The following is a 72089-nucleotide window of genomic DNA, read 5'->3' on the forward strand; positions in this document are numbered from 1 at the left end:
GAACTAAAAGATAAGATGAGATTTCTCCAATATGGGGGGTTAGGTTTCACTCTTTTTATCTTTTGGTAATAGGGTTAGGCTTCACCATGTGACATAATTTGGCCACTTTCTTTATGTTCCATTGGGGTATTCCATTTTGTCCAAAAACGCAGTGCGTATTGGCCTTTCTTCTTGAACCTTGACAGAGAGTGGAGCATGCACGGCAAGAATGTGCCTCTGGTTGTTTGAAACCTAAGTTGTATTTGGTATGCAATATTGGAATAGATTTTGAGTGTGGAAAGTATTTTGAAACGAGAAAATAAAGAAGAATCAGGTTTCAGAATGCATTCTAGACCCATAATCTATTTCAAGTATACATTCTAAACACAACCTTAGTAACTGAAGCATTTTCATGGGGGTGGTGTGTCTCCTCTCAAACTTTGAAATTTATGTGTTCAATTGCTGAATCCTATGTTTGAGAGAACACTCTATAGAAAACCACTCTATGAGTTAAGAATATTCTTGAAGTAAATTGAATGGTTTTTTTTTTAATCCCGAATATTATCTAGGATCCGGGCCAGTTTCTAAAATTTTATTAATAAGAATATAGAAATGAATAACATGGGAGGAACATAACCCGCTTTACTCCAAACCCTGGAAAAACAAAAGCTCTTTGTATCTCAAAACCCCAAAATTGCCCATACAATTAAGCCGAAAAGAATTTACAATCTAAAAACTAATAAGCCAGCTTTGTCTTCCCGAACAATACACCGAAGATCTGCCCAAAGGTCTTGATCTGAGTAAAATATAGAATTGTTAGCTTCTTCACAGGCTAACCAGTCCGCAGCTCGATTACTTTCCCTATACGAAAAAGAGATAAGAGTTCTTAGAGATATGCAAAGAGATAGGACTTCTTGAAACCAATACTAGCACTTCCACAGATTGCAGGTCTTTTGAGACACGAAGTTCACAATCATAGATGAATCGGAGGTAATGTAAAAATCCAAGAAGCCCAGATGAAGGTCATCCCTATGCACTTTTAACTCAACCACAACATTAGTGCATACACCATAGAAGTTTGAAAAAGCAGCAAAAACCTTGCCATCACTATCTCAAATTATTCCACCACCTCCACCAATCCCTGGATTTCCCTTACAAGCACCATCAACATTGAGTTTCACAGAATTAAAAAGGGGCACCAGTAAATTGAATGACTTAGTTGAACAATTTTAAACTTAAAAATCTTATTCGAACAAACATTCGAGAGTGCTTTCGTTATTCACCAAGCCTTTATTCTTTAATCCAATGAAACCCAGAGTCCATGTGTGCACATCACGGTTTTAGTAACCGATACCGATCCGGATCAGCTATCAGAAAGATTTGCCCTTGAGTTAATTTCAATATTCTTGTTTTTTTTTTATAAACTCAGGTTGACACTGAGAGGGGGGGTGAATTAGGGTCACCAAAAACTTTCTTTCAATCTCTAATAGTTATCGCACTAGAGATGTTTTCTCAATCACAATTCAAAATTGGCCGGGGCAGTCCCGTAATTACCAATCACACACAGACACGTCCACCACACACCACAACGTGGTTGGGTCTACCAGACAGTGTCCCTCCACTTTGCACAACACACACTTCAAATATATGTTGAAAAATAAATGCAAGACAGAACACCAGATATACATGGTTCGGCTAGAATGCCTACGTCCACGGAGGAATATTCGTATAAGGTTTCGTATTCCCTCAATACACTACTCAAATTTTGATGGCTACAACCACCCAGGAACTCCCAATCCTTGCTTCAGTTTGTGCAACCACACAAACGAGGGCAACTACCCCAATCTCTGTGCAAGCCCCCACTTGACAGAGTTACAATAATTAATTGCAAATAACATAACTAAATCCCCCAATACAATGGCCAATATTGGCTTACAATCAAACTAGGTTTTTTTTTAACTATACATGTAACCTAGAAACTCATAATGGGGATTTACAATCGAAGATTACCTCTTGTAGAGTAATCCAACAATCATGAAGCCTCTGAGGCATAGAAATCAAGTCTGTGTACGCTCCACTGCTCAAATCATCTTCAATACGGAGCCATCGAGCATAAACCAGTGATTTCGTTGATTTTCTGTGCTCAAACGGTTTTGCAACTCATTCCAATGGATTCCTCTCGAAAAATCATACAATTTCAAAAAATATTTCGTCCCGTTTGGACTTCGGATGATCAAGATATGGCTTTCCAAAGTTGGATGCTTCAAAACGGGTAACCAGTGGCAGAATCGTAAATAATTAGATTCTTCGTGACAAAACCATGCGTAACGAGGACACATGTCAAAGAAATTCACAAAGCTATCAACGTTAAAAATAGGAAGTGATGTCATGCTGATGTCATACTCCACTACCAAATCCCTAATTTCCTTTCTCTCTCCCTTCTTTTTTAAAAAGAATCTTGCATCAATCCACGACGTCCAAGAGGAATCTTGCACTAGATGTCGATCCGACGCCCGTGGTGATTCTGGAACTGTAACAAAACAATGGGAAACTTGTGTCTCCAGTAGCACTTAAAAAAGAACACGACCAAAAAATTTGGTAAGTATAAAACTTTTTGCCTATTCCAGATTTGCTCCGTTTTTGTGCATCAACATGGAAACAACTGTAACTTTCTCATTTGACACTGAAATGATGCGAGACCAATTGCGTTGGAACCATGACTCAATGAAATTCATTTCTCATGAAAACTTCTTCGCCCAGTTCAGCCAGTAAGGCTTCCAAAAAATAGCTTCAAAGTGGACCCCACTGTGCGATCCTATGAAATTGTAGCTTTTGATGTACAAAACCTTCACTTGCGGCTTCAAGCCTTTGCCAAACACTTTTAGGGACCCAAAATACTGTCAATATACATCCTCCATGCTTGGATGACACTATAACCTTGCCAAATGACCAAATTGCCCTTGACACTGTGTAGAAGCCTGTTTGACCAGTTCAACTCTTCCAACTCACCAAAAACCATTGCCGCATCATCAAAATGTCTAGAAACGTTGCCAACAATGACAACACAACTTCAAAATGCTCCAATTGCCCAACAATCTCCCCCTTTGGAATTGTTGGCAACCCACATCCATATAACACCAAATAGCGAGGCACTGACATACTCTGAGTTGTAGAGTTGTACACATGGATTCTTATTCTTCTCCTCCTTTGACAACAAATACAAAGGGTGACTCCTCCTACATGGCATCTCCCCCTATGTCCGTACATACACTCCCCCTGCACCTATACCACTTACTGTGCCTGTGGATTGCAAATTCCAAGTTTTTCTCGCAACCTGTCAAATGTCTCCTTAGGGAGCGGTTTGGTGAATATGTCGGCTACCTGATCCTCAGTAGGAACAAACTCAAGTCTCACCTCATTGGTGCCAACCTTCTCCTTCAAAAAATGATACCTGATGTCAATGTGTTTGGTCCTGGAATGCTGCACAGGGTTCTTTGAAATGTTGATGGCGCTCATGTTGTCGCACATAATAGCAACTGGTGCATCACTTTCAGTGCCAAAATCAGCTATTTGCCTCTTCATCCATATAACCTGAGTGCAATTGGTTGCTGCTGCTATATATTCGGCCTCTACTATCGACAATGAAACAGACTCTTATTTCTTACTATGCCATACCACCAAGCTTTTCCCCAAATAGAAAGCACTACCACTAGTGCTTTTTCTGTCATCAATACTGTCGGCCCAATCTGCATCTGAAAATGCAGTAAATGTGAAGTGGTCTGTCCTTGGGTACCATAACCCATAATCCATTGTACCTTTCAAGTACCTAAAAATCCGTTTCAGTGGCAACAAGTGTGTCTCCTTGGGATTTGCCTGAAACCTGGCCACTAAACAAACTGATTGCAAGATATCTGGTCTCGATGCCATCAAATACAGTAGACTGCCTATCATTGACCTGTATAAAGTCTGATCCACCAGAGGTGATTCATCCATCGAACTCAGCTTGCATCCTACAACCATTGGGGTACCCACCGGTTTACTGTCCTCCACGTAATTTTTTCAACATCTCCTTTACATATTTCACCTGTGAAATGAAGATGCCATTTTTCTTCTGGTTCACCTGCAAACCCAAAAAGTTGGATAGCTCTCCTAACATGGACATCTCAAATTCAGTCTTCATCCTCTCTGCAAATTGCTTACACACCTCATCACTATGTCCACAAAAAATTATGTCATCGACATAAACCACAACCACCAGTTGACGACTATGCTCTGTCATAACATATAGGTTGCTATCAACCATGCCTTTCCGTAGTCCCAACTGATGTAAGTAGGTGTCAAGTCTGGAGTACCAGGCTCTTGGAGCTTGTTTGAAGCCATAGAGAGCCTTTTTCAATCTACAAACCATATTTGGATCCTCACCAATCTGAAAGCCATTTGGTTTCTCGATGTACACCTCTTCTTCAAGATTGCCATTTAAGAATGCTGACTTTACGTCCATCTGATAAACCTTGAACCCCTTGTGCACTGCCAACGCCAAGAACATCCGTATGGATTCCAATCTTGCTACCGGTGCAAATGTCTCATCGAAGTCTATCCCCTCTACCTGAGCATAACCCTTGCACATAAGTCTGGCTTTGTTTCTAACCACCTGGCTATCTTCATTCAACTTGTTTCTGAAGACCCACTTGGTACCGATGATGTTTTTATTTGCCGGTCTGGGGACTAGCTCCCATGTATTGTTCTTCTCTATTTGGTCCAGTTCTTCATTCATTGCCTTGACCCAATTCTCATCTCTACTTGCCTCATCAACTGTCTTGGGCTCAACTTGTGACAACAAAGAAAACATCTGCTTGGGCTTCTTTATTTTCCTTGTTTGAATTCCAGCACTTGGGTCACCAATGATTTGTTGGGGAGGATGGTTCTTCTGTATTAGGGTGTCCTTAGGTCTGCCATCTCTCTCTGTTACTATTTCAGTATAATGAATATATGTATCTGCATCATCATCATTCTTCTGAACTTCCACAACTTCATCATCCACAACTGTATCATCATCAAACTCTTCAAAAGCTAGCTCTTCTGACTCTACTGATTTAGAGTGGGGAAATTGTTCGTCAACTCTTACATCTGAACTCTCTATAACCTTTCCCAATCTTTTATTGAAGCATCTGTAGGCCTTGCTTTTTGAAGAATACCCCAAGAACATTCCTTCGTCCGCTCTATCGTCAAACTTTCCAAGATTATCTTCATTTCTCTTGATGAAGCATCTAGACCCAAATACCCTAAGGTATTTCACTGTGGCTCTCCTTCCATACCATAGCTCGTATGGCATCTTGGATTCATTTGGTCTAAGCAGGCACCTGTTCTGGATGTGTACTGCAAAAAAAACTGCTTCTTTCCAAAATCTCCTAGCAACATTGTTTTCAGTCAACATTGCCCTTACCATTTCTTGAACGGTCTTGTTCTTCCTTTCCACTACCCCATTTTGTTGAGGGGTACGAGCTGCAGAATGCTGAATCCTGATCCCATGTTCATGACAGAAATTGAAAAATAAATTCCAAGTAAACTCCTTGCCTTGGTCAGATCTGAGGCACTTAATTGTCCTTCCTGTTTCATTTTTCACTCTATTCTTGAAAATCTTGAAACACTCTAAGGCCTCTGTTTTGTCCTTCAAAAACATGACACAACTCATCCTTGTACATTCATCTATGAATAGAATGAAGTACCTTTCACCTCCAATTGCTTCAGTTCTCATGGGTCCACATAGATCTGTATGGATCAAGTCAAAAGGCTTACTTGTATGATGCTCCTTTGACTTGTATGTGGCCCTAGTCTGCTTTCCTTTCTGACATGGTGCACAAACATGGTTTATTGGAGACTTGATTTTGGGTAGATCTCTGACTGCCTTTTTCTTACTCAATTTAGCTAAATTCTTGAAGCTGATGTGTCCCAATCTCCTATGCCATAACAAGTTTTCATCTTCATGTCCCAACATACATCTATCTTCATGTGCTTCTGAAAGTGTATATAGATTGCCTGCAGTTCTTGTTCCTCATGCCACAGTCTTTCCATTTTTTATCTTCTTGATCATACAACCCTCCTTGGTGAACAAGACTTGATTTCCACTATCACAAATTTGGCTCACACTGAGCAGGTTGTGCTTCAGACTGCTAACATATAGGACATTATTTGTCTTGACATTTCCTGTGTCCAGCTTCACTGTGCCTTTGCCTTCTATCTTTGCCCCATCATTGTTTTCAAACCTGACAGAACCACCATCAATTGAATCAAGACTCAGAAATATTCCCTTGTCACCTGTCATGTGAGTCGAGCAATCACTGTCAAGAATCCATGGTGATGGTCTGCTATGTGCCTTGAAAGCTGTCTGAACAATCAATGATTCACAAGTCCCTTTCAGTGTCTTCTCAACCCATACTGCCTTGTCTGCTATGGTAATAAGTTCTCTACCTTTTGTTTCTGACCTTGCTTGGGTGGATGATTATCATTATGTATTCTTCTTGGTTGCCTTTGGGATGAAAGTATAGTCATGCAGTTTCTGGCAATGTGTCCCATCCTGTGACATTTGTAACACTCCACCCTCTGTTCTGCCAAAGGAGCAAACTTATTCCTACTTGTGAACTCTGTAGGCTTGGACTGTCTTTTACAATCTGTTACTCTGTGCCCATAACTATTGCATCCATAGCAGTACCCTCTGAAGCTATATCGTTACCAAGAACCTCTTGCCTTCTGATAACTGACTGAAGTAAACCCATCTTTGTCAACTGTCCTCTTAGCAACCTTTTTAACCTGTGATCCCCTCTGTTTCTCCTTAACAAATCTCACCGGGTTTCCTGCAATTCCTGTGCCTTTGGTCTTCACTGCTCCAGAAGATCCTTCTTTCACATATCCTAAGCCAGTCTTCAAATTTAAAGGTCTCTGAAGGCTAAGGATCTCATCTAACACATTTTCATTTGACTTTCTAGATGATGAAATATCCACTCCAGTTGGTTGAGACACAACTTCCTTGCCTTTGGATTTCAAAATGTTAACTGGAGGAGATGATGTAATTTCTTCTTGTAAGTTCATAGTCTGTATCTCTTCTAATTCAATCTTCAATATCTTCAATTTCTCTTCAAGGACAGTGCACTCCTCTACTTTGGATGATAGATTGATACTCAGCTCATTAGTGATCATGGTTATCTCTTCAACAGTAATGTTTAATTGGCTGACCTGCTCCTCCTTCTCCACAAGCTGATTCTGTAAGGTTTTTATCTTCTTTTTGGCACCCTTGAGATTAGTTAAAGCAGAATACAACTTTGCTTGTAGTTCATACTCAGCTTCATGTTCTTCCTCTTCTTCAGACTCATAAGTAGTCTTGTGTTGCACCTTGTCTTCAAGTGTCATAAATAAAGTCTCAAATGACTCATCATCTGACTCATCATCATCTTCTGATGACTCATTTGAAGAAGACTTGCACTTCTTTAAGATGAGACTTTTCTTCTTGAAATTTCCTTTTCTAGGAATGAACTTCTTTTTCCCTTTCTTGAACCTACTCTCTTGAGTATCTTCATCATCAGAATCTATAACCTTGCCTTTCTTGGGACACTTTGAAGCAAAGTGCCCAATTCCACCACAGTTAAAACATTTCAAGGGAAGTTTTCCCTTGTATTTGCCTCTGCCTCTCTTGAGTTTTCTAGCCAAGTAGGCTATTAACTCATCATTAGAATCCTCATCTTCACTATCTACCTTGATTTTTAGTTTCTTCATGGCTTTAAATGCGGCTTCCTTCTCTATTGGTTTGGACTTTACCATTCTCATCTCATAAGCCGTTAAAGTTCCATGCAACTCATCTATGCTCAAGGTGTTCAAATTTTTTGACTCTTCTATTGCAGACACCTTCGGGTTGTATAATTTAGGTAAAGATCTCAATATTTTCTTCACTACTACTGCATCCTTCAATTCTTCACCTAACCCTCTAATGGAGTTGATGATTTCGTTTACCCTGCTCATGAACTGTTCAACTGTCTTTGCCTCAGACATCTTCAACCCTTCAAACAAGTTCCTGTGGTGTTGCAGCTTTGTCTCTCTAATTTTATCATCTCCCTCATGGACATTTTTAAGTTTATCCCAAATCTCCTTTGATGTTGTGCAACCGATCACTCTAGCAAATTCGTTGTTCACCAGGGAGCCTAGAAGTATATTTACTGCCTTAGCATCGTCTTCGCACTTCTTCATCTCTGCTGTCTCTGTGATGTCTGTAGTAGGGGGTGTAACCCTTCTTCACTGCTAGCCAGACTCTATAACCTAAAGACTTCAGATAAGCCTCCATTCTGATCTTTCAAAAATTATAATTTGACCCATCAAAAATTGGAATTTTTCCATACATGCTTCTTCCTTCACTGGATGTCATTGTCAACCAAGCTTAGATCGAACCCGAAACTGTTAAGCTTCCTCTCTAAGGTAACCAAGCTCTGATACTAATTGATAAATTCAGGTTAACACTGAGAGGGGTGTGAATTAGGGTCACCAAAATTTTCTTCCAATCTCTAACAGTTATCGCACTGGAGATATTTTCTCAATCACAATTCAAAATTGGCTGGGGCAGTCCCGTAATTACCAATCACACAGACACGTCCACCACACACCACAACGTGGTTGGGTCTACCAGACAGTGTCCCTCTACTCTGCACAACACACACTTCAAATATACGTTGAAAAATAAATCCAAGACAGAACACCAGATATACGTGGTTCGGCCAGAATGTCTACGTCCACGGAGGAATATCCGTATAGGGTTTCGTATTCCCTCAATACACTACTCAAATTTTGATCGCTACAACCACCCAGAAACTCCCAATCCCTGCTTCAGGTTGTGCAACCACACAAACGAGGGCAATTACCCCAATCTCTGTGCAAGCCCTCACTTGATAGAGTTATAATAATTAATTACAAATAACAAAACTAAATCCCCCAATACAATTGCCAATATTGGTTTACAATCAAACTAGGTTTTTTTTAACTAAACATGCAACCTAGAAACTCACAATGAGGATTTACAATTGAAGATTACCTCTTGCAGAGTAATCCAACAATCATGAAACCTCTGAAGCATGGAAATCAAGTCTGTGTACGCTCCACTGCTCAAATCATCTTCAATACAAAGCCATCGAGCATAAACCAGTGATGTCGTCAATTTTCTGTGCTCAAACGGTTCTGAAACTCATTCCAATGGATTCCTCTCGAAAAACCACACAATTTCAAAAAAAATTTCGTCCCATTTGGACTTCGGATGACCAAGATATGGCTTTCCAAAGTTGGATGCTCCAAAACGGGTAACCAGTGGCAGAATCGTAAATAACTAGATTCTTCGTGACAAAACCATGCGTAACGAGGACACATGTCAAAGAAATTCACAAAGCTATCAACATTAAAAATAGGAGGTGATGTCATGCTGATGTCACACTCCATTACCAAATCCCTTATTTCCTTTCTCTCTCCCTTCTTTATTAAAAAGAATCTTGCATCAATCTGCGGCGTCCAAGAGGAATCTTGCACTAGATGCCGATCCGATGCCCGTGGTGATTCTGGAACTTTAACAAAACAATGGGAAACCTCTGTCTCCAGTATCACTTAAAAAAAAAAGGACCAAAAAATTTGGCTAAGTATAAAACTTTTTGCCTATTCCAGATTTGCTCTGTTTTTGCGCATCAACACGGAAAAAATTGTAACTTTCTCGTCCAACACTGAAATGATGCAAGACCAGTTGCTTTGGAACCATGAATTGATGAAATTCATTTATCATGAAAACTTCTTCGCCCAGTTCAGCCATTAAGACTTCCAAAAATATCTTCAAAGTGGACCCTACTGCGCGATCCTATGAAATCGCAGCTTTTGATGTACAAAACCTTCACCTGCTGCTTCAAGCCTTTGCCAAACACTTTTAGGGACCCAAAATACTGTCAATATACATCCTCCATGCTTGGATGCCACTATAACCCTGCCAAATGACCAAATTACCCTTGACACTGTGTAGAAGCCTGTTTGACTAGTTCAACTCTTCCAACTCACCAAAAACCATTGCCGCATCATCAAAATGTCTAGAAACGTTACCAACAATGACAACACAACTTCAAAATGCTCCAATTGCCCAACATTTTTTTTAATCTTTTTACCCTCAGTCCATACCGATTGATCATACATTATCATCCCAAAATCGATACCGCCTTCCATCGATTCCGATAAGAATCGCCCGATTCGGACTATCCAATAACGATTCCTCGAACCATGGTGCATGGTTCACACATATCCATTATACATACAGACAGTCTCGAAAGCTGCTCATAAGTTCAAATTTGATTTGATTTTGATGGTTTTATGCTTTTGCTTTTGCATCTTTCTTTTGAAGTTGCTTTGTCTTTTGGGCACTTAACTCCAAACCCATCAGTTCAAAAAAGCCAAGGTTGGTGTGATAAAAAGGAAGAAGATCGATGGATAAATGATTGATACTTATCGCTTGTTTTTACTGATCACTTGTTCTTGATTCTTTCTTTTTAGGTCCACTTCCTCAAAAAACAGAACTGGACACCTGTAGAGGACAAGCTTTGTGTCTAGTCCGTGGGCAATTCATGCTAAAAACTTTTGATAAAAGATGAAAAAGGGATATGTAATTGGCTAGTTTTTGAGAACTCAAACCTTCAGCCACAGAATATGTATAGGCACTCATCACCTTTGGTTTCCCACTCAAGGATTTTAAACTCTGATTAAGGGATTTGAATCGGATTAAAGTTGGCTGGAATCGTCAAGAACCGATCTCAGAAACCCTAAAAGTGGCATTTCTTTTCATATACAAAAATCCAGTGATTCGGTTGAAAAAATCTATAATTGGCAGCTCTAGAACATGCAGAATCATGACCAATCATGGCCGATTCAACTGATCCAATTCTGATGTTTGAAACAGTGGTCTCTCCCAATTCTAATTCATTTGGGAATCAATCGAAATAATCTTGAATCTCAGATACATAAAAAACTTCAGAGTTGATAGAACGCGTTAAATCAAGTCCTGTTTTTTGCTAAAGATTAGCAAGATGTATATTGAAAAGAAAAAGTATGTTACAAGGAAAGGCAAAGAAGAACCTTAAAGAGAGCCAGTTTCATGGACTGGCAGTCATACAAGTTATTTAAATCTATAGTGGGGGCGCTCAAACGCTTCCCAACTCATAGTATGCAAAAGGAAGCCAGGGGGGAATTCCAAACAGAAGTTGTTTTCCTCTTGGCTGCAAGATTAGCGAGAGAGTCTGCAATAGAGTTGGATTCCCTAAAACAGTGGGTAATACGCCACTGAATGGAGTCCAGTAAAGCTCTCACAGACCACCAATCTTGCATGTGAAGCCAAGGCAGCTTTCCAGTTAGAATGGAATTGACTGTAGCTTCCGAGTCACTTTCAATCCACAATTTCTCCACATTGAGTTCACAAGCCCGTCTAACACCTGAAAAGAAAGCTCTAATTTCAGCCTTGTAATTGGTTCCAACTCCTTGAAAATCAGCAAAGCAAAGTAGCACCGCTCCATTATGATCTCGAATGATGCCACCTGATCCCAAAGAACCTGGGTTTCCCAGAGAAGACCCATCAATATTCAATTTCCACCAACCAGGAGGGGGGCGATGCCACCTTACTTCAATTATATTTCTAGCAATGGGTCTCGCTATAGGAATTTGAAGTACTCTGGCCATGGTCAGCACCTGAATAGAGTGAACTGGTTCTCCTTTACCTCTGAAGCAATCTGCCATGTCTTGAAAGCAAGCTTTTGAAATGCGTTTCGGGCTTCAACACCTTCCTTCATGTCTTCTTCTGTTACGTTCCCACCAAATTTGTTGGCAGCATATGATGAGAAGGGTTTTCCAAGCCTTCTTCAAAGGGACAGCCTTGGCTTTCCTACGCCACCACGAGAACAGCATTTCAAGAGATGGAAAATCGCTCTAAGCTTGATTGAAGACCCAAAGAACCTCCATCCACACCTGAACCGAGAAAGGACAGTCCAAGAATCAAAACACATTCATTAGAGTGGGCCGCATTAGACACATAACAAACCACCATATTTATGTAGTAGTCGTCCTCCGCGGCTCTCACTTTAAGCAATTCTCACTCTGACGGTGGGTAACCCTTTCCAAGCGGCTCTACTTTGCTCTAGGGTTTTTACTTGATGGCATGTAGTCCTTTCTTGATGGCTTTCATTCTACTCCAGGTAGCCCTTTCCGTGATTTGAACTTGTGACATAGTGACTGACTTTGATACCAAATATAAGGTACTTGACTGATACGCCAAATGTTCCAGAGCTGATGGAATGCGTTAAATCAAACCTTTTAACCTATCCCATATTAGGATGACCCAATCTAGTGACCATACACTAGAGTGGGCCCCATTAAGCATATATCACAATATGGATCAACTGGAATTGGAATCAGATCCAGCCAATTCTTATTAGAGTAGATGGAAATTGGTGATCCGATTCCAATTCCTTGAACCATGCGTGGAAGGATGATCTTGAATTTTTTTCTATAAAATTAGGTAAATTTGTCATATGCCAAATTTTAGATTATCCCATGTATATCCATGCTGCACCTCAGTGTAATCCCTAATTTTTTCAGTATCTAGTTTTATTACTTGAAAAACTCTAATTAGACCGAAATTTGATGGTGAGGGCATGTTGACATGCTGCCGCTGAAATAATGCCTACACCAAAATGCTAAGAACATGCACGCTCGCACACACGCATGAACTGAATGGGTGTAATTATTGATCAATTAAACTTCTAATAAACTTCAAGATGACGAAGGTATGTATCACTTGCCAAACATGATCAATTAGTGAAAAAACAAGGAAACATCATGAAGAGGAAGACCGTTCAAGGCACAAAAACTCAATCTTTAATCTTGCCAGTACAAATGTTGCTGCAAAAAGAGTTGTAACCTTAATCTTTTTCCCTTTTAGTATAACACATTTTCTTTCAACTAGAGTAAAATCTTGTCTTTTTACGAGTCTGGATCAGGTCCTAACACAAGGACTGAAACTAACATCCTTGTGCTTTTATGGTGCGACACACATTCGAGGAGAAGGGGACAACTCATCAACATCCTCTTGAACTGAACTCTCTCTTTCTTCGTTTTTTCAATTTTTTTTAATCCAACCAAAGAACAAACTATGGAAATTGATCTGATGTTGATCTGTTACGATACCAATATCGGTCCGTAATGGTTTTGGATCGATAGTTAATTGGTATTGGATCTATTTGACAATATGGTGCCATGGCAGCGATATGGCGCCATGGTGACGAATTAGTGCCATTACTATATGACGATTTTTAGCACCATGTGGCGATTTGGCAATATGGTATCAAGGCAATGATTTGAGGATATGGCATTTTGGCAATATGGTGCCATACCTACAATGATTATTTTGGTATGCCAATACATATCGATATTAGTCATGATATCGATTCTAATATCGAAACTAACAATACCGATACATTGATCGATATCAGATTAGGTGGTTCGTATTTTTTAATCTTTATCGATTTTAGATTGATATTGGCCGAGACTTACACCGATCCCTAAAACTATTATGTCGGATTAAAATAAAAATTAAAAAAATTAAAAATTAATAAATAGAGAGAGAGGTACTTGGTTAATGTAATGGGAGAGAGAATGAATGAAGTTTCACATGTGTGGAGCTCCCGTAGTACAAGGCTGTTTAGTTACAGTCCTTTTATTAGGACCTTATCCGGACTCTTATTTTACATATGTATTCAAAAAGTATTCAAGGCACCAACCACCATTGAAAGTGACATAATTGTAAGACACTTTCAACTTATTTTAAAAATATTTTAGGGCTCATGTTCTCTGTGCCGCAGTGCAGGCTGCGCCCAGACACATGGGCCTGTTACTCAGGGGGCAGGGTGGTCATTGCGTCCACTCCCATGTGTCTAGCCGCAGCCTACGCCCCGGTACAGAGAACATTCTCCCAACATTTTAATACCTTTGACTTAAGAACATTAAGGAGCTATCAAAAGAATGTTACAACTTCCTAACAATTACAATTAAAATTGTTTCCCCGCCGAAGAGATACCGATATGCTTGGCTAGTAAAATCTTTGAATTTGTATTTTGACCTCTTAATATTTAATAACAACATGCATAAACGTGCACAACGGTCTGGCCAAATTCCGATCCATGGATCCAAGAGTTATGTTTAGCTCAATCCATGTGTAATTCACGTTAATCTTAATAAAGGTCACATGTTTCTTTCTACCAAAAAAAATATATATATTTAACAATATTAACCATCTTAACTATCCTGATTAAATAATTAAAAGGAAAATATCTGAGCGAGTTAGCACACACACTCTCCCTCTCCTTCTCACATGAAATGACCTTGTTGCCCTTCATTGGTGCGCTCCTCTATATCGTTGTTTAGAAAAATCTCTCAATAATTAAAAAAAGAAAAGCCAAAAAACAAAACATTGCATGTTGCTTGCCATTAAGGAAAAAAATTATCTGGTGTTGAGTATGATAGTTGAACCATTTAAAATTGGTGGATGCGTGTTTAATGATTTAAAGTTGACTATTAGTAGTTAGTACAATAATCAAAAACTTTTTCCATGGATCATTTTCTATTAACTATCACTTTCTCACACTTGTTTGTAATGATGATAACATATCTATGCAAGATTTTCTTTCTCCCTAAACAAACACCATTAGATTTTTTTTCTTTACAAAGCCATTGGATGTTTAAATTTGATTTTGTGTATCATAGATTCATTTCATCTTGAAACTACAATTTATTTTTTATTTTAAAGTTTAAGCAAGAACATAAAATTGATTATTGGGACCAATGTTGAATTTGCATATTGTTATTTTTACCCAATTTAAATTAGATTTATCCCAACAAAATGGGGTTGGTTAGTTATATGGATCAAATTTTCTCCATTTAGCTTTATTCAAAGTCATAATTGGTAGTAGTCCTAAGCTATGTATATATTTTATCATCATTTCTCCTAGAATCATTTTAAGTTTACTTATGGTTCTTTTACCTCCTACAATTTTGAATGAATCACTGCTCCATACTGGATAATTAAAGGCATCCTTTGCACTTCTCCTACGAGTAAATTGTTTATTAAAAAAATAAAAAGGCTACGATTAAATTAGTTCTAATTTGTTCATTCTTTATTTTATTTTTTCTAGTTTAATCGCTCATTCTTTTTTTAGTACCTTATTTCAATTACATCAAGTTTAGTTATATATTATTTTTTCAGTAATCAACACTCAACTCTATACATGTTACTGCAAAAAAACTATCGAAGGTTAAGGATTGACTCCAATCCACCTATCATCAAATCCTATGAAAAGTATGATTTGCATTGAGTTTTGATATTTCACAATTGGGTTATACCAAGGTTCAGCCTTAAGCCTTGTCTGTTTGCGTTTATCACAAGTGATTTAACTAGAGACATACAAGATGAAGTTCCTTGGTGTATGTTTTTTCCTAATGATAATATTTTGTGGATGAGAAAAAGACAGGGATTAACGTCAAGTTGGACTTATGGAGATCTACCTTGGAATCAAAAGGCCTTAAGATATGTAGAACATAGCAAAGTATATGGTGTGTAACTTTAGCCACACTAAGACAGTTAATGAGGTAGTGATATTGCTGAAAAGAATTTCACCAAAAAGATATTGCTGAAAAGGAGATTCCATAGAGTGACTATTTTAGATATTTGGGTTCAATCGTAAATAAAGAAGGTGATATAGATGATGATGTTGCCCAAAAGATTAAAATAGGTTGGATAAAGTGAAGAGATGCGTCTGAAGTACTATGTGATCGGCGTATTCCTATAAATCTTACAGGAAAATTTTATAGGACTGTCATACAACCAGTTATGATCTATAGTGCGGAATGTCGGGCAGTTAAGAAGAGCCATATAGATAAACTAACTGTAATAGAGATGACGATGTTGAGATGGATGATATGTGGCAAAACTAAGAAGGATAGAGTGAAGAATGATTGTATTAGAACTGAGTTGGGAGTGGCACTGATTCATGATAAGCTTCAAGAGAGTCATTTCAGGTGGCATGACCATGTTCAATGGAGGCCTTGGAATACACTAGTACGGAAGAGTGATTTGATTCATATTGCAGGGACTAAAAGAGCCCCAAGCAGGCCTAAAATGATTATAGAAAAAGTGGTAAGGAAAGACATGCATATTTTAGGCCTTGTCTCAGATGTGACCTCAAATAGAGCTAATTGGAGGACAATGATCCATGTAATCGACCCCATATAGGTGGGTTATTGCTAATTTGTTGATGGTGCAGTGTTCCTTTCTTTTACTTTTATTATCTATACCTTATCTTTCCATGAATCCATATAACTGATTCCATTTAGTTGAGATAAGGCTTAGTTGTTGTTGTTGTTTGTTGTTTCACTATATTTGTTAGATGAAAGTTCATAATATTTATGACTCATTCAAAAAAATGACTCATCCAAACTTCCATTTTTTTGTTCACTGGGTGGGTTTCTCCATCATTGTCTCTTTGGCTTTTATTCCAAGGAGTACTAAAAGTTTATTCTTCCTCATTGCTTAGTTCATCACATTCTCCAAGAAAAGAATAAGGTTGCAAATATTCACATCAAAAGATACAATAGACTTAAACCCGCATCAATGTTTTTGTTGTTTTGCTAATTTGTCTCAAGGGTGTAATTCTTGTCACTAAAGTGGTGAACTAAGAAATTATAATTTTTCTTTAATTGCCCTTATCTTATTCTCAAAGTTAGTTATTTGATGTAATATTTCTATGTAGGAATAAAAGAAGGTCTTCAAAAAGTTGGATTTTTTTTTTTTTTGATAGAAGTTGGAAGTTATTTAATACAATATTTATGAGAAATGATCGAATTAGGCTGTTAGGTCGTTCAAGTGCTAGCTATAACTTTCTGGATTCTTTTGCCCCAACCCCCCCCCCCCCAAAAAAAAAGAAACCTCTGGATTCTGACCCTAATGCCTGATCCATGATAGTGGTGGATATTTTTTGGCCGGCACCAATACCTACCTTGGCTCTTCTAAGTTGTAACAGTTTGCAGTCAATTGTTTGGTTATGTAGTATAGTCAATAAGAAATGAATTGGTTCTTGGCTTGCAGAAATGAATGCAAACTATTTAGCTTTAGCAGGGGTTTTAGATCTCAAAAATCCCTTGCTTACTCTATCAAATACCAGTTGAACTTCAATCTAAAAAACTAAAAGAAGCATACCCAATGCTCTATGTTCCCACTACTGTAGGAGTTTTATTAATTCGAAGCTCCTTCTCTTGATCCATAAGAATGAGAAATAATTTCAAATTGGAAAGTCATATTGGTTTTAAGTTTTCATGAAGGCATGAGAGATTAAAATTTAGTTGCAAAAAAATCAGTTTGCTCCTTGATTTTTACTAGGATAAACCCGTATCTTTGTTCCCGGACTTTTACAGAGCAACCATATTAAAACACGTACCATATCATTGCCATACACATTTTATTACACCAGATTTTTATAAACGTATTTGTGCCGTATGGACCGATTAATTATTGTACGTATCCGTTTGCGTATTATTGTAGTACTTGAACTTACTAACTTTGGTCGACACCATTATGTCCTATTCAATCCCAATACCTACCCATGCTTCACTCTAATAGCTTTCCAACAAATATCTCCCTCTTTTACCAATCCCCCCCCCCCCAAAAAAAAAGATTCCCTCTTATATGGACGTCAGAAACTTTTGGTTTTTCCCCTAAAATATAGAAAAACATAGGGAAATACCATGCTGCTCACCCTATAAAAGCGTAGAAAAAGGGAAAAATTAAATGAAAGTTCATAATATTTCTAACTCATCCAAACTCCTTTTTTTTGTTCACTAGGTGGGTTTCTCCATCATGGTTTCTTTGGCTTTTATCCCAAGGAGTTTCCTTATTGCCTAGTTCATCACATTCTCTAATAAAAGAATAAGGTTGCAAATGTTCACATAAAAAAATATAATAGACTTAAACTCGTATCAATATTTTTGTAGTTTTACTAATTTGTCTCAAGGGTGCAACTTCTTGTCACTAAAGTGGTGAACTAAGAAATTATTGTTTTTCTTTAATTGCCCTTGTCTTATTCTCAAGTTAGTTATTTGATGCAGTATTTAAATGTACAGATAAAAAAAAGGTCTTCAAAAAGTTAGAATTGTTTTTTTTTAGAAATTGAAAGTTATTTACTACAATACTAAGTTGTCTCAAGGGTGCAACTTCTTGTCACTAAAGTGGTGAACTAAGAAATTATAGTTTTTCTTTAATTGCCCTTGTCTTATTCTCAAGTTAGTTATTTGATGCAGTATTTAAATGTACAGATAAAAAAAAGGTCTTCAAAAAGTTAGAATTGTTTTTTTTTAGAAATTGAAAGTTATTTACTACAATATTATGAGAAATGATCGAATTTACCCTCATTGAAAAAAAAAAAATTAGCTTAAAAGAAAAAAAAAATATATGATACAATTTTTTAATTCACCATATTGATCACAATAAGATTTTTCTTATCTCAATTATGAAATTAACCATCTTTGCAATTACTTGGGGTTCTCTATATTTTTTTTTTTATGAAAAGAGAAAGGAAATATATTAAAAATTAAAAAACTGTTACATTGTTTTTTTTTTTTTTTATGAAAGATAAAATTATATAAAACTACTAGCAAAGATGAGGAACAACTGTTTCAACCCTGTTAGGGGGCACCACTGGTTCAAACTCTGACGAATACGAACTGGTTAACCTAAATAACCCACAAAAAATGGAACTATCCCTGGGCATATGCACAAAAATACAATTTTGTGCAGTTTCCAAAGTGTTAAAGATTAGAGGGACTAATAACAACGGCCAAGGCTGAGACGCTAGCTGAGGTACAAAAGAGAGAATCTCCTCACACGAGCACCAAATTTTCTTCAGTTGGAGATGTAAAGCAGCAGCTTTCTGAATACCCTTCCAAATTGCCGTGAGTTTCAGTTCCATCCCGTGATGCGCTTCCATTCTCCCCGCTTCTATCAAAATGATTTTTCCTTGCAGAATGACACAAAAAGCCATGCAGACTAGTTTACTCCTGGGGCGAAGGATCCTGCACAACATATAATATAGGCGTATTTGAGTAAACAATGGTGCAAGACTCGGTGCACTATGGGGTGGGGGAAGGTTGAACAAAATCATGAGTATTGGGAGGGGGTGATATCCAGATCCTTAAGCCATCTATAAATACAAGTCATTATATGGTTCAGTTCTAGTTTCCTTCCTTGGAAAACTAGCCTATTTCTAGCTTCCTAGATAAAATAGCAAGTAATAATGAAAACAGAGAAAAACCAAGTTAAGGATTGCTTATTAAAAATTTTGCTGGAGAAAAAGGAAACACAAAGAGATTGAAAAGAGAGGGGGTTTAAGAATTCAGTTTTGAGGCCAAGTGGTCCGGAAGCCCAGATATGCTTTGCCACAAGACAGGAGAGAAGTATGTGCCAAATAGATTCATTAGAGGCTTCGCACAAGACATACGTGGAATTGATGTCCATCCATGTTGCTAAAATTCCTCTAGTTGGTATACCTGCATTTATAACATGCCAGAAAAAAATTTTAAACTTTGGATGAATAGATATTTTCAAAAAAAAAATCCACCACTTGGAGAGATAATTATGCTTGTAATCATTATGGAAGGATAAAAAGTTAGCCATATGTTTGGTGGAAAATTTTCCATTGTTGGACGTAATGCACCACCACTGATCCTCGACCGAAGACAGAGGGATATTAGTAATTTTGTGAATAAAAGAAAGCGGAATAGACTCAGCAAGTAGAGAGGTATTCCAGGTTCCATTAATACAGAAATGACTTACCATATCATGCTTGAGGTGTAAGTTAAGGGAAGATGGAATGGAATCATCCTTAATGGTAGGGATCTAGGGGTCATTCCAAAAATCAGTCGAGCATCCATTACCTATCCGTTTGAAAATCATGCACCTTAACTTAGGAGACAGCCCGCAATACTATTCCAGGTCCGAGAATCCTGCTTAGCCATCGTTTGGGGATCAAAAATAGACCGATGGGGGAAATACTTGGCCTTGAGGGTACGGGCCCAAAGGGAAGAGGGTTGGGTTAGGAGTCTCCATCCTAATTTCAGGATCAAAGCCGAGTTTTGGGTAGATGCCTTTTGAATTCCCAAGCCCCCCCTAGGAAGTGGGTCTGCAAATCTTTTCCCAGGAAATGGAGTCAATTTCCTGGTTTTGGGGCTATTGTTCCAGAATTTGATACAAATAGAGTCCAGGGATCGACAAATTTTGAGTGGGAGGGAGAAACAGGACATGATATAGGAAGGTATAGAGGACATAACAGACTGAATCAGCACACGATGACCTGCAAAATTGATGGGCATATTGGGGTCCACAGCAATCAGCACAGAGGGAAGATATAGAGGACTAACAGGACATGATATACGAAGGTATGAGAGTCAATTTCCTGGAAATTTTTTTTTCGTATGAAGATTGAAAAAAAAAACCTAGCAATTGCAATTGTTTGGGGTTCATATATTAACCATCTTTGCAATTGCTTGGGGTTCTCTATATTTTGGTTTTCATTAGTTCACCTTTTCTTTTCCCTTACTACCACACGTGGTATGTTATTTGGATTTCAAAATTGATGGGCATATTGGGGCCCACACCAATCTTAACTCATGTGGCAAGTTTTAGCCCCAATGCATACAATCAAAGGGGCTGAGACTTGGGTGATTAAAAAAAAAGAAAAGATCCAATACATGGTGTCCACAAGAAACTTTACAAATTAGGGCTGCAATAGGGTCGGGTTGGGCCGGGCTTTTTAAAACCCTAGCCCATCCCTGAGTCACCTAAGCTGGGCCCAGGCCCGCCCTGACCCTAACGGGCCAAGCCCAGCCCAAGTCCGCCCTGATTGGCCCTAATTGGGTCGGGCTTGGCCTATTGGCCCTGACCCTGACCCTGGCTCTTTGCAAGTCCAGATGGAAAACAACTATATTCCACGGTATGATTAGGCAACATTATATATTACTACAATAACTACAAAAATGGTTTAACTTACCAACATGTGAAATGTTACATGTAATAAACCTGTATTGACCTCCTCCATTAGTCAAACCCACAATTCATGCCCCTCACTCGGCTCTTGCTGCAATAAGTTAATTAAAATAGCTGAATGTTTATATAGCAACACAATAAAGGGACGGATTCACATTAATCTGGTTATTTTATGAAGTTTCTTTTTCCTTGGTACAATGGTTAGGCCTTATTTTAAATAAGGGTTTTTTCCAAATGTCCCCCTGAAAATGGCCAAACTTACAGTTGCCCCCCTGAACTTTCACTAATTCCACATGCACCCCTACTTTCCAAACTAAGTACCACTATAGTCCCTCCCGTTAGTCAGAGACGTTATGTTATAACGGATCCTAGTTTTTGAACATTTATGGACCATAATGCCCCTTGATAGGGTAGAATGACCCATTTGACCTTACTTAAGCATATAACCTTTAGAGCAAGGCATATTCCTCTCCTACACTTCATCTTCGTGGCCAACCCTGCAACTCATCTTCCTCTCTTACACTTCATCTTCGCGGCCAGTGAGGGTACTAATCTCCTCTCGCTCATGCACTACATCTTCGCGGCCAGGTGAGGGAATTGGTGTCCTCTTGCATTTGCGCTTCATCTTCGCGGCTGTTCTTGGAGAAGAAAGGACCGACGATTGAAGTAAACCTGTAAGTCTTCATCTCATTACTACAACTTTCACTATCAGAGGACCTCATATACATTGTAAGTGAAAACCTCTAACAAACTAAGGTCTATCTCGTTGTGATTATTGTGTATACTAAAATGATGTTAAACTAGGGTTTTTTTTTTGTGAAATAGTTAAGTTTAATTTCAGTGAAATAGGTTTAGGGTTTATGTAATTTGTTATTCAATTGGTTCAAATTGTTATGATTTTGGTTTAACTTGGATATTTGGATCATATTTCTTTATGTAATTATTGCTTAATTTGGAGGTTTAGGGATCATATTTGGAGTTTGGGATCATACTCTGTTTCAATTATTTGCTGAGCTTGAATGCAACATCCCTTTAATTTCAATTGCATTTTTTGCTTATCATATCACCACTCCTTGCTCTTTGTGGTTCGAGCAATGCATGTTATGCATCTGTGGTGCATGCTAAATATGTTACAGAAAAGTTCTCTGAACTTTAAGCACGTGATATGTTCTAAATATTGTATATGCATCTATTGGATGACTTGATACCCTGTCAAATTTCACTATGTTTTATTGAATGAAGCTTCATCAGCACCTGAATGTTTAGGATCTAAACCAAACTTGTAGTCCTAGCAAGCTCTGAATTCCTTAACTTAGCTGATTCCATCTGGGATTGAACAAGCTTGGAACTTGCTTGAGCTTATGGTTGGGATATGTTTGATACTGAGCAGGTTTGGCTGGCTTGGTAGGTTGCCCAAACCCAACCCAATGACTTGAATTTGTCTGTTCCAACCCCCATCCTTCATGTCTGTGCTCATACTTGAAGCCACTAAATTTTTAAACTGTTTGTGTTCATGCTAGAAGACATTGATTTGTTAAATTGTTAAATCTGTTATAAACTGTATGCTTGAATCTAATATTTTGTTAAGCACTTAAGTTTTGTTTATGATTACAGGCATAAATTTGTTGAATGGCTAATACCATTTGCATGGTGGTGTACCATTATATGAAGGCTGAATCTAAATTGGTAGATGTGGATAGGTTTAGTTATCTTGAGATGATTGGGGATATATACAACTCTGTTTTCAGTCATATACCCAAGGGAATGTCTGTCAACTTTACAGTGAAATATGTAACATCCATGAAAGATGTAGATGTGCAGAGTGACAGAGATATAGTAAAGATGTTTGATGAGTTCAATGAAATGGATGATATACATCTTTATGTTTACAATGTACAAGTAACCGAGCAAACTGAATGTACTACCATCAATGGACACAAATTGGGAGTGATTGGTGGTGATACTATAATAGATCGGCCAGAAATGGGAGCAGAAGTGCTTACTCCTGTTGAGTTGATTGAGAGTCAAAATCAGAGACAAGCAAGTTTTAGTAGGCCACCAAAAGCTGCTATACGTAGGGGTGGTTCAATTGCAAGATCAGCCACACCCACAGTAGGTATGGGGGGTACACCCACAGTTGGGAGTATGAGTACACCCATTGTGGGGAATGCTACTGTGAGGACAGATTCTAGCCACATTGCTGTTCTTGGAGGAGGAATAAAAGTAGTTCGGTTGGTGTCTCATTTTTCAATCAAAGTAATGCAACATTGAGTGATACTGGTATGGCTTTTGAAGAGGTTGGCATGTCAAGTAGATGTGTAGGCAGAGTTGGTGTCTTTGTTAGGACTTCTAGCACAACTTCTACTACCATTGAGCAAGATGTTCCTGCAGCTAGTAATATACATGATAGTGAAAAAGGAGGAGATGAAGTGGAAGATACTGACACATCAGATGATAATTACTTGGCAGGAGAATCAGATAAAATGTCTGATAGTACAAGTGAAGATGATTCAAGATTTTAAGAAGAAGAAAATGAGGACATAAGAGAGTAGAAAAGTAATGAAACAACAAGTATAGAATGTGAGTCTGAAAAGGGAGAGGAAATGTTTGACATAGATGATGTTGTAGACCAACACATTGTACTGAGTGTTGGTCAAGAGTTTATAAATGTTAATCAGTTTGGAGAGGTGTTAATGGAATATGAAATTCAAGAAGGAATTCAAGTTTTGAAGAAGAAAAATGATAAGAACAGAGTCACTGGAATTTACAGTGGGAGAGGTTGTCCATGGAGGATTCATGCATCACCTAACAGTGATGGGACCACCTTTGTAATCAAGACACTTAACCCCAATCACACATGTCAGAGGTTTAGTATTAAAAAGGACGGTGTAACTGCAGCATGGATAGCAAAGAAATTGGCTTCCAATGTTAGGGCAGATCCACATATGAACATCAATGTAATGGAAGACTATTTAGCAGAAAAGTATGGTGTGAAAGCTAATAAGACTAAATTGTACAAGGCTAAATGTATTGTCAATGAAGAAACTGATGGCAGTCATACAAGGGCATACAAGAAGTTAGAAAATTATGGGCTTACGGTTAAGGAAAAAAACCCTGGGACAGAATTTGTGATTCAATACCAGAATGCAAATAGATATGGACAAGAGAAGCATGGAGTGATACTAGTAAATCCACAATTCATGCGACTGTTTATATGCTTTGATGCATATAAGCAAGGCTTCTTGAAGGGATGTAAGTCATGAACCCCAATATACACAGACCAATCAGAAGACGCCATGTGTCCCAGCCCAAGGAGATGGGTCACGCTAGAACTAGAGGAGAGCCAAGCACAGACACGGACCACCCCAGGCGCGAACCGGATCGAACGAGAGGCCACGGGCACCAATCAAGGAACGTTGCCAAGCGCGGATCGAATCAACGGCGCCAGGCGCGGATCACCACGGGCGCCAATTGAACGAGCGTCAATCAGGCGTGAATCCCCCAGGCATGGACCGAACGGGGGTCGATGGACGCGGATCACCCTCGAACAAGCAAGCACAGGTAAACAAGGACTCTAGGTTCTAGACCACCGCCTGTACAGTCCCAAATATACGCAAACACCAGACATCCTATCTACAACACCTCAACATCTATCTATCCAAGACCCCAACTCTATCAGGATATCACCTCCCATAGAGGGATAGCCACTCATGAAAGAACCCTGATACCCAGGGACTGTATCAGCTGCAAGGACTACTCACCATCACCTGGACTCTCCACACCGCCATACTCTACTATAAAAAGGAAGGTATTCTACTCCATCGATCATCTTGAATTTTATCATTCATCTATTTACTCAAAGAGGTCTAACTTAGGCATCGGAGAGTCTTAGGCCGGAACCACACCGGTTCTCCTTTGTCACCCTGGTCCTTTTACAGGTTACGGCACTCGAAGGGACCCTTGAACGATTTCCTGACTCAACAATAGGCCATTCATTGGCCTTGATGGCTGTCATCTAAAAGGAGTATATGGTGGAGTATTGGTTTCAGCAATTACAATTGATGGGAACAATGAAATATTTCCCCTTGCATATGATGTATCTGAAACAGAGTGTAAAGATAGTTGGTTATTCTTTCTTCATCAATTACTTGGATGCACTGGGACAGTCATACCTACTAGGGAACCATTTACATTCATGACAGACAAACAAAAAGTAAGTTGTCAGTTTGGATGTCATCTATATAATAATAGTTTATAATCTATTGTATTTTAAGTTTCATTTTTATTCCAAAAATTAGTTTATAATTTGTTATTTTTTTATTTTGATTTGTAGGGTCCGATTGAAGCAATTGGAATCAAGTTCCCAGTAGCACATCATAGGCACTGTAGTAGACATCTATATAATAATTTCAAGACAGAGTTTGGAGGTGGACCTGCATTGAGGGGATATTTTTGGAGACCAAGTAAATCATATAATGCTACTGGTTTTCAAAGAGCAATAAATGCCATGAAAGAGGAGAAGCTAGAAGCATATGAGTGGTTGATGAAGACTCTTATCTGTATGTGGGCAAGACATGCTTTTGATCACAGAGTCAAAAGTGATCACATTGCCAATAATATGATAGAGTCATTCAATCAGTGGGTTGGACCCTTCAGACCCAAGCCAATACTTACATTAGTTGATCAAATTAGATTGAAATTGATGGGTAGGTTTTAGAAAAGGTATGCAAAAGGTTGCAACTATGAACATGTGTTGACTCCCAGAATGAAAAAGAAGCTTGATGTGTTGCAGAAAGATATCAGGTATTGTCATCCAGTATATGCTGGAGCAGATGAATTTGAGGTGCAAGATGGTCTGAATAGTTATGTGGTTAACCTAAGAAACAAGAGCTGTGAATGTGGAGTCTGGGTAGCAACTAGATTGCCATGTAAGCATGTTGGTTTAACTAGTAATTGGACTAGGGTAGGAGTGTTGGATTATTGTCACTCATATCTGAATACAAAGAGAAATCTCATGGCCAATGGTGAGATGATTCATCCACTATCTGATGTGAAGCATTTACCTGACACTGCCTTGCTTCCTCCTATTTTGAAGAGGTCAATTGGTAGACTTAGTAAAAATAGAAAGAGAGAAGCTGATGAGCCACCTAAACAAGATAACAAGAGGAAGTCCTCCAGTATTAGGTGTGACAGATGCAAAGAATATGGTCACAATAGGAGAACATGCAAAGGAGGTCCAATTAAGGGTAAAAGAAAAGGGACATCCTCTTCTCGAAGCAGTGGTGTCAAGGTACATATTTAAAACTTCAAATGTTTGATTTTCATTATATTGTGTAAGTACTAGATTAGATTTTATTTATTTTCTAATCTCTTATCTGTTAGTGATGCATTTTTTAGAGGAAGAGCATGGCTGAAGAGCCAACTCTCTCTCTCTCAGAAGGTTACAAGGTCTTCTCAAAATTCAACTACAACCTCTAATGTAGCTGAACAAGATAAGGCTTGGGCAGAAAGGTCAAGGAGGGCTGCCCAAGAAAAGACAAGGAGAGCTAAGGCAGCAGCCCAACAGCAAGGTCCAAGTTGATTTGGTATGTATCAGTTTGCTTAATATGCTACTCATTAGCAACATTGGTCAAAGTTGATGTATAAGCAAGGACTTATGTGTTTGATTTGATGTGATTCATCCATGTCAAGGGTAAGAATTGTTGCCAAAGGTTATTGGTTGCTGTCTAGGATGGAGAGTTGCGGTCAAGGATGGAGAGTTGTTGTTAAGGAGGGTGTTGCTGTTAAGGATGGAGAAGTTGCCAAGGATGAAGTTGCTGTACTATGAGTGGTTTTATGTGTTTAGGGTGTTGTGTATGGTGTTTTAAAACAATGAGTTGTTGTACTATGAGTGGTTTTATGTGTTTAGGATGAAGTTGTTGCAAGAACAATGAAGTTATTATGTGTATGTTGTTTGAAATTACTGAACTTCCATGATTATGACTGTAAGAGTTGAAATTACTGAACTTCCAAGAGTATGACTGTAATTTGGAATATTTCAATCAAGCATTCAAGCTTCAAATTTGAGCTGTAAATTGATCTCTGTATTCCATGTTGTTCAAATGATCCATCTCAGACAGAAGAAATGTCTTTGCAAATGTTTGGAATTGATCCGTAGCATATCACAATTTCTAATGTGGTTGTGTAGGATGTTTTTCAGCTTCAGCCATGAGTCTGTGACATCCAATAATGGCCAATGCCTTTGTTGTACCTTCTATTTCTAGTTTGGTTATAGCTTGATCTAGGAAATAGAGCTACACTCTCAACTTAATAGTATCCCTTAAAAATAAAAAACCAATCTCCAGAAGGAATTTACAGAGATTATTTTCCAATCCTTCAGGGATGAAGTGGGTTATAGAGGATTAGTTTTGGATGTTGTGATAGTGGTGATTGGTTTGATAATTACTGTTTCTGGAACTTGGTCTTCTCTGTTGGAGATTTTCTCTGTGTCTAGAGTATGAGGAGAAGGAAGAGGTTATGAGAAGTTCAAGTTCTCACTATAGTTATTGTAGATCCATCAATAAATGCCACATTAGTACACTACACTACACTTGTTTATCTTTCTCCTTGGAATAGTAGTAGTGGGAGGAACATCAAATGAAGCTAAATAGAATTTTAGCAGAATCTGTTCAGTGTCCCTATTGTTAGAAAATATATTTATTTATGTTGCAATAATATTACTGTTTCTGAATCTTCTCTGATTCTTCAGGGCTGGATTCCATGTTGTTCAAATGATCCATCTCAGACAGAAGAAATGTCTTTGCAAATGTTTGGAACTGATCCGTAGCATATCACAATTTCTAATGTGGTTGTGTAGGATGTTTTTCAGCTTCAGCCATGAGTCTGTGACATCCAATAATGGCCAATGCCTTTGTTGTACCTTCTATTTCTAGTTTGGTTATAGCTTGATCTAGGAAATAGAGCTACACTCTTAACTTAATAGTATCCCTTAAAAATAAAAAACCAATCTCCAGAAGGAATTTACAGAGATTATTTTCCAATCCTTCAAGGATGAAGTGGGTTATGGAGGATTAGTTTTGGATGTTGTAATAGTGGTGATTGGTTTGATAATTATTGTTTCTGGAACTTGGTCTTCTCTGTTGGGGATTTTCTCTGTGTCTAGAGTATGAGGAGAAGGAAGAGGTTATGAGAAGTTCAAGTTCTCACTATAGTTATTGTAGATCCATCAATAAATGCTACATTAGTACACTACACTACACTTGTTTATCTTTCTCCTTGGAATAGTAGTCGTGGGAGGAACATCAATTGAAGCTAAATAGAATTTTAGCAGAATCTGTTCAGTGTCCCTATTGTTAGAAAATATATTTATTTATGTTGCAATAATATTACTGTTTCTGAATCTTCTCTGATTCTTCAGGGCTGGATTCCAGAGTTCCCCTGTGGCATTTGTAGTATCAATTGTAAACAGAGTAGTCTACTGTAATGATATTTAGATTGGATGCAAATGGTATGGAGGTGGCTTTTTGAAGGGTTTTTGCTTTCATTTGGAGTTTTGTTTTAGGGTAGGGTTTTTACTAAGAGGATAATAGATCCATATTAGGTAGTTTTAGGGTAGGGCTTCTTCCTTAGCTGATGTTTAGGAGGACCAAATGGAACTTCAGTTCTATTCATTCATTCAAACCACAAAGTTTTTAATGACATACTAGGATCTACATATTACATCTTCAGAATAATGACAACAAGGTTCACTAGAAATAACCCTAACATAAATCCACACATTAACTTCATTGTCTCATTTGACTTCACTAGAGCCTCATTCAGACTGTAGAGCTCTTCCTTACTCTGTGGCAGCATCCTCTGTTGCTCTTCTGCAATGTTTTCACCCATAATCTTGGACCCCATAATGTTTGGTGCATCATTGGTGAGAGCAACTTGACTTGGTTCACCCATTTGACCTAGATCACACCGTTGAAAGAAGTTGCAACCACCTCTGAATTTGTCATCACAACTGTAGTAGGGTCTGTTTGGGTTCTCTACTGAGTTCGAGACCCTCACAATAGTTCTTTTGCTACAATGACATTGCTTGAAGGGTAACTACAAGTACCTTGATCTGCTTTCATTCACACTAACAGCAGACATATTCCCTGCAAAATTATCAACTACAATCATTTAACATTCAATCTTAACATTTTCTAGGGTAGTTAGACAGGACATTAGGGGAAAGGGAAGAAGCCTATGTGGACATTTGAAGCATGAAGAACCTTAGGATATTCGGATGTAAGGGATGGGGATGAATTATAGAGTGAAGGCTTTGAAGCATTACCTTTTTTGGTCTCAACAGCAGCAAAAGGAAGTCAGCAGCAGCAATAGAAGGTCTCACCAGCAGCAGTCCCACACCACCAGCAGCAGCCGCACAGCACCAGCTTGTCCTCTCAAGTAGCAGGTCCCAGTAGCAATGTGCACTCAGTCTTAGCTCCTCTCAGTCGCAGTAGCAAGCATAGTGGTCACGCCAAGCATGGTGGTCACAGCAAGCATTGTGGTCGCCAATCGCCAAGAGAGAAGATAGCTAGGGTTTGGGGGGTTAAATGAGTTGCAGGGTTGAGTTGCAGACCTAAAGCTCGATTCCCTCTTTTGCCTTACTCTAAAGGTCATATGCTTAAGTGAGGTCAAATGGGTCATTCTACCCTATTAAGGGGTAGAATGGTCCATAAATGTTCAAAAACTAGGATCCGTTATAACATAACGTCTCTGACTAACGGGAGGGACTATAGTGGTACTTAGTTTGGAAAGCAGGGGTGCACATGAAATTAATGAAAGCTCAGGGGGGCAACTATAAGTTTGACCATTTTCAGGGGGGCATTTGGAAAAAACCCTTTAAATAATTATATTCCTTGATCACTTGTATCATAACTTCAATTTTTTTATAAATAAAGAATTTGTTTCACAGAGTACAACCCAGAAATGATGCATCAATGAATCATAGAGCACATACTAGAATACTAACACAATAAACAAATAAGGTATAGAAATTGTACACACCATCTATACATTATTTTACTTCCAAAACCTGAAGAGCAGCTAGTTCTAATAAATAAAGTTGATCCCTCAAAGTCCTTACTTGAGAAAGCCCAGAAAAACCTCCCTTTTGCCAAATTTAATGTTCTCTAAGCTTGTTCTAACGTCCAACAAAATTTGATCAATACTAGGATTATAAGGTATCAAGACCATGGCCAAGATCAGGGTCAAAATCAGGGTCAAGATCAAGGCCAAAATCAAGGCTAAAATCAGGGTAAAAAATCAGGGTCAAAATCAGGGTTGGGTTGAGCCGAGGTCTCAACCCTGACCCAGCCCAACCTTGACTCAAGACCAGGAATTTCTGGCCCTAACCCGCCCTCAGGGCCAAAAATCTTTAGTCCAGGCCCTATTCGGGCTCAGGGCGGGCCAAACTTGCAGCCCTATTACAAATGAACAATTCATATTGTCCTCTATCCATCCAATGGGTAGAATTCCATCAGACATTTATTTATTTTGGATTAAAACATTTATTTTTATTGGGAGAAAGAATGTTATCTGGTCGTGTTGCTTCGGTCACGGGTCCTAGGTTTTTATTTATTTTTTTGGTAAGAACAGGTCCTAGGTTTGAGTACCCATGAATGAAGCGTTACATGAGATGAGGGGAGGCTTCATGTATCCGGGTTTTCCTTAGGGCCCAAACCATAAATTCGGACAGGTTCAAGTGTTTCCTCCAAAAAAAAAACTCTACCTGGTGCATGCAGCCCCTACGCCCAGACACAAGACTAAGCAAAATGACCTCCGTGCCCCCATGGAAAAGTGAAAATTCCTGAGAGCATGATGGTCATTTTGCAAGGCCCTGTGTCTGGGCGCAGGGACCACGCGCCGTAAGCGCCCAACTAACGTTCTCTTTTACTCATTTATTTGATCCTTCTAAGTAACTTAAAATGCAAGAGATAAAAATCAACTAGATAATGGACTCATATAATTGAGGATGGCCACGGAATTTGATATATAGATTACCCAATGGTTGCAATATAGAGTAAAAGGTTTGAAATAATCAAAATTAGTCGTCCTTAATTTTCCCCAAAAAGGACAACATCAGTACTTGCAATATTAAGGGGAAGGTTTTCATACACGGCTGTGTGTAAGCCGCGTATGTGAGAGGGTCTCTCACAAAGAAATGGAAAAGTCATAAATCCCCACCCATTAATTAATGTCTTGAAACTCCCACCCTCTCACATACATGGTTTACACGGCCGCATATGAAAACTTTTCCCCAATATTAATAAGTAAAAATGTTTCATAATTAATGTAATAACCTTACTGTAAATATATAATGAAATAGTAATTTCATCTACAAGCCTATTAACCATATCCATCGAGCAAGAAAGAAATGAATCCTATCTTGAACTTTAACAACACCATTAACCATCTTACTATATTCCATTTTTTTTCCTTTGTTTTTGCTTTTTGAAAAAAAAAAATGATATGTGATATGTTGCTTGCAACTAAGGGTGTGAAAAATCAAACTGACATGATTGAAACCATACGACTGAGTGATTGATCGAACTTTTTATTGATTTTGTTAGGGATGTCAATTGGTTCGGTTTTAAGTTATTGGTTTGGTTCTTTAACAGTTTTGACCCTAAGGTGTTAGGACCAGAACCAGACCAACAAGCTAATAAGTTTCAAACCTGACATCCAAGACCATTAGAAATCAATAATGGACTAAAATCGGTTGAACCGACAGTTATAAGCCTTCGTTTAGTTTTTGTAAATGGAACACCTTATCAATATGATATTGATCTAACCTAATACATACAAAAGCCAAAATATCCGATCACAATTGGAACTGATTGTTTGACACCTTTAGTCGCAATGTGAGAAATGTCATTCTTGTTAGTTCTAGCCCTATATATATTTTATTTTTTTAGGAGTGAGTTTTCTTTCAACATGGACATTCGACGATGGGTGGGATAACTACGACCCCAGAAAATAGAGAATGGGAGAGTCCCATCATATGGTCACATCACTAGTCGTGAGTGGTGAGGGGATCCTTCCTCCCTATTGGTGAAGGAAAACTTTCACCATTTTTGTAAATCTTTAATGCCAGGTTGGTTCCATAGTTTATATTCATATTTGTTTAAATTTTAATTAAAAAAAAATTAGCATCATAATGAATCATAAATTATGCCCGATTATGATTAGTTGAAACATCTATAATTGGTGGAACAGAAATAGTCTAGCTTTGACTAGTCGTGTAATTAAATACATTAATTAGTCTTCGAAAACAATTTTAAATGATTGTTTTATGTTAATTAGTTATCTGTTTTTCACAGATATGTCGCTATTGATGTTAACATATCTTTGCAAGATCTGTTTGTTCCTCAAGATACATTGAATTGTCAACTTAATTACACTCTCCATTAATGTTTAAGATATACCTTTCTAGGATTATAGTTTATTTTCTTCAAGAAGCTTCTATTTGTTTTAGTTTTAGTAAGAACATCAATAACACTGATTATTGATTCGTTAGTGTGAAATTGAACTTGCAGTCTCATAATTTTGTTTCTGACTGTAATCTTCAAGCAAAAAAGTGTGAAAGGTTAGGACTAACGACTCAAGACTCTCTCTCTCTCTCTCTCTCTCTCTCTCTCTCTCTCTCTCTCTCTCAAAAGAGAAAAAGACACTTAGGGTGCTAGCTTATGGTATATCGCTAGCATACCCAGTCTTTTCCCATTAAATCATTTGACAAATCATTTGACCCAGTTTTTATGCATGGGTCAAGTACGTACATGATCGTGCCCTCAACCATTGTCCTTCCATCCCATCCAATAGTTGAGGTCACGATTGTGTACGTACACAGTTGTGTATGAAACCTTTTTCCTTTTTATTAGTCTCTATGAATTACGTTTAAAGTTGAGGAGATAGTTAAGGAAAAAGTTTCTCTTCGCTACCATGAAGAGATTCCTTGTCAATCAATGATCATAATCTCTTTCCTCTATTGTGTAAAGAGTTGAAAATATCCTTTGTGTTCAAAGAATCTAATTCAATGACAACATATAATAGAGAAGTAGTTTTCTGTCAGGGAGTGTGGCCTACTCCAGCACTTCCATGTGTCTATCTCTTTCCTCCTCAAAACAAGGGGATAGAGGTGTCTTTTCATATGGAAAAGAGAGAGATAGACTCATGGGAGTGTTGGCGTAGGCCACACTCCTGAACAAAGAACTTTCTCCCCATATAATATAAATGGTGAATGCAAAATCACAAAAATGATAGATGAAGAGATTCTTCGTTCACCATAGGTTACTAAAAACTTGATCAGAAGATTATTATGGTTTTTGTTTTTCTCTTCTGATAAATTAATATGGTTATTTCAGTTGAACCCCCATTGGGCATTTCTTTTAGGATAAACATGGAAGAAGATTTGATGTGGACCATTAGGGAAGGACTACTAAAGGTTACATTTGATTTGTCATCTAGTGTATACGCCCTTATAAAGTACTTCTCTTTCAAAGCAAATATGTCGGCCATGTGTTTGCTTTTTTGTCACAAGGGCACCGACCACACATCAAATACTACATATCACTTTCTAAATAAAGTCATATGGTTGTTTTATGTTGTGAATGATCATTTGTGCCTTGTGCAGTTGTGCACATGGGTGTCACTCTGCACACACACGCAGCTCTCTTTCCACTTTTTTTTTTTTTGTCCCTCTCTGTGTAAACTCGTCAGAACGTATCTGTACTGTTCAGAACTGATGTCAGTCTTGGTGAGATCGAACGGCTGTGGTTTCATGTAAACATTTGTATGATATGTGCATCATTACAGTTGGGAAATATTGAAGGGTATGATCAATGAAGGATGGTACATTACTGGCTGGGGGGGGGGGAATCACTGGGTCCCACAGTCACTCTCCTGTTGGTCCTTTACTGGCGGATGGGGGAATCACTGGGTCCCACAGTCACTCTCCTGTTGGTCCTTTTACCAGATAATGTTAGACCCCTAACTAATGTTCCTGTCATTTGCATTAGCTCCAGCCTATTAAGACTCCCCCCCCCCCCCCTAAATGGTTTGAGGAGTCGGTATTGGATTCGTCCGATTTGTATCGATATTGAAGAAGAACGATGTCGATTCTTGACCGATCTTACATCGGTGGATCAGTATGGATAGGAGTAAAAATATTACAATAGGGGTAAACTTGATCGATACAGATCAATTACCAAAAACCTTGCCCCCCTTCCCCCTCCACCAAGACCTTGGGGTGAAGTGGAGGCAGAAGAGTACTCACATGGATTTTCATCCTCTCAAGTGTGGTGCATTGTCCAGTGCATCTGTAAAGTCCGTCACTGCACTTTGGAGAATAAAAATCCAAATCATAAAAATTCATATTCACATTGTCCATTAGTCTACCAGATTGTCCTCATGAAACAAATTGAAACAGTCATTAGATAGATAACACTATGTCGTGACATTTTAAGGATCATGGCCTTATAGGGTTGTGTGTATGACATTGGTAGAACCATGTTGAGGGTGTCAAATTTCAACCTGAATTGGTCGGATTGGTCGAGAAAAGCCAAACCAAATTCTTATGGTTCGATTTTGATTTGGGTTTCTTAGGAACCGGTAGAAATTAGGTCAATCGAATGGACCAAAAACCAAATTGAAATCTTAAAAAAACAAAAAAGATAAACATTGGAAAAAAAACTGATAAAGAATTAAAATTTTCATTATATATTTATGTGGGCCTAGTACAACTCATGGTTCAAACCTAATATGAACGCTTAGGCCCACTCAAAGTAGAGTCTTGGGGCCTATGTAGCCTTTCTTTTTTTTTTTTTTTTTTTTTTTGGTGGGGGTTGGGGGTGGGGGATGTGGGTCCAGAAGCAATTCTATTAATATCTCCGCCCAAAGACCAAATGATCAGTTGGACCATCTCATGGACAGGTAGAAGCCCACTTCATAATCTGTAATGTGATAGAGAATTAGAGATATCTATGGGTGTCAAGCTATTTTTTTGTCCTAGCTGGCTTTAGAAAGAACAATCATTCCTCCATGGGGTTTTTCTCACTTTGATTTTTGATAAGTGAGGTTGTGTACTTTTTTAAGTTTATGATTGTGTTAGTGTGGGGACAAGGTTTACAAACATAGAACCGGGATCTGAATTGGTCTGGTCGATTTTAATTCAAATTGGAATCTATCAGGACCAGCCCCGAAATGGTGTTTTAATGCCTTAACCTTAAAAGGTTTTGTACAAGGATTGACCGGAATCAGATTTGGCCGATGTTATGTGCCTAATGGGGCCTACTCTAGTGTATGAGCGTTAGATTGCTTCAGCCTAGTATATGGGATAGGTTAAAGGACTTGATTTAACATGTTCCATCAGCTTTTGAGCTTTTGGTGTATTGGTCAAGTACCTAACATTTAGTATCAGAGCCAGACATCACGTCACGGGTTCGATTCACGGAAAGGGCTACCTAGGAGAGGGTTCCTTAAAGTAGAGTGAAAGTTGTTAAGAAAGAACTACATGTTGCCAGACAAAAACCTTGGAGCAGAGTGGAGCCTACTCTAATGTAAGGGCGTTAGATTAGGCAAGCCTAGTATGGGATAGGTAGGATAAAAGACTTGATTTAACACCTTCAATCAGCTCTGGAGCTTTTGGAATATATCAGTCAAGTACCTAACAACCGATCTAATTCCGATTCTTGAAATGCTGATGAGAGATTCGTCCAACATAGATAACATACTGATCCAAAGCAATTCTTTGTTTTTTTTTTCCCTTATAGATGCCTTTCATTTGTTTGTAGTGTAAGTTATTAATACATCTCCTGGCCATACCATTATTTCGGTTAATGTCTTCATATATCCTTGGGCTATCTCCATCTAACAGTTTAAGATTTTGAATTGGACTTGGCATTGGTCCAAATTTTGGTTTGAACCATCCAAGCTTCGATCGGAAAGGCCATTTGATGGTCCTACTAACACGATCTTGTGGGCCCATTTTCTAACCAATGGTATTCCTGGACACAACCTTGGCGCATAATGTTGAAACTCCCTAGCACTAGTAGAGGATGAGATACAAGAGACGAAAAAGGAAAGGGAGGGAGCATTTCACACAAAGGTGAACCAACAAGATTGCAACTTAGGTCTGGCTTTTGAGAAATCTAAGCTTAAATTTCAACCACATCAGGCCAGGGCAAAGCCTATGGCATGGTTCTATTAAGAATTCATAGAATTGCCAAAACCAGCCTGGCCTAGTTGCAATTGTAATAATCCCAACCCTATCCCAAAACCACCTTAATAGATGATGATATCAAAAACCGACTTTGACATGATACCTAAATACTCCTTATGTTGTACCTACTCAATCATTTTAACTTGGTAATTACTAAAACAGGAATGTTGAGAATTATTGATTAGTCAGCTTATAATCTATATCATAATCATCATTACTATTATCATAATAATAATAATGAATATTATTATTTTGTATTAAAGAGGAAAGATAAATTTTTGTTCCCACTCTTACATATAGGTAGATACCGATACCTGACTGATATCAGCTCGATGATATTGAAACAGGGGAGGTCAAAATGGTTAAAAAGTATCAGCATCTTGGGGGCAAAATTGTCTTAAAACCATGATCTGTAACCATCACCACCAACCCCTCCCCTAAATAAAATAAAAAACTTTTGACAGGTTAACCAAACACCATCTTACCATTGATTTGTCTTAATTTAATATGGGAAGTAGTTTTTTGTCCGGGAGTGTGGCCTATGCCAGCACGCCCATGAGTCTGTCTCTCTCCTCTCTAAAAGCACTCCCATGTATCTATCTCTCTCCTCTTCGAAACAAGGGGGCAGTAATGTCTTTTCATTTGGGGAGGAGAGAGATAGACTCATGGGAGTGTTAGCGTAGGCCACACTTTAGGACAAAGTTCTTTTTCCCTCGTCTCCAAACATGTTGTCACAAAGCAAATTCTTTTGCTTTTATGCTAGACCCCACACTAAGGGCTAAATAAGAATCCATTGGAGCCTATTAGGGACCCACAAGGGGCCAGCAAGGGAGTCCATTAGACCACTATTATGCTATTATTATTATTTCAAGAAAGATAAAGAGTGGAAGGGTCAAACTCTCAACCTTCCTTGAACTTACGCTAAACCCAACTGTCTAATCACAAAGTAGACTTTAAAACATACGGGCAAGAGTGATCAAATTAAGATGGCTCAAATCATGTATGGCTATTCCCCTTTAATTATTGGTCTCAATTGTGAATAAAGTGGAAAGAGATAGAAAATCATTTTCACTGCCCTTCCTCTCTTCCCTATATATGCCTATCTCATTTCATTTATTGGCTTAGGCAAGAGTGGAATCTGACTCTATTCTCTGTTTTTTTTTTGTGGGTTCCAAATTGACCATCCATTGAAGCTTGAAAGTAACAGAAACATTGCAACCAAGAAGTTCATTGGTTCTGTACCATTTGTGTCTTGTAAACCCTAAGCTCTTGTTCGAAAGAGTACAAGTATATTTAGAGGGAGTGCCGTTCCACCAGCATATATTGTGTTGTCCATTCCATTCCTTTTCAAATGATAAAATGACATGACAGAAAGAGACTTACAGATCTCTATCCAAAGTTGGGGAATTTGATTTTTATTGAGATTCTTATAATTAGTTCTAGTAATGGGAATCTAATCCTTGAGTTAGGACTATCAACCATCACTTTCAATGTTGGAATACTTGATCCAAACAGAGCCTAATGGGAGTACCACTAATGTTATGTTGTGTGATAATATTTTTTTCGATGACCTTAGATTCTTTTTTGCTTCTATACCATGAGAATGGTTGGTTCTATTTGATAAAGTCTCAAGAAATGACATGTCAATTATTATAGGAATTATACGTTAGAATATTGAGAGATTAAAAATAAATGAGTAGAAAGTTGCTTTTAAGGTAAGAGTCTTCAAAATCACTTGTACTGTATCTTTAAAAAACCTGTAATAAAATTATGTTAAAAAAATTGACGGTCTGAATCGTGTTACTAACACTGTCCCTAAGAGTGTAGACGCCTCTATAAATCAACCGGGAGTATTACAAATTGGCCTTCAAGATAAAAACAGTCCATTAACTCTCCCCTAATAATCGTGCACTCGACTACTAGATCCCTTCGAATATTACAGGATTGTGCTCAAACTCAAAGGAAAACATTTACAATAGTATCACTTTCAAGGGAGAGGGATGGGTATGCTAGTGGTATACCGTAAGCTAGCACCCTGTGTATCTATATCTCTCCTCCCCCCTTCCCCCCTTTAAAATGACTCGATCCCTTGCCATTCAAAGGGAGGAAGAGAGAGATAGACACATAGGGTGCTAGTTTATGGTATACCATTATCATACCTATCCTTTTTTCCACTTTTAAAACTAAAAAACAAATAAGTACAAGATTTGAAACACACACATGGAGGACTCAATAGGGACTTGAATCATGATACAACGGCTAAAGTCTCTCTCTATTTATATAGACGAGATATTAAGGATCTCACAAAACTGAAGAAACAATGCCTTTAAGAAGCTTTCATGTAGAGATATAAGTATCTCAAAAAAGAACTAAATTGACAAATAAATAAAGAGGCAAGTGTTATGAAAATTCTTTTTTATTTAAACAATTATATTTAAAATTATTTTGAATTTCAATTTTTTTTTAAAAAACTATTTAAAACTAAAAATCAACTATGCATTTGCATAGAACTGCTAACACCTCTTTAAATTTTCTTTCTGTTTAATGGGCAAGAGATCTTTACTTGGTCGCATGGTCTCTACACAAGCGTTTAGATCAATGGGAGAACACATCTGGGTATCTACCCAGGGGGTAAAGGTGTCATTTCATGATTCCCTGTGAGAGGGTGTAGGAAACACCACCAAGTAGAGATCTTTTTCCCCTGTTTAATTTAATGTCAGTTTCACCCAAAAAAAAACCAGAAACCACATCCATTCAAGTATTTAACGTTTTTTTTTTTTTGACGAGAACAAAAAATTCAAGTATTTAACATTGAAAGAGACCAGTTTAAGCCTATATGATGGGCCTCATTTTGACCCAAAGACCTATTTCTTGCCTGTAAGATGTAATCCAAATTCAGGACTTCATGTATCCATCAGGACCTTACATTGAAGTGCAACAAGCGGCTCTCGTAATATTTTATAATTACTATTCCTTCACAACAAGCCATTCAACCTCTGTGCCACGGATTTAGGCATTGGTATCGGTCGTATCGTATCAATACCTGGCTGATATGGACTATGGGTGTCAAAGTCTGAACCAAAAAGATCAAACCAGCCGACCCAACCAGAGTGAACCCTGAACCAAACGAACCGAGCCCTTAACGACCAGCTTTGGTTTATGGGCTTTGATACTATTCGGTTTCGGCTCGGTTTGGGCTAACCAAACGTGCCTTCAAGTAGCCCAATAGCTAATACCGAACCGAACATGAAAAAATGGAAAAAGATGAACCCTGCCCAGATCATTTGAAAAGGTTAATAGAGGAATTGAGCCCTACCCAAACCAAACCGAACCGTGTTGAACCTAATAACACAAACGGACACCGACCTGAACCCAACCTGAAAAGTCCTTATCGGTTCAGCTTCGGTTTCCCTAAAACCCACACCGATACCAAAAAACCCAAACTGAACCACCCAATTGACACCCTTAGATACGGTACAAACATCTATTCTTTAATTGAAAAATGATGCTTTGATCCCATATCGGCCCGATATGGCCGATATGTACGTGAACTGCTAAGGATGCAAATGGGCCATGTGGAGAGTTGGTTTGGATTTGGAGCCTTCAAGCAAACCCAACCCAACAGCATCACAGACATGCTATGGGCTGTGCAACTTAGAGGGGCTTAGGCAGGCTGAACTAAAGGGATAATACAACCCAACCCAACCATGTGGTTCATGTCGACTACTCAAGCAGTCAAACTTAAGCTAATTTTACTCAGGAACCAGTGCCATGACTGGTCTGACCATAACTGATCAGGTATGACCCAAATGTTATAGACAAGTGGATTCAATTGATTGAGTTTTGCTCTTGGCTCTGATGTGGTGTTAATCCAAATCATACCCTTTCTATCCAATGGCACATTACATGCTCTATCGATGGAGGCTTTCATGTATGGCCTAACCATGAACCCTTTTCCCTTATGGATCTATTTGTTTGGATAGAAAATAGATGTAGAAAAAAAATATATTTAAAAGAGAATAAGTTACACTAGGTGGCCCAACTTTCTGCCACGAGAAACGTCTCTTGGCATGGTGGTGGCTGTCAGTGAATAGAGCACTAGCGTAAGTCCTAGGGAGAGGTTGTTGGTTTGACTCTCCATCTCAAGCGGATGCTTGACATCGATATTATTCTCCCTTGTCCTCCCCTGTAACTGTAGTTAAAGTCCATTTAGGAATTTAGATAGGATAGGAAAGTTACAAAAAAAAAAAAAAATCTGTCATAATGGAGATAAGATGTGACTAGGTAGATCTCTAGGTCCCTAGCCTGTGCCAAGTCTAAGTCTAAGAGAGTTTAGCAAGTAGCAAAATAAAGCTCTAAAAATCTAGGGACCACAACAGGTATGCATGGATGAATGAAAAATACAGGGATGCATGACAGTACACGGAAGGCATTTGATTGAATTAGCTCTTGAAATTTTACATGTGACAAGTCCAACCCTTATACTATCTATCAACCGGTCAGGATTGCCACATTATCCCATCTCGTGTCTAAAAATTGGTGAGCCTCCCTTATGAGTCTCATCTTGATGAACTCCCACCTATTATAAATTTTTTATGTACATAAATTTTGCTTTAGTTTATTTTCAAGAAATTTGTGTGGGAACATATGAAACCTTTTTGTTTTTAGATTTTTGAAACTTAAACTCCATCAGTTATAATGTAAAATTATCTTAAAATGAAAATATTTCAATGCTAAATGCCCCGAAGTGAAATAAAGGTAGGCAAAACCTTTAGTTATCCTAATTTATCTTATAGTTAGTGGAATAAAATAGTGACCTTAGTTGAAGAATTATGCTTTCCTTATGTGTACTTTTGACTAAACAATATTTACAATGAAAAATACAAAGTTTCTTTTCTTGTTTCAACCTCCACCCTTTTTACTTATGAAGTAAATAAAACCATTGGTAAATAGAAGGGTGAAAAGTTTTTTATAGTGGATTTCTTATAGTGAAGGGCATTCAAGACCTTCAACATATAGGGGAGTAATAACTAATGAGGCTTGTGAACATTCTTTACATCAAACGGTCACATTTTCTTGTCACCTAGTAGACTTAGATGGAAGAACTGAAGCCATGTGATAGAGGATTCCACATCCGACTCACTAGTCAAGTTTTAACTTAAAGTATTTAAGTAACTCCCACACCTAGAACTGTCAACCTAATGATTATTGTATTTGTAGATTGGCAGAATGATTTGACCAATGGATGGAAACAAGTGTACCAGTTCGATGCCTAAGTATCTCAGGTATATTTTGATGTATTTATGATTATTCATGATTTTATGACTTATGATGTTGATTTGGGCATATGTATAATTTATGGTCTAATATTGACATTATGTTGATTTATGGCTCATAATTCTATTTTATAGACTATGGTTCATGATAGATATATGTACTAATGTGACCTAGGTAGATATGATATATAGTGGATTCAAGTATGATTATGATTCAATGTTAGTTCATGTTGGTCCAATTTATTAGTTCAATTTAAGTGATCTTGGTCTAGTTCATTAATAGACTATGAATCCAAGGGTATGATAGAAAAGAAAGACATGAACTAGATACCCTATAGTGAATTACTATTGGTTGAGAGATTTCGGGTAATGATTATTAACATAGTTTTATGGACATTCTTTTGAAAAGCCATTAATATTACAAGAATACCATTGGGTATAAATATTCCTTATATTGACATTATTCTCCAACAAAGGATTCTTCACAACTTTATCAATTTACAATAAAAGAGTGAAAAGAGAAGAAAATGGCTTGAAGATGAATGAATCAAACTAGAATTAAGGGATTGAAGGTTTATGATCAAACATTAAGGTGTTTATTGAAGGATTGAATCAATGGAATGAAGAGGTGAACTCATTCAAGGGATTTTGAGGTAAAGAAACCTTGGTTTTCGTTTGCTTTCATCATAGGAAGTCAAATCATGTTTTGATTTCATAGATTAATGTTAGAACTTATTAATGATGGTTATTAGTTGTATTTGATAGGTAATACAATCTAATAGAAATTAATCCCATTTTTTAAAGATTTTTGGGAGATTTTCATTGTAATGAGAGCTTAGAATCGAATTGGTTTTACAACAAAGCAAGGGGTTTATGTTTCTAATAGTTTGAATGTCTTGTTTATGATGTTTTGGTGCTAGAACCATGATGCTTTGAGGTATTTTCGAGATTCAAGAGCTCAACCATGTATTTTAGCTAAGAACAAGGTATAAACTATTCGTTTTGATTTGGTTTTGAATCTGCATGTTATTGAGCTTAATTAGATCATTGTACAGCTTTAGAATGGTGTATTTTATGTATTTGTAACATACTTTTTATGAGATTGATATAGGGACAAAAACCCCAAATTTGGGTAAAGAATCCTAGTTGAATCTACTGTTCGAGCAACATTTCTATAAGTGCCGGTTAAGATTATTGCGGTTGATCGAAAAGTGTCGGTTGCAGTGTTGGTTAGTCAGAGATCGACTAGTAGACATTTTGTGACTGTCGGTCGATGTACAGGTCGACCGACAACTCAAACCGACAGATAGTAAATTGATGATTTTTTATGAACAAATTTGGGGATTTTATTTTATAATTTGGCCAGTCTTTGGACACTAAAAAACATCTTATAATATGGAGTTTTGGTCATGTGTATGACCATTCAAAGTAAGCATAAGTTTGAAAGTTTGAAAGTCAAGTGCAAGTTGTTTGAAAAACGATCAAAAATTGAGTAGAATTAATCATAGGTGTTCTATTATGTATAGTGTTATGCCAATGCTTATTATGTGATAATATAGTACGATGAATACTATCTATAAAGTGTATTATCAAATTTTACAAAAAAAAAAAGGTGTATTATCAAATGAATGTACTTAGCATGTCATTGAACTAATCATGTAGTACCCTTTAAAATATTAAATAACATGAACGAAAAGAATATTATTATGAAAGTTAGGAGTAAGCTTATAATGTACTAAATATGTAGTACTTATTAAGATGCTAAGTAACATGAAAATTATGAAATATATGCATGAAAGATCTGAATGACATGATTATAAAAGATAGTCAAGTTATTGTCCGGCATGATACGCGAATCATAAAAATGTCTAAAGGTGTGTTTCGATACTACGGTCTATGATATTTAAAGGTGTGTTTCATCACTGCGATCTATGAAACCATGATGAGTTATCAGGTGCTTTGAAAGGCGTCATAAGAAAGATAATCATGTTAAATGTCGTTGAAGCGAAAGAATGATAAGAAAGATGTTCATGCATAATGTAAAGTAAAGAAGGATATGACATGAGAATGTAATTACTTATGTGCTTACACCATGATGAGGTTGAAGCTATGATTATCAGATGATATGATCATGATGAATGATATGAAATGACATGTATGATGAATGTACTCATGATCTCAATTTAAGTACTCTGATTTATCATGCTCATATACTAAAGTAAGGATATGTACATGACGTGTATGTAAGCACTATTGTTTAATTATGCTCACTAGGCTTTATAACAATACCACAATATATACATTTTTATGTTATAGAGAAAGGTAGCAAGGACAAAGGAAAGAGATCTGTAGATCTACAATATGCTTGATCAAGAATTGACTTCTATTTTATAAAACTCTCATTTTGAATGTTATGATCTTTGTGACCTTTTGATGTAATTAAATTTACCATTTTATGGATATAGACTGTAAGTAAGGTTTTGAACCTAGTTTTGCCATCTGTATTGCCCATTTGATGTGATTTTTAGGTTGGGATCTTTTATGGATAACTTTGCATAGTTGGCACTATGTGCATGACAATATTGTGAATATGATGAATGTTTAAGATTTTGATTCCATCTCTACTTTATGTTTTCGCTAATGTTACTCTGATGATGTTTTTCGCATTTAAGACATAGATATGGATATGTTTTATGTCAACAATCTGTCAACGATCCCAAAGGAAGCCGACGTTGGGTCCCACTAGGTGGTCCGTTGGGACGAGATCGTTATTAAAAAATGACTCTGAAATGTCATATATTACATGTCATGTTATTATAATAAAATTGAGTAATATTCTAGTGACTGTGTTTTGATTTTGAACTCAATTTAAGATACTTCCCTTGCTTGTTTGGTTAGCTTCCCACAACCATTTACTATACCCTTAATAATTGTCATGAGACAATTTGATTCGAGTTCAGCCCAAATTTGATGAAAAAATTATTCACATGAATCCATCAACGATCAAATTTCAAATTAGTTTAATATCCTCATATGTTGTTAAAACTCAAAAGATCTTGAAAATCGTTTAATAAATCTAGAAAGTAAGCTGAACATTAACTCAACAAGCCCACTAAAAATAAAATGGTAAAAATCTAGACAAAGTGGTCTACCTTCAACCAATTAGTGGTCAGGTCTACCAGACAAAGCACACCGACCCTGCACACAAACATATTTCACGCACTTTTACATCCACTTGAACAATCACACAACACGAGATATACGTGGTTCGATGAGTGCCTACTTCCCTGGAGCAATACACTAACCAGAGTTTCATATATTGCCCACTACACAACTCAATTTTAATTACTTGCCACAGTCCAGGTGCACCCGAACCTGCTTCAACCTGTAATATCCTATAGGCAAGGGTAAACTACCCCAAGTTCCTTTCAAGCACCCCACTTGATAGCTTACTATGAATGTAATCAGAATAGATACAAGTCCTACCCTTTTAATATAGTCGTAGGTGTTTTAACAATAAAAAATCCTACGTCACTGATACAAAGGACTTGTAGACATTTGAGATTACCTCTCCAAAGTACTCACACCCACCAATGGCCTGACCGTAGTCCCTAGTCGTATACTGGAATCTTCAACTGCCTCCTTGTTGTGGCAAAATCTGAACTGTTGTCCACCTGGCCTAGCTAACCTGCACAAGTAAACAACACCAGACAAGAGTGTGCCAGCCCGAGCCGATTAGTACAATCTGATGCCTAAGTTAGACCTCTGCAACAGATAACTCTCCAATTCTAAGAGCTTGAAATAAGTTAAGAGAGTCCCCTTTACCTGGGTTAGGTGTGTCTACTTATATCTTAGATTTACTGGATCGGTGTGTGAACTATCTGTTTATGGACGATAATCTCAACTTCATGCAGTCCTAGGTGTCGCTTTCTGGGCTTAACACCTGCTAGGTTAGTAGTCACGAAGGAAGCAAGACCTTGACCCAGCCAGGGTTCGTGGTTAGGTTAGTTAACCGTTTTAGGCATTTAGAGTTCTGAGACCGACCTGAGTCGACTAGCCTGATCTGAGCCAACTCGGTGTCCGGTTCGTGCTCTTTTACATTCTTCATAGTTTACTTTGGTTGACCTAATCAGATTGGTTATGGCCCGATCTTCCACGTGTCATCCCTGGATTGGTTGATTCGAACTATGACTCATCATAGGCACCCCCATTCTCATGAGGCATAGTTGACTGATGAGAGTAAGTTCGGTTAGGTACTCGGCAATACGAATCAATCATGTATATAAGTTCCAGGTCAGATTCTCACACAATGATGTCGATTGATGTGATGTTCGTGATCATTACGATCCGTACAGTGCCTTGGGAAGATAAAATGCCGGTGGTGGTACTTTTCGCGTTCCGACCCGTGGCTCTCGTCATCATTACTCCTCAGGTAGAGGATCAGTTATACAATTACCACCATCGATCTCTTTTAATCTGGGCCATCGAATCTCGTTGCCTAGCCGCCCTTCAACCCTATAAATAGGGGTCTCATTTCTTTTACATTTCACTCTTTTGCAATTTCATTGCTCAGTTGCGACTGCCCTCTGCTCGGTTCCAACATCTACTCGTGTTTAGTTCATCCCAACAAGCTTTGGTGAAACTACCTGGACAGTACGACCAAGACCTATCAGGTCCACCCTCTCTCTCACGGTAGGATGCAGTTGCTGGTACCATGACAATATATCATTGGTACGACAATATTTCTTGTAACTAGGAGAATAAAGCTCTTACATAATAATTGGCAGAAATCAAGTACTTAACAGAACATGCATTGCATGAAAAGGAAGATAAGGCAAGTGCCACTTACCTTTTTAAGGGCCTGCCCCCAAATAGTACAGCATTTGTGGAGGACGGTGTCCACCAGGATGCTGCCAAGATACCACTTCGCTTTTAGGTCGCCAGTCACCTTAGAGGAATACGACAATGGCCTACCCCGCTTTGATGAAGACATGGCAAATGGCCAAAAAAATAAGAAAAGAACAAAGAAGAGAGAGAAGAGGAGAGAGGGTAGAGCTCTAAGTGGAAAACCCAAGCAAAGGAGGAGAGGGAGGTGAGAAATGAGGAGCCCCCACCCCCTTTTTATAGAAACACCATGCTGGCGGCACCGCACAGAAGCACAATGGCCCCGTGCTTCCCCTCACGACAGCATCGCCAAAAAAAAAAAAAAAACTTTTCTTTGGTCGCAATGCCATCTCATCGTACATTTCCAAAAATTGATCACGATTCCATCTCATCGTACATTTTTCAAAAAAATTGTTCGCGATGACATCTCATCGTACATTTCTCAAAAATTGGTCGCAATGCCATCTCATCGCACATTTCCAAAAATTGGTCACAATGCCATCTCTTCGTACATTTTCAAAAAATTAATCGCGATGCCATTTCATCGTACATTTTCAAAAAAATTGATCGCGATGCCATCTCATCGTACATTTTCCAAAAATTGGTCACGATGCCATCTCATCGTACATTTTCAAAAAATTGGTCACGATGCCATCTCATCGTACATTTTCCAAAAATTGGTCATGATGCCATCTCATCGTACATTTTTCAAAAATTGGTCACGATGCCATCTCATCGCACATTTTCCAAAAATTCGGTCATAATGCCGTCTCATCACACATTTTCAAAATTCTATCACGATGCCGTCTCATCGTACTCATCCAAGAGAAATTCAGTCACGATGCCTTTCCAATCGAGTGATACTTAAAATCAGATCCCCGACGAGCGTCGCTCAAAATCAAAACTCTACTGAGTGTTGCTCAAAACTAAAAATTCCTGTCGAGCGTTGCTCAAAGTCAGATTTCCTACTGAGCGTCACTTATAAATCAGAATCCAACAAAGCATCGCTCAAAACCATTACCCTATTTGATCCGTTGATCACCCATTGTCATCTGATTCTCGGACCGCCCGTTGCCATTTGATCTGTTGATCACCCGTTGTTATCCGATCCTTGGATCGCCCGTTGCCATTTGATCTGTTGATCACCCGTTGCCATCCGATCCTTAGATCGCCTGTTGTCGTTTGATTTGTTGATCACCCATTGTCATCTGATTCTTGGATCATCTATTGCCATTGGATCTATTGATCTCCCATTGACACCCGATCCTCTAGATCGGCGGATTAAGCAACCATTGCTATCGGATGGTTTACCAAAATAGATTTTATCGTTCAAAATAAAAGATTTTCATCGGATGGTTTACTGAAATAGGTTTTATTGTTCAAAATAAAAGATTTCCATTGGATGGTTTCCTAAGATAGGTTTATCGTTCGAAATGAAAATTTTCATTGGATGGTTTGCCGAAATAGGTTTTACCGTTCTAAAAGATTTGTTGAATGGTTTACCGAGACACGGTTTTATCATTCAACTCCACCACCTTTGAGCAAAGTGGTGGCAGTACATGCTCCTAGTGACAAAATCAAGCGGTCTTTTATCTTTACCCTTCGGCTGTTGGCACAAGTCTCGGTCAAAGAGGGGCAAACTGTAGACACTAAATTTTGTCACCCCTCTAGCGATGATGACAATCGGACGTGAAAAACTGGTAATGCCCTCTAAACTCTTTTTCTTCAAAGTAGCCCAGACACCCCCTATTCCACCTCATTTCCACCCACGGTCCCCTGCATCCTCGGGATAACCCCGCATGACGCCCCCGCCCGAAGCCATGGCCTGGAAGCGCTGTGCACAATCTCTATACTATATGCCAACACCGTACCCGATCGGGCGGCAACCTAGCACTAGGCTGCGGTGCCTCCAGGGACCCAAAATGCGATTTTTTTTGCCCGACGGTGCTGTAGATTTTACCGCGAAGCAGCCAGACGGGATTTTTTCTTATAAATACCCCCTCCCCTCATTTCAATAAGTTCCAAGTTGAGGAGAGGGGGCACCTCCAAAGCTCCAGTTTTCTTTTTTTTCCTCTTTTCCCTAGTTTCAGGGCCTTGCCCCAATCTGATTACGAGCCTTGGAGCCTCGTCCCTCTGTCCGAAGTCCAGATCTGCCTTCCTTAACCCTTTTCCGCCCAAACCCCCAAAGTCTCCCATGGCTTAGTCACCCTACCCGATGTCCTAATGCCTAGTTTTCGAAGCTTCCCAACGTCGTTATTCTGTCTGAGGCCCTAGTGCCTGACACCTATGCGTTGTTACTCTTCCTGACATCCGAGAGCCTAGTTTTCAAAGCTTTCTGACGTTGTTATTTTGTCCGAGGTCCTAGTGCCCGACACCTGTGAGCTGTTACTCTGCCCGATATCTGGGAGATTACTTTTCGAAGCTTTTCGACGCTGTTATTCTATTCGAGGTCCTAGTGCCCGACACCTGTGCACCGTTACTCTATCCGACATTCGGGTGATTACTATCCAAATATTTTCCAACGCCGTTACTCTATCCAACGAAGGACAAAGCCAATCTTTTGCCTCCACCTGAGTTGGGGGACGTGAGCCATCTCGTATAATTACATTGGTTTAAAGCATATAGGTATTTAATTCTTTCATCGCACTTTAATTTCGTAACAATATAGACTTTTAAATTATGCTCGTGTAGTGTACAGTAGTTAATTTATATTAATTTAATTTTAAGCAATTTGTGCATCATTTGAGCTATGCATATGGATAAGAAATAGGACATTTATAAAGGAAGAATATTCAAAAACTAGCATCTAGTAGAAAGACCGATTTACCCGGGCGAAGTGGGTGCCTAGCACCTTTTCACTCTTGTAACCTAACCACTTACCCGAATCTCTGACCAGACCAAACGAAGTCCTGTAGCCCTTCACAGAAGGACTACACCAATGGGTCCTAGGCCCTAATCCTAGGTGGCGACTCCATTTCACTTAATTGTATGACCCCCATCCCCCGATAAATCATAACCTTCGAGAAGACGCATTCCTTCTCTCGTCAACCGAGGAGCATAACCCCAAACCCCCCCATCCGAACCAGAGCGCTGCAACGCGCGGTCCCAAGACATATCCTCACAACAACATCTTCCAATTCTTTCATGACTTGAGGCAATGATAATTTTTCATTTACCAGTTGTTGTCGCCGCAGTTCTTCTTGGTACCTTTTATCTGAAGGTACTACTTCAAAAGCATTTGATGAATCTTATTGATCATTCTAAGGATCCCTCTTGCTTCTAATGGAATTTGGTCCACAAATTTCCTCATACTGGTTGATAGGAGGTTCTACCTCCATTTCAAATACTTCGTGGGGTAATTCATCGCCCGTGTCTTCATCCATTCCTTCTTCATTCGGATTTTCACTGGATGCTTCTTCATCACTTGAATCATCTCCTTCTTCTCCACTGCTGTCAACAGGGTGAATTCCTTCTGTGGGGTCAAAGTATGGATCTTCGGTATTGCTGTTACCGATCCAAGTTTTCCATTCTTCTATCATCTTTGGGGGCCCAGAATATGGCCAGTTGTCTGAGTACAACATAGGATCTTGAGGAGGATACCCAAAGAAATCTTTCGCCAGAGCGAGATTTAACCAGGTCATGTTCTTGAACTCATGTAATGTTCTCTAGAGAAAGTCTTCTTCCATTGGCAAATCTATCTTCCAGCATTGTGCCGCGAAGTGTTCACACACCATGTTTGGGAAGTGGGAAGTAAAGTCAAGATAGTGGTGCATTGGGAGCAGCCCAAGACTGTGATGAAGATACAAAGCTTTTTAGGCCTAGCTGGATATTATAGATGCTTCATTGAGAACTTTTCTAGCTTAGCAACACCAATGACACCATTGACACGGAAGGGTGTCAAGTTTCTGTGGACTGAAGCATGTGAAAAGAGTTTTCCAACTGAAGCAGGTGAAAAGAGTTTCCAAGAGCTAAAACGAAGATTGGTTACAGCTACAGTGTTGACCATAGCATCGGGCACAGGTGGAATGACTATTTATATGAACACCTCTCGGAGTGATCTAGGATGTGTCTTGATGCAAAACGGGAAATTAGTCACCTACGCTTCTCGATAGCTAAAGGACTATGAGAAGAACTACCCCACTCATGACCTAGAGTTGGTGGCGGTGATCTTTGCACTCATGATTTAGCGACACTATTTGTATGGGGAGAAAAGTGAGATCTTTAGTAATCACAAAAGCCTCAAATACTTTTTCACCCAAAAGGAGCTGAATATGAGACAAAGAAGGTGGTTAGAGTTTATGAAGGATTACGATTGTATGATTTAATACCACCTGGGCAAAGCTAATATGGCAGATGCACTCCGGCGGAAGTCACAAACCCTATCACTAGCATCTTTGGTTGTTAGCAAGGAACTTATTAAAGAGGCTAGATGGTCCAACTTGGAATTGTTGAGAGAAGGTACGACCCTATCATTAGCAGCGTTGGTTTTATAGTCATCTCTTCAGTGGAGAATCATCATGGCTCAATCATCGGACCCAGACTTGCAAAACATTATTGAGAACATTTGAGAGGGAAAGCACCAGTACACAGACTTTACATTGATCGAGAAAAGTGTTCTCAAATTCAAGGATAGATTGTGTGTGCCTACAGATGAAACGTTGAAGGGTATTATTTTGAAGGAAGCTCACAGTTCTCCCAATGCTATTCACCCAGGCAGCACTAAAATGTATAAGGATTTGAAGCAAATCTATTGGTGGTTAGGTATGAAGGTAGATGTAGCTACATATGTATCTAAATGCTTGGTTTGTCAGCAAGTGAAGGTAGAAATAGGGATGTAAATGGATAGCCGAAAATCCGTATCCGATCCGTGTCCGAATCCGTTTAGGGGCTTCCGAATCCGGAATTTTGGTTTCCGAATAATATCCGAATCCGTCCGAAACTTAATCGGATTCGGATTCGGATAGTTCCAATTCGGATCGGATAATATCCAGTTTTTTTTTAATCCGATTATAAATATTATTATTTTAATATAGAATAAAAACATATGGCATATTACTATATTACCCTAATCTAATCCTAATTTCTAACCCCAACCACCCAAAGTCCCAAACCCTAATCGATCACGGCCTCACAATTTCACAAAGTCGAAGGGACTCATCTTCTTCTCCCAAACCGTAACTGAGTTCCGCCGCTCTCTCAACTCTCCAACTCTCCAAGCCCACTGCTATGTCTATGTCGATCTTCTCCAGTTCTATGTAGGTATGTCTTCCTCTCTCTTTCTTTTCCTCTTTCCAGGGATACATATCATCTAATACAACCTATTTGGCTCTTCCTACAGCCTGCAATGAGCGGTCATGGCAAACTGTGTTTTTCTATAGTTGGATTCTACGACTTCTTCTCTGCCTCGTGTCAAGTACCTACACAATAGTCATACCATAGCGATTCCAGGTAGAGTGAGACTAACTTGTGCGACTTCTTCTCTGTCTTTCTTTTCTATAGTTGGATTATGGCCCCTTGTAAGGTTATATTTTTGCTTTTTAATATTGGGTGGAAGTTACAAGTGTTGGCTTCTTCTCTATTCCCTAAATTTAGCCTAGTTGTAGATGCCGTGATGTTTGGCTTTTGTGTTTAAAAACAGCACATGTATGTGTTTGAACTGGCTGACATTCCACTACTAATCCTTAGCCACCATGAAAATCAATAGACAAATTATGATCTAGTCTCAAAAGTTTTCTATGGAATTAATAGATGCGGGCATTGAATGAAAAAGATCTGCAGCAATATTTACCAAATTTAATATTGTTGATTCTCGACTCACTTGTAAGGCTCCTTTTCAGTCGTTTTAAGTTACCTTAGTTTGGAGTTGCAATGATTGTAACTCACCATGTTGAAACTAACCTATTTGTTTGCCTTAATTTGTGAACTGTTTTTTTTTTTTTTTTTTTTGGGCTTTTTGGTGTGTAACTGTGTATAGAGAAGCATTTTCAGCTAACCATTGTGACATGCAAGGTAGCCTCGGGATTTGTAGCCAACAGACTAGTTGGCTAATGCTATGAGCACTTATGTTAGTCTTATGTTGATTTGTAACAAATTCCTCATGGCCAGCAACTAGTTTTAGGCCAAATGGATTGAACACTTAAAGAAAAACTCATCTTACAAGAGAATTTAATAACGTTTCTGTCCGGAATTCAAAAGAAGATAAACATGAAATAAAATCCTCATCTGCCTACAAACTCTGGTGCTTGGGATATGGATGCATTAATTGGTGGGTGGGTCATGAACTTGATCATGGGTGGGTTTCCACATCCCTCTTTCTAGATCTCTTATTTATTTATTTATTTTACTTCTGTTGAAAGTTCAATTTTCTTAAAGATATATGAAGATAAAATATATATATATATATATGTTCAGCACTTGGAAAGAAATTCAACCTCAAACTTGTGAGATTGAGAAGTTAAAATTTGGCTCTTGGACACTTGGAGGAGCCACCCAATCTCCATCCAGTTGATGATTTCTGTCCACCTGGGTTACCTCTTCAAAAATAGACCTAGCAATCTAGCATTTGATAAAGACTTAACCTAGCTTCCCTCGCAAAGAAGAAGCAAACAACATATGTACTGAATATTAGAAATACATTGGTTACTTTTCTTGGCATTCCAATTTTTCAAATGTGAACACCATCTTTTATAACTGATGATGGTAAATAACTGTTAATTGAGTATATAAATGACAACTTGATGTGCTTTTTTTTTTGTTTTACTATTCTCTTATATCTTCACTTTGTTCTTTTTTTATTGATACTTTGTAATAGATACTTGACATTGCTACTATTTTTTTATTTGTTTGTTGATGTTTGATAATTGCCTAATTGTAGAGACTAGAAATGGATGATCTTCATTGTAATCTGCATCACGCTACACTGGCAGTGTTGTTGCTCCATCTAGTACTAATCCTAAGGAGAGTGAGAATGAGGAGACAAGTAAACATAAAGAGGATGAGAAACGGGAGAAGGATAATTGTGTGGGTGGCAAACGTCGAAAAATTACATCCAAAGTTTGGAAGGACTTTGATAGGGTTGTCAAAGATGACAAGGTGACAGCTACTTGTAAGCATTGTGGAAGAGTCTTTAATGGCTCTAGTTCTATGGGGACATCTCATTTAAATAACCACAAAAAAACTTGTAATAGGAGGACCCATAAAGATGTTGGTCAACAACTTCTTTCAATGACACATAGTACTACATGTGAGTCTACTAAGGTGGGATGTTATAAGTTTGATCCTGAGCTCATCCGAAAACATTTTGCTCGGATGATTGCCAAACATGCATATCCATTCAACATGGCTGAACATGAATATTTTCAAATATTTGCAAAAAGTCTAAATCCCATGTTCAAGTTTTATTCAAGGAATACAGTGAAAAAAGATGTTATGGGTATCTTTGAAGAAGAGAAGATAAAAATATATAAGGAGTTGGATAAGTTGTCTTCTAATGTTAGTTTTACTACAGATTTGTGGACATCAGAACACCAAAATCTTGGTTATTGTGTTTTGACCTGTCACTACATTGATGATGAGTGGAACTTACATAAGAAGATCCTTTCTTATAAGATGCTTCCAACCCCCATACTGGGAAGCTATAAGTGAGCACATAAAGACTCAATTGTTAAGTTGGAATCTTGACAAGAAGGTTTGCTCCATAGCAAGTGGATAATGCATCCACAAATGATGTTATGATAAATCATCTAAAAGACTGGATTAGTCGAAAAGGAGCATTGATAAAGAATGGAGATATTTTTCATGTGCGATGTTGTGCACATATTTTGAATCTTATTGTTCAAGATGGATTGGTAGAGCTTAGAGATGCATGATGAAGATTCGGCACATGGTTAAGTGGATAAATTCATCACCATCAAGATTTGAGAAATGGAAGTATGCTCTGTCTCAAAGTAGATTGTCCGATAAAAAAGTGTTTCTTTGGACGTTCCAACACGGTGGAATTCCACTTATGAAATGCTTCATAATGCTTTAGAGGTGAAAGTAGCTTGAACGTTTGGCGAATTGGATAACAATTTCAAGACTTTGCCAACTATGGAGGAGTGGGAGAAGTGCCAAAAATTGAGCAATGTCTAGAAATTTTTATGATGCCACCATGCACATGTCGGGTTGCAAGTATCCTACTTCAAATTTCTACTTCAAAGATGTGTGTGATATTCTTTCGAAGATACGTGGATGGGAACAAAGCAAAGACGATTGTATTAGTTCTATGGCCATCACCATGAGATTAAAATATGAGAAATATTGGAAGGGTGCTAGTTTGTTTATGGCGCTTGGGGCTATTCTTGATCCTCGCTACAAGATGACACTTATTATGTTTTGCATGCGTAGGATTTGTGGGAATATTGATACTGAACATTATGTTTCACAAATCAAATTTGATGTGGTGATTCTATCCGAGTATGCAAGTAAATTTAGTAGTTCTTGTACTCAATCTATTGGGGATCTCTCTCGATAGTATTGCTAACAGGAATGAGTCTTTCGATGGAAGTTTTAAAAAGAGAAAAAAATTACAATGATGATTTCAAGAAATTTGTAGTGAGGAGTACAGTGTTTTAATGCAACCCTCAAAGTCCGAATTGGATCGATACTTGGAAGAAAGTTTATTTCCGATGTCGATGATGATTCTTGCTTTGATATTTTACATTGGTGGAAAGTCAATGGCCCCAAATTTCCAATCCTTTCCGAATGGCTCGTGATATCTTGGCTGTTCCGACCGGTTGCTTAGAATCGCCTTTAGTGTTGGAGGCGATACATTATCAATCTCGTTCTTTGTTACTTCCTGGACATTGTTGAAGCTTTAATTTGTTTGAGAGACTGGTTACCATCATTTAAGTCCGGTAAGTATTTACTAAGTTTATAATTTTAGCTATTCTAATATTTATAATGCACATGAGTACATGATATAAATTTATTGTTTTCCTACTAATTTGGGTATTTCTGTTTTGTTTAATGGATCAGATTCCACTGTGGATGTATGAGCATGACTAGCAAGTGTTAGTTGTTGGTGTTATTTCTACTATTGGTAACTTTTGATCTTAATCTCTTTGTCTTGAGATTTTGTTAAATTCTTAGATTTCTGATTTTTTTTTTTTTTTTTTGCTTGTAGGATCAATGTTTGGAGGTGATCTTATCATCCTTTGGGAAATCAAAGAAAAGTTATTTTTGTAACGGGTTATGGATGGTACTGTGATTTGTAATGTTTTGAATCATGAAACAATAGGATATGGGTGCTATTGTTGGGTTTGTTGAATTTGTTGAATTACTTTTACCTTAAAACTTACAAGCACAACTTTACTTAAGATTGTGGATCAATGGTTAATGTATTCTCGTAGTTTTAATTATGCGCTTAACTTAGTCAACCTTAATTTACTTATGTATTTTCATCTCGGGAATTTATATTTCTTACCTTAGAATTATTCGGTTTATTGTTATTCATATGTTCAATTTTTTTATACTTTATTGTTTTTGCGGGACCTTAGATGTAAATGTTGCTCTTTTTCCTTTCATTTTTAAGTAGCAAATAATTATGTAAATACAGTGCTGTACAAGAATGGCATTCTTTGGTTTATTACCTGTAGTTACTCTAAATACAGAATTGTGATGTGCATTCTTTGGTGTGTTACTTGTAGATTGTAGTTCATACTTCATAGTGCATCTATTACATCTGTATATGGTTAGATTCATTCAATTTATGACAGATCCATTTGATAATCAGGAGGCAGATCAGCCCTGATCCTTTGTGATTATGATCCAAATCTGAATCAAGTATAAAGGCTATGAATATCTTATGTGCATGTGTTTTTATTTCTTATGTCATGAAATAGGGAATTTTAACTGTTTAAAATCCAAGTTCATCCCAAATAAATTGATTTGTTTTTCACTTATCCAAGGGGCACACTGGTCATTGCGTGCGTGGCTGTGTTCCGGCGCAGATACACGCCCCGCAGCATGACTGGTTAACGTTCATTTTCCCATAAAATAAATGACCATTTATCTTACTAAACGGATATTTTATCGGATCGGATAATAATCGGATATCCGATAAACATTCGAATTCGGATATAGTATTAAAGATCAACTTTCCGGCGGATATCGGATCGGATTCGGATAGTTATTTTGATAAACGGATTCGGATACGGATAGTGGTAAATCCGAGCCGAATCCGATCCGTTTACATCCCTAGGTAGAAAGGCATAGACCTCATGGAATGCTATAGTCTCTACTTGTACCAGAGTAGAAGTGGGAGAATATCTCCATGGATTATTCACAGGGCTGCCCCATAAATACCTCTAGGGGAATGGATGCTATTTGGGTGATCATAGATTGATTAACTAAGGTGGTCCACTTCATACCTATGAAGGTGACATACCTAATGGATAAATTGGCCAAACTTTATGTGGACAACATAGTCTGGCTGCACGGTGTTTTGGTTAGCATAATCTCCGACAGAGATCCCAGGTTTACATCTAAGTTTTGGTATGGCTTTCAGAAGGCCATGGTTCACTTTTGAATTTTAGCATGGCCTTTCATCCTCAAATAGATGGCCAGATAGAGAGGACTATTCAAACCTTGGAGGACATGCTTAGGGCATTTGCCATCGACCTAAAAAGTAGTTGGGATGAGTATATTTCCTTGATAGAATTTCCTTACAATAATAGTTACCAGGCTATGATAGGCATGGCACCCTTTGAGGCTCGGTACCGAAGGAATTGCAGGATACCCTTGTATTGGGATGAAATCGGTGAGCGATGCATTTTAGGACCGAAATTGATTCAAAACCTGTGAAAAGGTAGACCTAATTAGGGATCAAATAAAGGATCTTAAGGGAATGTAATACCCACCCCCTACTTTGGCCTACCCTTGACCATTGGTGTGTGACCCTTGCCTTTTGGTCCCAACAACTTAAGGGAAGTCCTAGACCTATTTTGACAGCCCATTTCATATTTTGGGTGGAACCACGGACTTGGGTGGAACCCAAACCCTCATAGGGCTTGAACTGGGATCACTAGCTGACCTTGGGACCTCATTAGGACCCTTATAGCTGTATCGGTCACCTACGGAGCAGTAGATGCTCCATCAGCCGCCCATCTGCCTCAAATGCCCAAAAATGATTAAAACAATAACTTTATGCCATGGAGTACACTTGACCTTGATAGATTCCTAAACTATGGCTACTTTAAGTGTTGTGTGACACCCCCAAGCCCTCTCGTACCTTTTGGAGCCATGGTGAGGTGTATACTTGGTCACAATGATGGAAAAATGCAGTTTTAAAGTGGGTTTTCTATAGACCATCCAAACAGGCCTTAGTTTAACGTGTCTATTTAAGGAAATGAGCTTCTAAAACCCCTATTTGCTCAGCCACTTTACCAAATTCGTGGGAAGGATCTGAAGGGGGAGAAGAAGGGAGAAGAAGCAAGAGAGCTTAGCTGGTCCATCCCCTCTTGACCTAGATCTTCAAGGTTTGCTAAATTCTTCTTAATCCACTCAATTCTTCCATTGTTAGCTATTGATTTAGGGTTTTATTTGGGGATTTGATTGGGCAGACCTTGATTACTTCTGTAGTTGATCTATTTAGTATTCTAATTGAAGTTTTAGACTCTATTCTACTTCCTCTAGCTCTAGGAATGCCTCATTTATAAACCAATTATGATTCTTGATCCATTTTTGGGCTTTTAAGCCTCAGAACCATCATCTAAACCCTTTCCCATCATTTCGTCTAGTTTTCTGAGATAATTAAACCCAATAGAAGGTGTAAGAATCATTATTTGAGCTACCATGAAGCTTGGGAAGGCCTGCAACCAAGCCAAACTAAAAATACAGCAAGGCTGCCCAGGGTAGTATGATTTTGGGAGGCAGATGAGCATTAGCCGCCCCATCTGCGCCCCCCTATTTATGGGGCATAGTTGCACCTATTTGTTGCCTCTTGTACCCTTGATTACCTCCACCCTTTGGGGACAAAACCATTGATCGATTATGGGACTTTTTGGGGCATGTTCCTTGGGTTATTTCATTGAGATGTTGTTAATTAAAAATTTTTTATACAATTATTATTTAGGATTCGGTCAACCTTCCGATGAGGCCTTGCGGGTATCTTTGGGAAATGAAGTGCAGGATTAAATCTCCAAAACTAAGAAGATTGTAAGTGGGTTAGATATTAACTTAAGTTATGGAGTGTTTATGTCTTTTTGTTTTGATTGTTACATGCTTGCATTGTGTTTGGTTAAATGTCTTAGCATACGTGCTTAGGTTATTTGATTTGATTGGCATTTTGCATGTTTGCATATCATTGTTGTACTTTATTTTCATCTCTTAATCAAGGTATATGGGAGAATTTAATAGGTTGTTTGCATATTATTTGATGGTATCATTGATAGTAAGGCATTATGCATATGGAATGTGATCAGGGAGCCGAGGGTAATGTCGGGCCCGTGATTGCCATATGGTTATTAGTTTTGCATATTGCATTATGCTAGAATCAGGATTACAGTGTGGCTGATGGGAATTCCAGTACTGTAGTTGTCGTACTCTTGGCATGTATATGTCTATGTCTATGTTAGGAGAGACAGGAGGGTGGTGTGGTCGACGGGAATACCAATACTATCATCTCGGCCCCTATACATATATGTATGCATGCAACTCATTACATATTAGCTGCATGATGGTTAGGCTGAAATGACCCTATGTTACAACCCTTTCCAACAGGGGTTTAGGTGTTGGACAACCCATCATAGTAAGCTTGATGAGATTTGCCGAGGTACCACATCCGTTGTGCAATGATGATTTCTTTCGAAAGCGGACCGAGTTCAGGTTTTGACCGATCCTTCGGAACCGAATGTTACTATGGGGTTTGACTAGAAATTTACAGACAATCTCTTGAGGAGTCCAGTACTACAGACTCCCACTTACAACTCGGGTTTGACATCATTGGATTTCGCCATTCTCAGATCAAGGATGATGCCTAAGGTGTTGCAGTAGCATTATACCCACAGTTAGTATTTATTGTTAGGTGGTTAATGAATAAAACATAATTTATGCATCATGTGCTAGCATTCATAAATTGTTGTGTATGCTTGTGTGGTATAATTCTCTTACTGGGCTTTTTAAAGCTCATACCATGTGTACACCCTTTTTTTAGATGTTGATGCAGGTTATGCTATGTTGGTAGGCACTAACGGTATTGATGCTATGTTTGATGATGGAGATGACGGGTGGGTTTCAGAGTCTGATGGACATGGAGTCAATTGTGGATGTGACGATTGTGCCTATGGGGCACAGTGTTGTGATCGAGGATAGAATGCTCAAGAACTCTTTACTTTCTTTTTAATTACAGTTTTGAGATGTATTTGGTGGGCTTGGCTCCAACTTACTTTCTGATCTTACCTTGAGATGTAATAACTTTGATATATTTACTATTATGTCTGTTTGAGAATTTTGATTGTCTATATAGATAAGACACACATGGTTATGTAAATATATTATCATAATTAGCTTCTGCACTCTGATTTACTCTTATATATTCTATTTTCACTGCTCAATGTTAGATGGGTTGGGTTAGAGATTGTGAGAGCTGTCTACTACTTTTGTGATCCTAGGTATGTAGGGGTGAATGTGTTTATCCTAGTTAAAATACCCTGGTCATGGGAAGTGGGGTGTGACAGATTGAACCCAAAAGTAACAAGGAGGCATTGACTGATAGTGATTAGATTTTGGTCATGCAAGAAGAATTGCATCAATTTGAAAAAAAAAGTGATGTATAGGAGTTTGTGCCAAAACCCAATAATAAATCCATCATTGGTACTAAGTGGGTATTTAGAAATAATCTTGATGAAAATGAAACTATTATTAGAAACAAAGCTAGATTAGTTACCCAAGGCTATAATTAGCAAGAGGGCTTAGACTTTGATGAGACATATGCCCCTGTTGCTCGACTAGAAGCCATAAGAATGCTTCTAGCCTTTGCTTGTCATACAACCTTCAAACTGTATCAAATGGACGTAAAGAGTGCTTTCTTGAATGGTTTTATTGCTGAAGAAGTTTTTGTCGCTCAACCCCCTGGTTTTGAAGACTATTTTCTTCTCATATTTTCAAAATCAAGAAAGCTTTGTATGGACTCAAACAAACCCCTAGCTTGTTATGAGGGACTGAGCAAATTTTTGATTGAAAATGAATTCATCATCAATAAAATAGATGCTACTTTATTTGTAAATCATAAAGGCACATAATTAATCATTGTTCAAATTTATGTAGATGATATCATTTTCGGTGCTACAAATGAATCTTTGTGTCTTGAGTTTAGCACTTGCATGAGAAATGAATTTGAAATGAATCTTATGGGAGAATTGAAATTTTTTCCTACGACTTCCAAACAAACTAAAAATGGGATTTTCATAAATCAATCTAAGTATATCAAAGAACTTCTAGAGAAATTTGATATAAATTCCCAAAAATCTTCCACCACTCCTATGAGCACATCACTCAGCCTATCCAAAGATGAGCATATAACTTCTATAGATCCTACTCGCTATCGGGTATGATTGGAAGTCTACTTTTCTACCAACCAGCAGATCTAACGTTATATTTAGTTCAATGCTTGTGCCAGATTCCAAGCTAATCCTATGCAATATATATCTCACTCTAGTGTTGTCAAACGTATTTTCAAATACTTGAAAGGCACTATAAATGTAAGACTGTGGTACCCTATGCATAACAACTTTGATCTTGTTAGCTTTTCTAATGCTGACTTTGCAAGTTTCCACATTAACCACAAGAGTACTGGTGGTGCATGTCATTTTCTTGGGTCATGCCTAGTCTCTTGGTTCAGTAAGAAATAGAATTGTGCCTCACTCTCTACTACCAAAGCTAAGTATATTGCAGCTAGTAGATGTTGAGCCCAAATCCTTTGGATGCGACAAACTCTTATTGACTATAGGGTAAAATTCAAAACCTCTAAATCTTCTGTGATAGCACCAGCACTATCAACCTCACTAAAAACTCTATTCTACTTTCAAGAGTGTAGACGACGAATTTTGTCACCACCCCCGGCAATGATGACAACTGGACATGAATGACTGACAATGTCCCCCAAAGGACTTTTTTCCCCCGCACATGAGCCATATCACCCTCCATATCCCTAAAAAAAATTTACAAGGCGCGGCTCCACAAGGGAACACAGCATACTCCACGCAGCCCCGCACTGCGGCGACTGGGTCTGTACGGCCCTGCCATGCAGTCCTGCATGCCCTGTGTGGCCCCGCAAGTGCCCAGATCCATTTTTCCCACTTTTCACAGCCTAATTTTTGCCTATAAAAATGGGGTCCCTCCCCTCATTTGCACATTCCAAGTTTTTAGGAGAGGGGGGCCCTCCAGAGCCCATTTTTGCCCTTTCTCTAGTTTCCTTAATTCAAGGCCCTTCCCCGACTCATTTCTGAGCCTTCGAGCCTTGTCCACTTGTTTGAAGTTTGGGTTATCCGAACCAGAATTCTTCGACCATCTTTCATGGCGTAACCACTCTGTCGGAGAATTGAGTGTTCAGCTCCCTAAACCTCACAACACCGCTATTCTATCCAAAACCCAAAGATTTAATACTCGTAAGCCGTTAATCTATCCGACAAAGGATAAAGTCAGTCATTTGTCTCCACCTGAGCTAGGGGATGCCTTTCGCATTGCATTTTCCATAATCGCATTGGTTTAGCGTACAAGTATACATTCCTATCATTAACCTTTAATTTCAGCACATTGTAGTATTTCAAGCAGTCTTGTGTAGTGTATATAGTAGTTAATGTAACATAGTTTAATTTATTTAAGCAGTTTGTGCATCATTATTTAGCCAAGTATGTGGGTATAGGACATTCATATAGGGAGAATATTCGCAAATCAGCATTTAGTAGAAAGATCGGTTTACCTGGGCGAGGTGGGTGCCTAACACCTTGCCACTCTCGTAACCTAACCACTTACCTCGAATCTCCGACCAGACCAAACGGAATCTTGTAGCCCTTCACAGGGCTACACCAATGGGTCCTAGGCCCCAATCCTAGGTGGTGTAGATGCTAGATTTTGCCACCCCCCATCGATGATGACAACCGGACATGAAATACTGGCAATGCCCTTCAAATACCCTTTCCCTTCAGAGTGACTCAGACACCCCCTGTTCCATCTCATTTCCACCCGTGGTCCCCCCGCACCAAGAACCACCCTACACGATGCCCTCGCCTGGAGCCCTAACCCAGTGGCATCGCACGTTGCAACATCGTGCGCGGCCGCAGCACTGTACGGCAGCACCGCACCTGCCTATGGCAGCACCGCGGCCTAGCACAACATCGCACAGTAGCGCCACATGGCACCACCACTTGGCAGCGCCGTGGCCAAGAGGGCCTGCCCATCGCGGTGCCGCGCAGCACCATCAAGTACCCCAAACAAAAAAATTTTAATTCGGTGGCGCCGCCAAATGGATTTTTTTGCTATAAATAGCCCCCACCCCTCATTTCAATAAGTCTCAAGTTGAGGAGAGGGGGGACCCCAGAGCTCCAGTTTTCAGTTTTTTCCTTTTTTCCTAGTTTCGAGGCCCTGGCCCTGTTCGATTTTGAGCTTTCAAGCCTAGTCCCTCTGTCTGGAATCCGAGTCCTCCAGACCCGTCTTTCCTAACCCATTTCTGCCCAAAACCCCGAAGCCTCCCATGGCCTAGTCACCCTGCCCGACGTCCTAATTCCTAGTTTCTAAAGCGCTTTTTGACGCTGTCATTCTGTCCAAAGTCCTAGTACCTGATACCCGTACACCATTACTCTGCCTGATATTTGAAGAAGCCTAGTTTTCGAAGCTTTCCAACGTCGTTATTCTGTCCGAGGTCCTAGTACCCAACACCCGTATGCCATTATGCCGCCCGACATCCGAGTAAGTACTCTCCAAATATTTTATGACACTGTTATTTTTCCTGATAGCCAGGTAATTACTTTTTGATGCCATTACTCTGTCTGACGAAGGATAAAGCCAGTCTTTTGACTCCACCCGAGCTAGGGGACGTGATTTGTCTCGTATGACTGCATTGGTTTAAATGCATACAGGTATTTAATCCTTTCATCGCATTTCAATTATGTAATAATGTAGACTTTTAAATTCTGACTATGTAGTGTATAGTAGTTAATTTAATTAAGTAGTTTGTGCATCATTTTAGCTATACATGTGGAAATAGGGCATTATGAAGGAAGAATATTCGAAAACCAACATCTAGTAGAAAGATCAATTTACTCAAGCGAGGTGGGTGCCTAACACCTTCCCACTCTCTTAACCTAACCGCTTACCCCGAATCTCTGACCAGACCAAACGAAGTCCCGTAGCTCTTCACAAGGCTACACCAACAGGTCCTAGGCCCTAATCCTAAGTGGCGACTCCATTTCATTTAATTGTATGACCCTATCCTCTGACAAATTGGCATATACCCCTTCGAGAGAAGGCACGTTCTTTTTCTCTCTCCAATCGAGGAGCATAACCAAAACCCTTCGAGCTGTGGGAAAATGCATGGTTTCGGGAACGGATCCTCACTGTGGCGACTCCACTGGGGATTGATGGTCAAGCTTTCAATACTAGATACTACCATTGAACGTAAGAATATTCTTCCCTCAACATTATTGATTGATAACATGTACGGCTAACCCCTTTTGTGTACTAACTGCATCATGCCTCGTATTCGAAGTGAAGTCAAACGACGAGGGTACTCCCTATTGTGCCTCTACCCCTGGGGAGGTGGGACACATCATATTAACTACTCTGAGATCGAATGATACCCGCTTCTGCCACCACTATCATGCACACACAACACTGCATAGAAATACACAACCCCGTGGTTAGTCGTTGGACCCCATATGTAGATATGGGTAATTCAAGGCGAAGCCACTACCCTTGATATTTATTGTACGAGTTTAGAATCACCGATGAGGGAATTCACTAGTGTGTCATTGGGTACTTTGCTACTCGAAAAGGGCACTAGTTTGATTACTCTGAGATCATGTGACCTACTCTCCAGGTATATTAAAAGCTCCATGTACTGATGATTCACGACCACGAGCGATAGGTATATCGGTTTTGTCAAGGGCAACCTTTTTCTGTCCTATCAGCCTACCCTTTGCATGCATCATGTAGGAAATTAGACCATATATGATTAGGATACACCACAAACTAACATAGCAAACCTTTGGGGCCAAAAACAAGGTTCTTGGCAGTATATCCTCCTTAATGTAGTTTACTCGTCATGGGAAAGAGCTCCATTTGTCCCTCGATAGTCCCCCAATAGTCCCTCGATGAAAGTGGCACAATCGTCTGGGATGGTGTATCAAAAAAAATATTGCCTCGATAATCCCTCAAAAAATGGTACACCACCTAGGACATTATGTTGATAACGGAGCTCTGGTCATCCCAAAATGAAAGGTACTCAACATTAACTAAGGATAGACTGTCGGGAGACCCTCGAGAAAGCCTCTTTGTGACGATCCTAATTCGATCTCTGGGAGCCATTGAACAAGGGAATGGCAAGAAGTGGAGTGAAGAGGTCAAAAACGGATCGTCACGCTACCCAACCACTGTTTGTATATTTGCTGTGTAAACCTGAACATAGATATCTATATATACATATATAAAGAAATAAAGAAATAAAAAAATGATAATTTATTTTTCACACGAGATCCTAAAACAATCTTTCGCCCTTATAAGGCACAATTCCGAGATGAAAGAACCCTTTGTTACCCACTTGGGACCGTCAGTCCGGCCGATTAACTCGGGCCCACCTCCACCAGTCCCCATCCCCTTCGTCCAACAGAAATCCCAGCCCATCTTCTAGTACCATGAGGCAGAGTCCAGTAGGGTCACCTCCTCTTACGATTACCATGGATCCCCCAGAGGCTGGTTCTTCAGAAGAAGTTTTAAGTCAAGAAATGGTTAGCATGCAAAGAGAGATGACTGAGATGAGGCAGCTAGTTACATAGATGGTCGGGAGATGCAAAGTCAGTCTCGAGGAAACAATGCACAAATCCCCAGAGAACCTAGGGTGACGCCAATACCTAGAGTACAACCCAAGGTTATGATAGAGGAGGAAGAACTTGTGGTCCTCAACACCCCCAAAAAATCCCCCTGAGACTGAAAGAGAGAAACAAAAGAGGGAGAAAGTTGAAAAACTGGAGATTGCTACATAAGGGAAAGTAGTAGCAAAACTAGAAGATGATTTGGTCTTCTTCCTGATGAGAAGGATACTTGAAGACTTCAAATGGAAGCTTGACAAGTTCGGGAGGACGGGGGACCCGAAAACCCACCTGAAAATCTTCATTACTGTGGCCAAGTCATGGGAGCTTACTAAGAATCAAATGGGTCAAGCCTTCCTTTACGCATTGGCTGGATCAGCTCTAAGGTGGCTCACCCAATTAGACCAGACTCAAACTCAAACCTGGTCAGCAGTGGTAAAGGAGTTTACCAAGCATTATTCTTACAACACTATGGTAGGTATTACTCAACGTGAGTTGGAAACCTTGAGGCAAGGAGCCGACGAAGGATTTTCCAATTTCATTATGAGGTTCCGCGAGAAGGCATCTAGGATGTGGAAACGTCCAATTGAAGCAGGACAAGTGGAGATGATACTAGAGAACTTATATAGGGAGTACCATGACCGCCTCTACTATCAGCACATCAAGACCTTCGAGGCACTCATAGCCACAAGAAAGCGAATTGAAGACAACCTCTTCAAGGGAAAGCAAGCCCAGGCTTTGACTAAGGAGGCCTCTAGATCTTACCTTAACAAGAGCAACAAAGTAGGAAGAGGGAAGGGTCCCGAAGTGAGTGCGGTCACCACTAGCCAGATACCGAGAAGAAAATTTTGCCGATAGCCACTGCACCATTGGTTATCCAAGTAGAATAGTCAGCCTCACCTAGACAGTTTACTTTTGGTAATATGACTCCTACTCGACTCTTCTTCAAGCTCAAGAGGGAAGGGATGCTGGATGTCGTACCGCCAAGACATGTAGATTTGTCCAACCCGCCTTCAGGATACAAACCAGAGTTACATTGCTACTATCATAATTAGAAGGGTCACCAGATCGACAGATGCATACACCTCAAGCATGCCATACAAGACCTGATCAACGCAGGGAAGATAGTGTTGAAAGTGGAACAACAACCCAATGAAATCACTAACCCTTTGCCAAACCATGGGGTAAAAATGTTGCAAGAGGATGTTCCTTGTGAAGACCCAACATTCATGATCCAACCTACAAGACAAGGGAGGAAGTTAATGGATTCTAGAATTTACAGCGCTATCCTAGCAACCCAAACCAAGGACAATGAGAAGAAAATAAAGGAGTGGGAAGCTCTAAGACAAAGGCCGAATGAAGGATTCTCCGACTTCGTCAAAAGATTCTGTAAGGAAGCAGACCAAATGCAACCTCGCCTAACGGGGGAAGAGCAAGTAGGCATAATCCTAGAAAACCTGCATGGAGTATATCATGAGTATCTTTACCCTCAGAGGCAGGAGATACTGAAAGAATTTGCTACCCTAAAGAGGTTGTTTGATGAAAATGAACTTGACTCCCCGAGATCATCGATGGAATCTGTAAATGCCTTGGAAGAAGGGACAATGGGTTTAGACCCAACCACTCTAATTCGGCCTATAGTGGGTCCCTTGAAGGAGTTGAAAAGAATTTGGAGGGATAAGGTGCGTCTCATGTGGCAGATGGACCTCCCAGCAGAAGCCAGAACCAATATCAGCAATTTCCTAAGGGACATGTGCAAAAAAGAAACGATTGAAGCTCAGCCAACACCTTTTTGTGGCCGAAGCCGATATGCTTAGAAGAGGAGAGCGAAGAGGATGATGGTATGTGTTTATTGTGCAAGAACCAACTGCAATGAAAAATTCAGAGAAGGTGGATAGCGATGTGACCAAGGGAAGGAAATAGCCTCCAACCATCGTACAATGAAACTGGAATATCTGGGAATGGGTTAGACAGCCTTGGGCCCCATACGCAATTGAGAAAGTTCGGGTTCACCAATTATGAGATCAGCCACATGGCATATGTGAAAAACTCAGAAGATGAAGAATGCGCTAACCTAATGGTTCACATTCAACCCATTGGGGAAGAGCCACCTGAAGATAATACAAAAGTCATTGAAGAGGTCAAACCAAGCTTGATCCAAGCTGTATCCGCACTAGCCATTGGTGAGACTCTCTCTAGAGACACTTTCCTTATCTAGGTGGGAGGAAGTACCGATGATAGTGAAGAAGAAGACTTCAAGTCACATTCTGAAGATGAGTTCTCCGTTGAGACTGCAATAAACAATATTGGAGCAGACAATGACGGAATGGACCCAACTGATCTCAGCAAACCCATACCTCCTAGAAATGAGGGAAGTAGCAACAGCGAGGGAGAAAGGTCCCCCAAAAATTTGAGAAGAGCATGGTTCATCAAAGAAGAAGACTTCGACTGATGGGGCATGAGCGTCTTCCATCAAGTGCAAGACATCCTTGAGCTAATATCCACGGCACACGACATCATGTATCAAGCAACTTCTAGCTTCCCGAACATGGTGTGTGGCCATTTGGCAAAGCAAGTTGAAAAGATAGAATTACCAGCAGAAGAAGATGCACTTCAGAGAATGTTGCATGAGCTGAGGAACGTGACGTGGCTGAACCTAACATTAACCAAGGATTTCTTTGGGAATCCACCCCAAGATCCTATGTTATACTCAGATGATTTTCCCTACGCCGGTCCACCAAGAATGATGGAAGGGTGGGAAAATTAGGTCGGTAACGTCAATACCAGAGATCCATACTTTGATCCAACCAAAGGAATTCACCCTATTGATAGCGGTAGGGAGGAAGAAGAGGACCCAGGTCAGCAGGACTCTAAAGAAGAGCCAGATGAAGAAACATCTAGTGAAAGTCTGAATGACAAAGTAATGGATGAAGGCATTGGTAGTGAACCACCCAATGAAGCGTCTGAAACAGAGGAAGAACCTACTATCAATCAGTATGAGGAAATCTGTGGGCCAAGAGCTTGGTCCCTTCCATTTGAAGCAACAGAGATCCTCGGAATGGTCTATAAGATTCACCAAATGCTCTTTAAGGTAGTACCTATAGACGAAAGCTATTAGGAAGAACTACAACAGCAATGGCCCATAAATGAGAAAAGGCCATTACCTCAAGTCCTGAAAGAATTGGACGATGAGGTCTCTCTCGTGTTCGCTCTGGCGAAAGACTTATGCGGAAGCCCTCCAGCATCTCCAGACCGTGGAAGTAAGGAGTATCACGAATGGGCACAGGCATATGATAGGTTCTACCTCTACAACATCAACACGGATGAACAAATGAGGGATCCCATAAGCAACATTCATCCTGTAATCTCCAGTGATGAAGAAACATCAGAAGATGAGAAACATTTCGAGTCCTCAGCTGAAGCTTTGAGATTCCAAAAGTTAGCCAGTGAAATCTTTGAAATGATCTAGCAGATGATGCCAGTCGGCCCATGAAAGCCGGATGTTGATCAACTTATCGGATACCTCTGCGAAAAGTAAGAGGCCCTGTACAAGATCTTGCAAAAGGCCCACAGGACCACCGTTGCCTTGAAGGCAGAAAGTGAAGTCACTCATCCAAGAAGGAAGAGCCCAATGGTAGGAACCCTTGTGATAACTAAAAGTGGCCTGGAAGATGACGAGTTGTGCCCGATAGTGCCCATTGTCAAGGGAAGAGAACCTGAAGTATCAAAGACCCAGAGTGGAAGAAATTTCAAAGATAATGGTATGATTGTGGAGAAACTATACGCACCTACCTTATCGCAAAGCAAGTACGAGCCAGAAAATCAAGTGTTGAACCAATTGAAGAAGATACAAGCCAATATCTTTATTTGGGGGTTATTGATGGCCTCCTCACCACATCGAGAAGTAGTCCTAAAAGCACTCAATAAAGTTCAGGTACCAATAGAGATGGGCCCAGAAGAACTTTCAAACATCGTGGGGGCTACCTATGCCACACATTCTCTCTCATTCTCCGAAGATGATCTGCCACCTGGAGGGAAGAATTATAATCGGGCATTGCACATTATCATAGAATGCAACGGGAACCTGGTCCCCCAAGTCTTGATAGATAATGGATCAGCTCTCAACATCATACCTCATAAAGTTGCAAGCTACATCGAGGTAAACCTCACTTGTATGAAGCCCTCTGCTTAGACAATCCGAGCATATGACAACACAAGAAGGAAAGTTCTGGGGTTTTGACCACTAATATCCGAGTCGGACCTGTCCAGTTCACATTGGAATGTCAATCACTTGACATTTAAGCATCATTTACCATGTTATTGGGGCAGCCCTGGCTACATTCAGTAGGGCGATGGCCTCAAGCTTGCATCAAAAAATGAAGTTTATCTACAAAGGGAAGATGATCACTATCTTCGGTGACCCAGAAATAGTCCACACTTTGGCAAGCATTGAGGTAGGAGTAGAAACTCTAGAAGATACCCAGCTAGGTGGATTCAAGATTGGGGCAATCGGTGTGATAACCTCAGAAGTAAGAGAAATAATCCCATTCGGATATCCCTCCACGTGGAGTAAGTCAACTTTGAAGATAATGAACAACATGGAATATTTCCCAGGGCTTGGACTGGGAAAGAATCAACAAGGGATTCCAGAATTTGAATTTCCAACTTACAGTAACCGTCATGGACTAGGATATGAAGAACCAAGAAAGAAAGGCAAGCTTAAAAACAGCCAGAAATGTGAGAAGGCGAGCACTGCCATGGGAATATCTCCATATTTCAAGACTCAAAATGGTTATTTTGTCAAGGGGAGAACTTCCCATACTGTGGCAATGTTGAGCCATGGTTCGATCACGACGAAGGAAGCTTCTAGCCAGGGTATGAAGTCTTCTTTCAAAACAACATCGACTAGGTGGCACTAAAAGTGGAACAAGAAGAATTGAAAGCTGCTGAAGAAGATCTGAGCATCAAAGAATTGTTCGAGGTAGCCATGATTTCTGTAGGGGATGAAGAAGGGCCGAAACTTCATCTTTTGATTCACCCTCTCCAAGAACCCATTGTAAACTAGATTAGCATTTCTGATAGGTTTCAAGAAATAGAGTCTCAAAGAGTGTTCAACTCCGAACTAGTCTCATCTGCTGGTAAGTCTCTTGTAATCAAAGAAGGTAGTGCCTTCTAGTCTGTCGAGTCTGCTTGCACTCATCTTTCCATCATGAATGAAATCAACCATTCCGAGTACGTCTCTTCTTCTTCTCCGATTCATCTTCCGATGATGAGGATATCCTTGAACACCATCACTTAATAAAACAACTAATGCAAATGAAAGCCCAACCTGTCCGAGAGGACATGTGTCTCATAAATCTGGGAACAAAGCAATGTCCCCGAATGGTTAAACTTGGCTCCTCACTCGATAAGGAGGAAGTTGGTCAGATGACAACCCTGTTAAAAGAATTTCAAGAAGTATTCGCATGGTCCTACGAAGATATCCAGGCATCAATCCAAGGATAGTATAGCATCAACTGCCTACTTATCCAAACGCTCGGCCTGTCAAACAGAAGTCCAGAAGAATGCGGCCTGAATGGAGTGAAAAGATCAGGGAGGAAGTTATCAAGCAGTGGAATGCAGGATTTCTCCAAGTGGCACAATACCCTCAATGGTTGTCCAATATTGTCCCAGTTCCCAAGAAAGATGGGAAAGTACGAATGTGCATGGATTTCCGAGATCTCAACAAAGTCAGCCCCAAGGACAACTTCCCATTACCACATATTAATTTGTTGGTGGAGCTTTTGAGCCTCGTCCCTCTGTCTGGAATCTGGGTCCTTCGGACCCGCCTTTCCTAACTCATTTCCGCCCATAACCCTGAAGCCTCCCATGGCCTAGTCACCCTACCCGACGTCCTAATTCCTAGTTTCAGAAGCGCTTTTCGACGCCGTCATTCTGTCTAAGCTCCTAGTACTTGACACTCGTGCGACATTACTCTGCCCGATATTTGAAGAAGCCTAGTTTTCGAAGCTTTTTAACTCTGTTATTCTATCCGAGGTCCCAGTACCCGACACTCGTGCGCCGTTACGCTGCCCGACATCCAGGTAAGTACTCTCCAAATATTTTCTAACACTGTTATTCTGCCTGATAGCCAAGTAATTACTTTTCGACGTCATTACTCAGTCTGACGAAGGACAAAGCCAGTCTTTTGCCTCCACCCAAGCTTGGGGACATGATTCGTCCTGTATAACTGCATTGGTTTAAACGCATGTAGGTATTTAATCCTTTCATCACATTTCAATTCCGTAATAATGTAGACTTTTAAATTCTAACTGTGTAGTGTATAGTAGTTTGTGCATCATTTTAGCCATACGTGTGAAAATAGGACATTATGAAGGAAGAATATTCGAAAACCAGCATCTAGTAGAAAGATCGGTTTACCCGGGCGAGGTGGGTGCCAACACCTTCCCACTCTCGTAAACTAACCGCTTACCCCAAATCTCTGACCAGACCAAACAAAGTCCCAT

The 72089-nt window shown here is 39.2% G+C and overlaps 3 protein-coding genes across 3 annotated transcripts; 1 reads left to right on the forward strand and 2 right to left on the reverse strand.

The window, feature by feature from the left end:
- Positions 1–3633: 3633 nt before the first annotated feature.
- LOC122668639 (secreted RxLR effector protein 161-like) lies at positions 3634–3972 on the reverse strand. Its single transcript, XM_043865176.1, has one exon. The coding sequence runs from the start codon at positions 3970–3972 to the stop codon at positions 3634–3636; it is 339 nt and encodes a 112-aa protein (XP_043721111.1).
- A 2059-nt stretch (positions 3973–6031) lies between these two features.
- LOC122668640 lies at positions 6032–8214 on the reverse strand. The gene is made up of 2 exons (XM_043865178.1): positions 6724–8214; positions 6032–6364 (listed from the first exon to the last, which is right to left on the reverse strand). The coding sequence occupies exons 1-2, from the start codon at positions 8212–8214 to the stop codon at positions 6032–6034; spliced, it is 1824 nt and encodes a 607-aa protein (XP_043721113.1).
- A 15501-nt stretch (positions 8215–23715) lies between these two features.
- Positions 23716–26590, forward strand: LOC122668641. The gene is made up of 5 exons (XM_043865179.1): positions 23716–24364; positions 25162–25325; positions 25446–25750; positions 25877–26402; positions 26510–26590. The coding sequence occupies exons 1-5, from the start codon at positions 23716–23718 to the stop codon at positions 26588–26590; spliced, it is 1725 nt and encodes a 574-aa protein (XP_043721114.1).
- Positions 26591–72089: the final 45499 nt, after the last annotated feature.

Source organism: Telopea speciosissima, chromosome 7 (genome assembly GCF_018873765.1).
Source record: "Telopea speciosissima isolate NSW1024214 ecotype Mountain lineage chromosome 7, Tspe_v1, whole genome shotgun sequence".
In the NCBI taxonomy this organism is placed as follows: Eukaryota; Viridiplantae; Streptophyta; class Magnoliopsida; order Proteales; family Proteaceae; genus Telopea; species Telopea speciosissima.

Coding starts and splice junctions, on each gene's coding strand:
- LOC122668640 (XM_043865178.1), bottom strand. CDS start 8,214: ATGAAGAAGTGCGAAGACGATGCTAAGGCAGTAAATATACTTCTAGGC. Junction 6,365..6,723: donor CTTCAGTCAGTTATCAGAAG/GCAAGAGGTTCT, acceptor TTGATTGTTCAG/ACAGCTTTCAAGGCACATAG.
- LOC122668641 (XM_043865179.1), top strand. CDS start 23,716: ATGTTTGACATAGATGATGTTGTAGACCAACACATTGTACTGAGTGTT. Junction 25,751..25,876: donor ATGATAGAGTCATTCAATCA/GTGGGTTGGACC, acceptor GTTGACTCCCAG/AATGAAAAAGAAGCTTGATG. Junction 26,403..26,509: donor CTCGAAGCAGTGGTGTCAAG/GTACATATTTAA, acceptor TGCATTTTTTAG/AGGAAGAGCATGGCTGAAGA.
- LOC122668639 (XM_043865176.1), bottom strand. CDS start 3,972: ATGGATGAATCACCTCTGGTGGATCAGACTTTATACAGGTCAATGATA.